The sequence below is a fragment of the Akebia trifoliata genome, chromosome 5, assembly GCF_017979445.1.
Source record: "Akebia trifoliata isolate Shusen 1 chromosome 5, ASM1797944v1, whole genome shotgun sequence".
Classification (NCBI taxonomy): domain Eukaryota; kingdom Viridiplantae; phylum Streptophyta; class Magnoliopsida; order Ranunculales; family Lardizabalaceae; genus Akebia; species Akebia trifoliata.
Window position 1 is genome coordinate 19,596,203 of NC_141379.1, and position 72,089 is coordinate 19,668,291.

Below are 72,089 nucleotides of genomic sequence, written 5' to 3' on the forward strand. Positions count from 1 at the left end.
CTCTTCACCATAGAGATCATCCTCACAAAAAATCAGCTCATTCCAAAGCTTTTAACCCATATTTTAAAAAATGTTTGGCAAACTTTAGGGCCGTTGAACAGCTCCTTATATGTATATATATATGGATTAGGATTCGTATACACATAAAGCTACAACGTGTTTTGTCTTATATGGGCAAAAATGTTTGGAATGAGCTGATTTTTTGTGAGGATGATCTCTATGGTGAGGAGATCATCCTTGCCAAAAATCAGCCTATTATGAAACTTCTAGCCCCTTGTTTACAAGTTGAAAAATTTTAGCCCATCCAATTTTTGTAAATCAGTTTTGATGGGGTTAGAAGTTTTGGAATGGGACGATTTTTTGCAAGGATGATTCCCTCACCGTAGAGATCATCCTCACAAAAAATCAGCCTATTCTGAATCTTTTTAACCATATAAGATAAAAACGTTGTAGCTTTATAGGTCTACGGAACCTGACCATGGGAATGGATCAAGGGACATATGAAAAAACATATGTAAAAACAATGTAACATTAATAAATTTTCAAAATATGGGTTTGAAGTTTCGGATTGAGCTGATTTTTTGCGAGGATGATCTCTACGATGGCAAGATCATCCGGAAAAAAAAAATCAGTCCAATTTGAAACTTCTAAACCCATTAAAAGTGATTTAGAATGTGGACCGTTGATTTTTTGCCAATAATTTGTAAATCAGTTTTGATGGGGTTAGAAGTTTTGGAATGGGACGATTTTTTGCAAGGATGATTCCCTCACCGTAGAGATCATCCTCACAAAAAATCAGCCTATTCTGAATCTTTTTAACCATATAAGATAAAAACGTTGTAGCTTTATAGGTCTACGGAACCTGACCATGGGAATGGATCAAGGGACATATGAAAAAACATATATAAAAACAATGTAACATTAATAAATTTTCAAAATATGGGTTTGAAGTTTCGGATTGAGCTGATTTTTTGCGAGGATGATCTCTACGATGGCAAGATCATCCGGAAAAAAAAAATCAGTCCAATTTGAAACTTCTAAACCCATTAAAAGTGATTTAGAATGTGGACCGTTGATTTTTTGCCAATAATTTGTAAATCACTTTTGATGGATTTAGAGTTTCAGATTGAGTTGATTTTTTGTGAGGATGATTTTCTCATCATAATGACCACTGCTCAATCCAAAACCTCAACCCATATTTTGAAAAACCATTGTTTTTACCTATGTCCCATGAACCGTCCTTACATATATATATATATATATATATAGGGAACATATCAAGGGAGATATGAAAAAACATATGTAAAAACAATGTAACATTAATAAATTTTCAAAATATGGGTAAGAAGTTTCGGATTGAGTTGATTTTTTGTGAGGATGATCTCTATTATGGGAAGATCATCCAAAAAAAAAAAAAAAAAAATCAGTCCAATCTAAAACTTCTAACCCCATTAAAAGTGATTTAGAATGTGGACCATCGACTTTTTGCCAATAATTTGTAAATCACTTTTGATGGATTTAAAAGTTTCAGATTGAGCTGATTTTTTGTGAGGATGATCTTCTCATCATAGTGACCATCCTCACATACAATCAGCTCAATCCAAAACCTCTAACCCATATTTTGAAAAACCATTGTTTTTACATATGTCCCATGAACCGCCCCCATATATATATATGTATGGTGCTGTGTATTCGTGTTATACAACAAAACTTTATTTTTAAAATTTTATCTTCTCTCAACTTGAAAGTCTAAAATGCAAGAAGAAGTGAAGAACCAGTTGAAGTAACGGTAAGGGTGGGTTTCGATCAAACTCCGTAACCACTGTCTACTTTGGCTGGTGAGCATCCAGGTACATATTCTCTATTTCTTTCTCCGATCTAAACCAGTCAGAGTGATTTTTCGGAGGAAATCTGTGGGTTTCGACTATGCGAACTCCGACACGTCTTCTTTTACCGACGAGCATCCAGGTACATATTCTCTCTCCGAACCAGTCGGAGTGATTTTTTAGAGAAAATCTGTGGGTTTCAACTGTGCGAACTACGACAGATTGATGATGATGGTATTTTGTAGGATTTTTTATCAGATCGGATATTATTGGATATCCGGTATATTTTTCAAATTCGAATTTGAATGTTTGTTAGGAATATCCGATTGGATTCGAATTTGAATTTAGATATCATTATTTTTTTTCGAATTCGAATTCGCATATAACACTATTTGATCAGATATCTATCCTTTAACAGTCCTAATTGTTGGTTGATGAAAGATAACTTAAAAAAATATATACAAATTGCAAAGTAATATATCATTTGGATATTGAAAGATATAGGGATGGATTCGTATCCGACCTGGATCCAATTCGGGTCAAGGAACATCAACTTATATCCGAACCATATTTTAATTTGGATATACTTGAAGGAACCAAACCCGTAAGATTCGGATTTGAATATCTCAGATTTTAGATAAAATCCGTCCCATTTTAAGCCCTTTAAATGACTTCGTTTTTAAATAACAAATTATCTTATTTAAAAGTAATATATATTATATTATATTATAGAGAAGATAGCTCATTTTAAAAACTCTAATAGATAATTTGTATGAAAAATTGAAGAACTTTATATTATATGCATTAATTTTAAAATAAAAGAATACCTTAAGTCATCTATATTATAAAAAGAAGTGACAAAATAAATCAGTTCTGGGAACCCGTTTGGTAGAACCAAACGGTTGATTTTCTTATTGGTTCGGTTCCATTTTAGACTCGACTCTAATCGATTCCAATAAAAAGGAAATTGGAATCGGGATTTTTGGTTCCAGTTCGGTTAAATGGGTATTTATTGACACCCCAAGTGGCACTACAAAAATCCCTTTCCAAACATGGTTTTAAAACTCAGTTTCGCATTTTGTCTCGTCCAAGCCAGAAACCAAGTTGTCTCGAACGAATTTTTCAATACGTTTGAGATGTCTCGTTCAAAAAAAAATAAAAAATGAACGTGGGATTTTATATCTCGTCTGAAAATTTGAGTTATCCGTTCGTCTCGTCCATGCCTAATATCAAGACAACTTGAAAAATATGTTTTGATATCGGACGAGTTTTGAAATCAAGCTTCTAGATGGAGACAAATATGCAAAAGTAAGGCCATGTTTGATAATACTTTTGAGGTTACAAGTCTGGAAATTTGAAATCAGACATCAAAAATTTTATCAAACGTCTTTATCACTGGTTTAAAACTTTTAAATTTAATCTTAAAATCTAAAATTTGAAACGAAACAGACGGAAATAAAACTTATGAAGTCTGAATTTTAAAGGTAGATGACCTCCGTTCAGACTTGAGAAGTGGAACGAAACACACATCATGTATGACAGTATGAGGTAAAAAACAGGGGTATTTAGGTCATTTAAAGCATGTTTTAAAAGACGTTCCCTCCAGCGTCGACGTCGATAGAGCCGTGTGTGCCAATTGAGTTGCGTGTCACACTGCGCAGTGCAAAACCTAGGGTTTTATTAGGTAGGAATAAGATCACTGGAACGGCAGAGAAGAGAAGATAATACATTTCTGTTTATCTTTACTTTTCAGATCCTCTGGTCGTAATACTAACTCTGCTTCTAGAATCCAGGTACGCTTTTGAATAGAATCTCTGTTAGAGCTAATCGCTTATCGGTTTTCAGTCCCATTTTGAAATGTGCTTTTTTGACGTCAAAATTGTGATTGTGATTTGTGAATGAAGGAGGAGTACACCTATTAACTGGAACGGGTTTTGATTGATTCCAACCATCTGTGCCAAAACCCAAATTTGATACCAGTCCCTTTTTTTTTTTTTTAATTTTTAATTTTTAATTTTTAATTTTTTTTAATTTTTTAATGTTTTAATTTTTATATGCAAGCTAGCTAGCTAGTTAGTGGTTATAATAATTATTAGTTGAAGGTGGGTTTTGAACCCCTGGTTGTGGTATCAACACTCACAGACTTTAACCTTCTTAGCAAGCTGGACCTTTATACTTTATAGAAGTCCTTACCTTCCTTTGGCAGTGGAATTGTTTGATGATTTGGTAGGACTGTCGTTCATCAAATTAATTGTTATGGAGGTTGTCGTGATTTTGGGTCTTACACTCCTTGAGATATGTGTCATCAGTGTGATTGCTTCATCTTTGACAAGAATCATCGTTCTTCACTAAGTTTTTTCTTGGCTAAATTACCCTTTTGTGAGCTGAACATGACAAAATTCCAATTCTGGCTAATTGTTCATTTAACTCCCAAAACATGAAGACTGACAGTTTTTTCAAAGTGACAATCTTGCTACAAAGTAACAAACCTGCGAATTGTCACTTTTACAACCAGTGAGATTGTCACTTTGAAAAAAAAAAAAAAATCAGCGATCTCGCTACTTTATATTAGCGAGATCTTCACTTTAAAAACCTACAATATCGCTCTTCATGTTTTGGGAATTAAAATGAACAGTGAACTGGAATGGGAATTTTGTCAAAAGTTGATCACGTTTTGGGATATTTTTCCTTTTTCTTCTCTGGTAAGCTCCTCCGTCTAGATATTAGTGTGATGCTTACCAAAGATTCTTTGATGATCAAGCCAGACAATGAACAAAAGGAAGAAGATAATTTAAAAGTTTCATAGTTGCAAGACGTGTTTTCTCTTTTTTTAGTCAAGCCAAAAGGCTGTCTTGCCTAGCCTCACTCTTCCCTTTATAGGGGAGAGAAACAGCAGGGACACATGGAAGGATTTGAGAATGTTTGCCTTACATAGTATAGGAGATACTAATACTCAATCGTCCAACATGACAAGCTGGGTTCTGCTATGGGAAACCATGCTCTAACATTAGAAGCTTGGCTCAAACATTGGAAGTTGTGCTCAATTGCCTGTCATAGTAGAGAACTAGGATTGATGTTCTGACACTAATAATTTCCCATGTGAGATTGTCAGTTATAACTTATAATTAGTGGGGATAATACCTTGGTTTTAGGTTTCAAGGTGCTTTTGGGATTAGTTGGGGTCATAACTCAGTCATAAATTGACCTTCTCCCTCATACCAGCTTGGATCCAACCTGGTTTGGGATTAATTAATATGACGAGCTACTACATCAACATGGATTCCACCTCCAGTACTTGGCAGGCTGTCTATGGCGATAGTTCTTAGTGGGCCATGGTGCTCTTCTAGTTGAGCGATTGAGTCTGATCTGTACATTGTCAGACCAAGCGTGCTTGGTCTTAGTCATTGGTTTAGGTTTCAGGTTGTCGTTCTATTTTCAGGAACCTTGAGATTGAGGCCAAGGTACGAAAGCTGAGGTTCCACTATGGGAGAGCCTTTGAAGGTTTAGGGGCGGACTTCAGCTGGATTGACAGCCTGTTGTGAGGCTTTTCCAATGTATTGATATGAATCCCGAGGTGCCATGTGAACGACCAATGGGAATTCCAGGATTTTGAACCCGATGGACGTGAACGTGTTGAGAATGCATCTGATATACTTGGATAGAAATTGTACAATTATTATATGAACGAAGAGATATCAATTGGTGCTTATGCTACTAGATTCTCATCCTTAGGGAGTTATTTTCACGTGTAATATAATGGTTTTGTTGTTATTATGTTGTTATTATTATTATTTTTTACCTTTTGTTTCAACAACAATGTCCTAAGTGAGCCTCTTTACTTTCTGCCTTGATGCTTAATAAATGGTTTACGCTTTTAAAATGTAGGTTCCTTCCCCTTTTTGGATAAATTAACTATAAGATGTATTTTACTACTCCCATCATTTCATTTTATGGTGTAGAGTTTGTTTCTCTTCATTCACAATTAAACGTCTTGATTAGACTTTTTTGCTTGAATTTATTACCATTTTTTCTTATTTTTCAGATAGTTTAAGCAATGGATTATGAATGTTGAATGTTTCTAATTTTAATTTTGAGGGTCTGTTGTGATTACCAATTTTTTTTTTTCTTTTTAATTTTGCAACAGAAAATGCATTTCCTTTTTTTCTTGATCGACGTGTTTGGGAACATTGTTGTTAGAAACCTATGATTTACAATTTGAATCCTACGATTCGAATTAAATCATAACCCAATTGTTTTCAACCATACGTCTGAATCCCCCTAGAGAATAACCCTATGATTTCTTCACCTTTATACCTATCAAAAAATTAAAATAAAATAAAATTAAAAAAATCCTATGATTTCTTTGTGAATCTTACGATTCAAGTATAATTTATGATTCAAATCTTTTGATCTGAAAAGCACGATACACCATTTCTAGGTAATAGCAATGACTCATACATGTATATATATATATATATATATATATATATATATATATATATATATATATATTTTAAACATTAAAAGAAAAACATTGGGAATTTTTATGAATTACCTAACGTTGCCTAACACAAATGACAAGAAATACATGTTTTCTTGTCATTTTGCTAGACTGCTAAAGTGGTAATGCTTGATTTTGATTTCCTCTCATGATTTTTTTTTGTATAACTATTTGTTTAGGGATAAGACTTTTATGATGATGAACAATGAGTTTAGAAATTGTCTCTGTAGTGCATCAGGATTGTTAGATAGATTGTCCTGTCATTATTTATTGTTTGTAGAAAACCTTTACACTATATGACGAATTATAGAATACTTGGCATATGAATCCCCAATTCGAACTCTGTACATTTTTGTGATCCGTTTTGATTCTGACAAGATTGTTCAGGATCATATTCTCCGACATAAAAATATTAATCCAAATTATTATCCTTTTTCTTTTGTATGTTGTGATATCCATCATAATCTTTTTTACTCCATCTTAATTGATTTTGCTATGCTGTATCTTTTTCCCATTGAGGATTGTACTTGCTTATTTGGTGGCTTAGTTCGCTGGTTTTGGTTTGATTTTTGTCTTCCACTTCTTAAAACCAATGGTTTTACCCTATTTCCAGTTTTAACCATTTTATGATTGTTATTTTTGTCCTTTGGTTCATATTGCCAGCCCCAATATTATGGATAAGGCATAATATGACGATGCTACCATGCTTCCAAATCCTTTGAATATTGTTGAGTCAACTATTCTAATGTTTGTTTTAAATTCCAGGATGGAACACGAAAGATGTGAGGAAAGCATGCAGAATGTCTTGGATTTTAATAGTATTCCTCATGATGTGAAGAAATCAAGTGCTTCATCACTTTCCTCCATCCAAACCACCAAAATTAGTGAAAACCAAGATTACGTTAATAATTTTGCATCTCCAACTCCTGAGAAAACAATTCAAGCTTCAAGGAGGAAGAACAAAGGAATTTCCTTACCTGTGAGGGAACTTTCTAAAGATTTTCAACTAGAAGATGGCGTCACTAAAGACGACGCTGTTGAACTCTCAGATGGCATCAATGACAATGAAGTTGTCAAACTACCTGACAAGTGAGTGGTCCAAAGGGAGCCTATGCTTTTCATCTTATGTTTTATTTAGGATAATTCTGGACTTTACACTAATAAAAAACATTTTCTTCTTGTACCAGATACAGGACAATTGCTGATTTCTTTGATCGTATGGATACTTCTATTAGGTTGCTTAATCTGCACAAAAAATTGCCTACTTTCCAAAATATTTGTGCTGTGGTGGAAGTACAGACCAAAAGGTAACTGAGAGCTTGCCAGTGAATATTTTGATTTGGGACTATAAGCTTTGTTTTTTCAGTGTACTTAAATTGGGACATTCATTACTTCTTATAATTTATTTATGTAGTTGAACATTATTTACTTCATATTTAAGCAATTGCACCTAATGGTTATTTTGTAGTTCAATCAATACTGTTCTCTGTCTCTCTATGAACGCCCTTCTGACTTATTGATATAGTCTTGTGGTTTATTGGCCATATATTTGATGTAGCATATCAAACTAGAATGAAAGTTTTGTTTCTTTTTTTTGATTGGCAATAGATTTATTAAAGAAGAAGAAGAAAGAATTTACAAGGTGTTCGAGGAAAACCACCTAAAAAGAACAGATGTTTTTCTAACTTCACAACTGATGGAAACTTTTAATTTCTATAAGTAAGATATGGATTTCTTGTCTAACAATCGTCCTCATTAATGCCTTATTCCGACTGTTTGGAGTCAGCAATATGAAATTATTTTACCATTCTATTGTATCTAGATACAATAAGGCTCTATTGTTTAATAAGGCACATGTCTTCAAGTTGTTTGACTTGTTTCTTATTACTTCAGTCCTTGATCTTATAGTGCCTTTGACCTGCACCAAAAAGCTCCCTCTTACTTTTTCCATCATTAGTCTTTTGTACGTGTCGAAATCATCTCAATTAACTTATTTTACCCTTCTTTCTGGGATGCCCCTAGATTCTCTCAAATGTGCTCATTTCGCCAAGTGTTTCTGATAAGTTGACTTCATTAATCAAGGAAAATGGAGGTCAAGTTGACCAAACAGATAAAGGAAAGCAGAAACAATAAATCAAGCACCAAGGACCCCACCACAATTCACTCTTTAAGTCTAATTTTTTTACAAATCCAAAAGCTTGCTGGCCTCCAAACTTAAAAATATAACGATCTAGGCCATCATCCCATGATAGAGAAGAGAAATAAGAAATGAGACCATATATCCCTGGCACACATGCAATGAATGAAAAGATGGTCCTCAGTCTCCCCATCCATCTTGCAAAGTGGACAGAAATTCAGAGAGCTGAGCCTGTCTCTTTTTTTTTTTTTGTCTTGATAGTTTAAGCTATAGATTAGAAGGCTAGGATCATTTAGTCAGCTAATATTTGAGCTGTACTCCATTGTTTCATCCGTGGGAGGGATCCCATTTATCTTCAGTTTTTAATCAACCAGGGCCTTCCCTCCCATTTTTTTTCTCCCTAAATAACTTTTCTTTTATTACTGAATATCAATTCTTTGTTCTTTCAGAAAGTTGTCATACAAGCATCTAGCACAAATAAAATACATGCTTCCAGAAGCCATCCAGGTCGAGAAGATCCTTATACATGTTGAGAAAACCCTGTGCGTGATGCCAGACTTGAAAGTTACGCTGCTATTGGATGCCATTGACGCTCATACATGCCAATCTGCATTTATGGCCCTACGTGGAATTTTCCATGCAAGGCTTTTAAATTTCTATAACAGCCATCCTGAGGTAACCATTCTGAATATTATAATTGTTTAAGTGCTGTCTTGAAATTTTAAGGCCCCTTTAGGAGTTCTAATGGATGGATTGGAAGAAAAAAATTCAACACAACAATGAGCAAAAAACAATTTTGTAAGTTTGCAGGCCATTTTGCAGATGGCTTGAATTATGAGGCACTTGGTGGCCCTGCCGAATGCATGGAGAACCAGAATACAGATGGCAGAAATGAAGGAGCAACAACATATGGGCTTGTCCAAAGTTCATACAACTTTAGGAAGATTTCGTGGCATATATTGCTTGAATAATTAATTTGGCCTTAATTGCAAGTACTTCCATCTTTTGCTTTGAATCCCTAAGCACAGAATATTGGAACAATTGTTGCACTTGAAGGTGGATGACAGGGTGTGACCATGTGTTCCATCTAGGAGATCTCCTAATTAATTATTCAAGGCAGTTGGTGGTACCATACAGTCTATTTACACTTTTTGACTTTCTTCCGAAAGTTGATTAAACTCATAATACCTGATAAGTGGGTTTGCTCAGTTCGAATTTGGGTTCACGGTTCGTGGTTCGCCAGTCAAGAATGAACCCAGTTTGTAGCGGTTGACAGAGATGAGGGTATTTGGAGGTTGTAGTCATGAAAAGGGTAAAAAGATGTTGAAGTTGGTAGATTTTGGGAAGAAAAAAATGGGTTTTTAAAATTTTCAGGTTGAAGATGAGGGTATTTGGTCATTTTCCATTAGACTATTAATAAAGACAAAGGTCAAAGGTGCATACTATCAATTTGAAAATTTAGGGATGTATCTCAAATATTATTAATATGTGGTGGGGATGTAAAATATCAACTTAAAATGATGACTTTCGTTAGGTTCACATGTTCTTGACCTAGGATATCTCATCGGTGGGGCTTGTCAAATGGTGGGTCTGTGTCTCATGTTCTTGCGTCAGAAAATATATTTGTTCAATAATTCATAGACTACAGATTTATCTTAATGGAAATTCCCTTACCCTTTTAAGAATATTGATGGGGATCTAACCTATCTTCTGTTTTGGATAACAGGGCTGCGACATCCCAGAGGCCATGCTTCCAGAGCCATTTAGTAGAGGAAATCACATTGATCTTCAAAGGCCGTTTCCTTTGGAATCATCCATAAAATCTTATTCAACATCTATTGAGAATGAGGGGCCACTATTAGTTTCGTCTGAGTTATCTCGATCTTTTAAAAAGCACTTTTCTCAGAAGATAATTGTTCCGGATACAGAAAAGACTCAACTCTTAGCATCCTCAGTCCCTCTCTTACATGAAAACTCTGATATCAAGAGCCCACAACAGAGAGAATGCATTAGGTCCCCTGTTGAACTTATCTTCAGTCCCCAATGCTCCAGCAACTCCAATGCTTGTGAAAGTCCTCCAGTGAAGCTTGTCTCGGTTCCACAATTGATAGTAGAAACACCAGCACAACCAACACCACTGAAGAGACCATTTCTCAGCTCTGATAACAAGATGAACACAGAGACTAGGGCATTGAGCCATTCTGCTGCAAAGAAATCATTGAACTTCTCTATCTTGAGAGGTGGTGAAAATGATTCAAGCTTTATTGCTGATGAGTCAAAAACATTTCTTGGGGACGATGATACCAGTGCTTCTCCTTTTGCACTTGCCCAAATGGTATGCTCTTTCTATTGAATTGTGCTTTCATCATAGTTTTGAAACTGGTACAATGCCCATAATAACTCAAATACTTGTCCTTGTCCTGGCCCGTGTTGGCCTCTATTGGTCAAGTTAACTTTTCCAGCAAAGAATACAAATGTTAATAACGTGAACACAAATATGTATCTGTGTAAGAATGATAAGTTGCTTGACACACTGATCCCCACAAATCCAATATTCACCCATTCAATTTTTTCATATGTTAAGAGATATACTTTTAAATGCTTTATTTATTTCTTTTTTACATTTACAATCTAGAGAGTGTGTTTAGGTAAGGTGATATCTTAGTAACTGATACTAGCTCCTATTGGGGGTGCTACTCCCACTTGGAAACCTCAAAACCTTGCTCCCAGAACGAAGAACCTCACTCCATTAATATTGTTGGTCATTCTTCCTTCCCTTGACATTATCAAACCAAAAATGTTCATATATCTTGAGAAACAATAGTTGTAAGAATATTGTTGACATGTTATAACTATTGGGTAAGATTAGTGTTATGCTGTCAAAAGTTAAAATGTTTCTAAATTATGGGATTCTTTTGTACATAAAATGTAGGCCTCATGATCTGGAATCTTGATTGTCCCAAATCCCGAGGGTGAACTATCCCAAAATCTACTCGAATATGTTGTATATATTTTTTTAATAAGCTTTTTGCCGGAACCTCCCTAAAATTTAATGTATGGGAATTTTTACGTGATAGACAATATCTGCCAAATCATTTCATATATCCATTCAATTCCTATCATATCATCCCATCCTCCATCATATCCTAAATATTATATGCACATCTAGATATAACCATCCCCACGTCTAATTACATCCAATCCATGCTTATAATATTTAATTGTTAAACAGTAGACTAATTACAGAATCCAGAGAACAGTTTCTTATGCACTGCAACTTATACGAAACATGACATCTTCAAATACCTCAAAATATCAAGCCTTTCACTCTGCCCTGCCTATTCAACAGACTGCAACGGTAATCAAAGCTCTACGGCTTGCTTTGTAGAAATTGGGTAAAAAAACGAGGGTGAGCTACACAACCCCGTGATTAAAATGTCATTATAGTAGAATTTTGAGTCAAACACATTTCCTTTCAAATAGAAATCTCATTTTCATAACTCAGATTTGTATAGAATTTCATAACAATGTATCTTTCTAAATTATTACTAAATATTCAAAATCCAACAGAAATGCAATTTAAAAGTACAGTTCATATGGAAACTAACAGAAAGCATTAAGCATCATTTTTGAGACACCAATTTCACAAAAATTAGTGAAATATATTTTAAAGCGTGGTATTTATTATTTTTTTTATAAGTAGAAACATTCTATCAAGTAAACCAAAGGGGTGGTCGAGAAGACCAGCCCTCAAGAAGCATCAACAATAGAACAACAAGACCCAAAGAAGTGAGCTACACAGATTCTAAGTTACAAATCCAATCCCACCGTACTAAGAAATCTTCGAAGAAGACCCCTCTAAATTCTCTAAAAACTTTACCCCGAAAAACCAAGCCCTTGATTGACATGATTACATCCTGCAAAGAAGGTCCCTTATTTTCAAAGATGTGGTTGTTTCACTCTTTCAAAATGTCCCAACAAAAAGCAATAATTATCCAACAAATTGCAAAAGGAATAATGCTCTAGATTACCCCTTTGGATTTTACGAAGGATGAACCCCATTGAGACCAAGCTTGTAACAATGACCTAACAAAAGACGGAAGATACCCTACAATGCCAAACAAAGCTAAAACAAGGGACCCAATCTCTTGGGCAAGATCACAATGGATAAGGATATTGTTGGCCGACTCCCCATCCTTCTTACAAGGTAAGCAAAGAATTTGATGAAGGATATCCCCTCTTGGTGATCTGATCTAATGTAACAATCTTCCTAAACACTGCTGCCCAAATGAAGAAAGACACTTTGGAAGGAATCTTCATACCCCATATAAATGTTGTCAAATGTGTTCGCATATTGGCATATACGATCGGATATGCTATTTTCAAAGTGAAAATTGCATATGCTACAGTCGCATACCCCAAATTATGCCATATGCCAATATTCGATGGCATATTTTTGTGTGTGATGGCATATGCGATGTGTGCGATGGCATGTGTGATTTGTGCTATGACATCTTTTTCTGCATTTTTTTTTTCTTAAAACATATGCCACCGCATATGCGACGTGCGAAATTGCATATCCGAATTTGCTGGTCGCACATGGTCGCATATCCTATTTAACAACATTGCAAACAACAATTGTGGGAAATGTCGAAGGAGCTCGATGATTCAATGTGTGGTAATAATCTCTTAGAGAGAACACTCCATTCCTTGATCCATCTCATAATCTATAGTTCTCCAACCCGTTCCCAATCTGATTCGTCTCAATGATTCTTAACAATCTACTCACATCTTCCAACTCTTAGCCGTTAAAAGATCTTTTGAACCCAAAGTCCCACGCCACCTCATCATTCTTCCTAGTTAGAAACTAGGAGATTGGTTGTCTTTTCTATTGCGATGTGCCCGGAAGACTTGGAAATTGATCTCTTAGAGGTCAATCAACACACCAACATTCCTCCCAAAAAGGAACCCTATTACTTGTGCTGACCTTGAAAAGCACCCTCTTTCTATAGCTAGGAAGGATTTTAAGTATCCCTTTCCACACTCCACACCTATACGATCCATTGTCCTCCCCCCTTTCCCACCTGTGATAATCCGCCCCAAGCTTTTCTGCAATTACCCTCTTTCAGAAACTTTTTTTTATTAGTCCTCCACAAGCCTTTTTCCTTCACTCTTCGAAAGCTACTTTTCTAACAATGCCGAGTTCATCCTCCACAGTTTGCTAAAGCCAAGCTCACCCTGCCTCTTAGGACCACAAGTCCAATGCCAACCAACCATATGGAGCTTCCTTCTTCCTTCCTCGTCATGCTAGAGAAAATCACAGAATATCTTATCAAGCTTCACTTTCATATTGCGAGGAATCGTGAATAGAGAAAAATAGTTGATTGGGATACTAGCCAAGGTGCTTTTTATCAAAGTCAATTTCCCTCCCTCCTTGGATAAGTATGAAGTTTTCCAAGAACTTAGCCTCTTATTCACCCGCTAGGGGTAAATCCAGATATGTGGAAGGGAAGAAACCAACCTGACAACCAATCGAGTCCTTTAGCAAGTTCAAACAAGGGACCACACCCATCGTGAACATCTTTCTTTTTCTAAAGTTCACGGGTAAACTTGAAATTGTTTCAAAACACCCCAAAATTCCACTCAGCAAATGTAGCGACTCAAACATGAGTCCAGAAATACCAGGGTGTCATCTGCAAACTGTAAGTGCGCCACCATCTGCCCCTTCGAACCTATAGAGAACTAACAAATATGTCCATTCTCTGCTGCTTTTGCTACCATCCTTCCCAAAGCTTCAACAATCACAGTGAAGAGAAAATGGCAAAATAGGTCCCCCTACCTCCAACCTTTAGAATTTTTGAAATCAGATGAAAACCCATTACCCAAGATCGAAAAAGGAGAAGACATGCAGTTCAGAACCCATCAAATCCGCTTTGGACCAAATCCCATTCAAAGTAATGTGTATCTTAAAAACTTCCAGTTGACATGGTCCTAGGCTTTCTCAAGATCAATCTTATATACTAGATCTGATTTCCTTGACTTTAGCCTTGAGTCAATGCATTCTGCAATGAGCACACCATCAATAGTGTATCATATTTTGATGAATGCCCCTTGGACTGGGCCAATAATCCCCTTAAGGATATTCCTCATTCTATAGGCTAACATCTTAACAATGATTTTGTACATTGAACTCACCAGATTAATTGGTCTCAAATCAAAGATATCTTCAACACCTGCCTTCTTGGGGATAATGGCCACAAATATGCAATTGGACCCATGACTGAGAAAGCTGTCTTTGAAGAACTCATCTACCACATCCATCAAGTCACCTTTAATCGTATTCCAACAACATTTGAAGAAAGCTATTGAACAACCATCAGGGCCTGGGGTCTTATCAATACCCATTCCTACATGGCTTGCAATACCTCCTTCTAATCAAACAACCTTTCAAGGCAAGTACCTTGGTTCTCGAAAATACAATCAAACTGGAGATGATCTAGAGTTGGCCTAAATTGATGCTCCTTAATGTATAAATCTCTGTAAAAGTCAACTGCTCCTTACAATACTTCCTTCTCGCCTACCTTCCAATCCTCTCTAATTTTTAGTTGCAAAAGGAAATTTGTCCGACCATGGAAGCTTGCCATTCATGGAAAACTTGGTTATCCCCTTCTATTAGTCGTTTGATTATAAATTTTTTGCTTCCAGCTTATTTCCTCAATATTAACCCACTACTGAAATTTGGCCTCTAGGTTGATCCGTTTAGCCCTATCATCTGGAGATAGCAAACCCTCTCCTTCCTCTTATCACAATCTTCAATCTCACATAAAAGCTCCCTCTTTTTCACCTCTACTCTTCCAAACGTCTCTTTGTTCATTCTCTTAAGATTCTATTTAATAGCCTTAAGCTTATTTCTAAATGTCACTCCCGGTCTCCTTTGAAAAGATATGCCACTCCACCACTCTTGAATGAAGTCCTTGAAATGTGGTTGCATCGACCACATATTCTCAACTCAAAGGGGATTGGTCGATTTCTATCTCCAAACTGCCTCCAAAGAAAGTGGGTGATGATTTGAAGCAGGACCAGGAATGGTTTCTTGAACAATAGACCTGAAGTGCTCCTCCCAGGATGTAGAAACAAGGAACTGATCCAACCTAAAAGTATCCCCACAAAAAGGAATATCCTCTAAGTCATTCCTATTAATGAACTCTCCAAATCTTCTCATCTTGGATGTCAACCTCGAACTTCCAAGCTTCTCGAAAGTACATCTAATGATGTTAAAGTCTCCCCCTAAACACCATGGTTTATCCCAACGGACCCTTCCTTGTCCAATTCCCCCGAATACCATAAGCAAGCTAAAATAGGAAGAATTGGGGTCCACAATAATCATAATTTCCCAACTAGGAGAATGGATGACCACAATCATATTAATATGCCCAATTAAGAGAGTATCCGGCCACAATAATAATAATAATAGGTCCATCTAGGAGAGTTGAACAATCACAATGCAATAATACACCCAAGCCACTCATAACAATATGCCCAATTAGTAATGTTGGACGACCACAATAATAATAATAATGATATGCCCAGCTAGGATGCTTGGATAACCACAATAAACCACTTGGATCCAATACTGTCCAATTGTCTTAATTAAAATTTTACTGCTTTGTATGAATTAAAATAACATATGAAACACATCTTTTTGAAACATTTTAAATCATGCAACTCAATCCAGATCACCTTCATACAAAATATATACCATGTAAATCAATCTATAAGTATCATGAAATTAAGTTTTAATATTGTCTTAAAATAAGTTTAGAAAGAAAATTCTGAAATAAATGAGGTGACATATTTTGTGAATTTCAGACACAAGGGACAAAAATTAACTCCACCTTTTCTTTTCTTTCCCTTCCTTCATATTAACACAATAGGGCTTTCCATTTCTGTAGAGCTAGGCAGAAAAGCTGAAATCTCTAGACTCTCCCCATATTCTATATTCTCTGAACGACCTTTCCTGTCACATATATTGGCTTTGCCAAACCCAAATGGAATTCATGGCCCTATCAGAGTGAAACTCGACTCGCCCTATATCACTCATTTTGTGAAACAAAAGAATGACTGAGTCAGAGAACCATCGTTCCGGACTTTTCAACAGATAGCTTGCATTACCACGAACCTCTTCTACACTGCCTACTGACAACATCCCACATAGACAGGCTACATGATGCCAATCCCATATTAAGTATCTCTCAAATCGCCATATGAAATCCCTAAATCAACCTCAAATCTAAATTCTAAAAAACCCAACATTGAACCCCTCAATTTAATCAACAACAAGTCAATGAAAACCTCAAAACTCTAAATTTATTCACAACCAAGTTAATTAGCACGAGAAATCCTTCAAAATTCCCATTAGTAAAAGAAAGAAAGAGATAAATGGGAAAAACGCATAAAAATAATTAAATACAACTCCAAGTAGGTGAATATACACACTTGATTCATTGAACTTTGATGCCAACCCACAAAACCCACCCCACGATCCATTTTTTACCCTTCTCTAGCTCCGCTTCTTCTCTCCGTCCTTTCTTTCCTTTTTTTCTTCCTTCATTTCCTTTCTTTCCCTTCGATTTTTCTTCTTGGCTTCCTGCCCCCCCCCCCCACATAGAATTTAAGGGTTTAAAACCTTTTGTTTCCTTTATTTATTAAAGAAGGTGGTGGGGTCCACCACTAACTCCCCAAAACCATATAAAAATGTTGCCTCACATCCCAATTTACCTGCATCCCCCTCAAACGTTTTTAAAACTCTTTTTAACCCTTCAAACTAAATAGTTCTAAACTAGCACTTAGTTTTAGTTTTTAATTTAATCTTTTTTATCAGTTGAAATAATAATTAATTTATAAACAAAACCATTTTTGTGTTGGGGCTGCTTTTTTTTTTTTTTTTTTTAGGGGGGGGGGGGTTTCATGGAGTTCAATGGGGTTTTCTTCGAGGATTTCTTAGTTAGATGGGATCTGATTTGTAATTTGGATTTTGTTTATTATTTTCTCCTCTTTTGGGGGTCATCTCAACCCCGCCCTCTTTTGATGATTTAATAACATATCTTTATTCATAATTTTTTTATATTATAAATTAATTAATCAATTTTTTTTCCTTTTTTCCCCAATCTTTCCATTACATCAGATAGTTCTACATAGGTCGAAATTTCAAGATTCTTATTCCATTTTCAAATATTTTGACCAAAGCACCCATAAGCCCTTAACTCCCAAAGTTTCGTTCATTAAATTTTAAAAACATCCAGTATATTATACTTAAAGAAAGTGGGGCTCATTCCACTGCTCATACAATTTTTTGTTTTTGGTAAGTACACTGAAATTTTATTAAGAATGGCAACATGCCGGTTGAGATAACCAGTCCCAATACAAGGCAAACTACAAACTACACAAAGTTAAATTACAATGTTAATTTGAGCATAAAGACTCTCATTTAAACACAAAATCATTAAAGAACACCCTTTTGAAGTCTGAGTCTAGTTTACTCCAAAAAAAATATGAACCCCAACACCTCAAAAATTATATCTTGAAGCTCCAAAACATGCCCATTGAACACTCTTTGATTCTTTCCCTCCACATTACCCAACATATGGCAAAAGGGAATGATATGATCCGCTTTAGATCATCTCCACGGATATGGATTCCTCTAGATGGTCTCTTCTAAAAATTCTTGAATTTGATGGCTTCGAAACGGTCTAAATTGCTTAGGAACAAATTGATGTTGATCGGATTAGAACCTTAAGGAAACTATGTCCTTAAAACTTCAATCTTGAGACGCCATAAAGGTTGATCACTCCTTTGATAAGTTGAAGATTCATGCACCCGAACAAGAACTCATAAAGAAGTCTTAAAGAACTCATAAAGAAGAACACATGAAGACAAGCATAAGCTTCTTGAATAAACTTCAAATTCTTAGAATTAAAATTGTGTGAAATATAACATGGGGTGATCTTTTTATAGGCAAATTAGATGAAGATTGGGTCTAATTAGTCCTTTAGAAATAAAAGACCAACACTAAGGACAATTAGAACATAAAATTCCCAATTTACCCTCGCATCCAATTTGATCTTCCAAATCGATCCCTTGCATAAAAAGATAGTTGACCATCATTGGGGAAGCTTTGATATATCTAATTTTAGTCTTAGAATCTTCTAAAACGGCCTCCTTGTATTGTACTTTCACAATCAAGCCTTGTAATGCTTGTAATGCCTTTTCCATCCTCTTTGTCCTTGTCCTAGCCAATTCCTTGCAATGGTTCTTGAGAAGACTTGGGAACATCAACCCGATCTCCATTATTATAGCGTTGTAAACATGAGTAAGGAAGGAGGAGATCCACAAGAACCCGATATAAAGTTTTTCATCAAGGCCGTTCATGATCAATTCAAATTGCTGAATTCAAGGTTGGACAATATGGAATCCTTTTATGAATCTAAATCATATAGAAGACATGAGTTCGATGGAGAAGAAGAGGCTAATTCCGAAGTGGAGAGGGTAAATTATCAACGGGATAAGAAAGTTGATTTCAAAGGAGATAACAATATGGGTAGCATAAAGATGATGATTTTGACTTTTCAAGGAAAGAATGATCCTGAAATATATTTAGAGTGGGAAAGAAAGGTTAAGCACGTGTTTGATTGCCATAATTATTCCGAGGATAAGAAAGTAAAGCTCGCTACCCTAAAATTTGCGAACTATGCAAGTATATAGTGGGATCAATTGGTGATCAATAGGCGCAGAATTGGTGAGAGGTCTATACGGTCATGGGAAGAGATGAAGTTGGTGATGCGCAAGAGATTTATACCTAGTCATTACTATCGAGATTTGTACATAAAATTGCAAGGGCTGGTTCAAGGTTCCATGAGTGTAGAGGATTATTATAAAGAAATGGAAATTGCCATGATTAGAGCAAACATAGAGGAAGATAGAGAAGCAACCATGGCTAGATTCATTGCCGAATTGAACAAAGAGATTGCTGATGTGGTTGACTTGCACCATTATGTGGAGATGGAAAAGTTACTGCAGAAAGCCATTAAAGTGGAAATGCAAATTAAGTCTAGAAGGTTCAGATCTGGATCATCTTCTAATTGTCTGTGGAGACCAAATTGGAAGGACAACAACACTATTTTCAAATCAAAAGAAGAAGCAAAGTCGAAGAATTCGATTTCTGTTCCTAAAGATAAACCTGAAACAAATCCTCTTACAAAGTCACGTCAGATTAAGTATTTTAGGTGCCAAGGATTGAGACACATTGCTTCTGAATGCCCAAACAAAAGGGTTATGATTGTATTGGTAAATGGAGACATTGAAAGTGCTAGCTCAAGTGACAACGAGATGCCTCCATTAGAGAATTGTTCTGATGATGAAGTAGAAGAACCTGTGCATGGTGATTTACTTGTTACCAGGAGAGCCCTGAGTATACAGCCTAAGGATGAAGGAGATGAGGAGCAACGTGAGCATATATTTCACACTAGGTGCCACGTGAAGGATAAAGTATGTACGTTGGTCATTGATAGTGGGAGTTGTACTAATGTTGCTAGCTCAAGTGACAACAAGATGCCTCCATTAGAGAATTGTTCTGATGATGAAGTAGAAGAACCTGTGCATGGCGATTTACTTGTTACCAGGAGAGTCCTGAGTATACAGCCTAAAGATGAAGGAGATGAGGAGCAACTTGAGCATATATTTCACACTAGGTGCCACGTGAAGGATAAAGTATGTACGTTGGTCATTGATAGTGGGATTTGTACTAATGTTGCTAGTACCCTTTTGGTAGAGAAGTTTGTTATGTCTTCATGTGATCTTGTTTGAGTTCTTTATGAATTCTTGTATGAGTTCTTGCTTGAGTTTTTGAAGGAGTGCATGAATTTTCGACTTATCAAAGGAGTGATCATCCTTTGTGGCGTCTCAAGATTGGGGTCTCAAGGACTTAGTTTTCTTAGGGTTCTAATCCGATCAATATCAAGATTGGGGTTTTGAGGACATAGTTTCCTTAAGGCTCTAATTCAATCATCATCAACTTTTGTTTCTACACAAATATAGAAAATTCGAAGTCTTCGAATTAAAAGGTTCCTAGAAGAGATCATCAAGAGGAGGTTTTAATCCAAGAGGGTTCATATCATATGGATTCCTTTTTTCTACCCAAAAACACATATTCTTTATTATTTTTATTATAATATTATATATGTTTTGTATATCGTGGGTAGTCTCGCCTGAATCCCACGGTTACATGCACCGCCCCCTTGGAAAGTCCTAAGTGCAATTGATTGAGTCGAGGGTCAACTGAACCCTGAAGGGAGGCTCCAAGGAATTCATTGTTTTGTGGGGTTTTGAACTCTTCTTGTGGAGCTGATAAAGGCTCGGCTTGCCACTAGGCCAACCCCTTGGGGTTATAATAGTATATATATTATAAAATATTAATATATCATAGTAAAATCTAATAAATTCTCAAGTCACCCTTCTCACTATTGTTCATGTACTGCGTAATTCTAATTTAAAATAATACAAATAAGATCCAAATTTCTCTAGGATCATTCGTCCCACTATTTTTCATGACCTAGCTCATTTAATTGTGGATAAATCTGATAATAACTGTCCAATTTAATTCTTTCTAAACTTCCCATATTGAGATGTTTCCCCTAGAAAATGGTTCACACCTTCTTTAAACATACTAATTTTCTTTATCTGCTAAAGTTGGCGTTGTGTCATTAAACAAAACATTCTTAGTATGAATAAATTCTTCTTGTCAAAAACACATTCAATATTTGTTGCTAGTGAGAAATAATATCGATTGAGGATTGTGTTTGATTGTGGCTATTTGGACACTGTGAGATGTATGACACTTTTGATATGTATTACAATTTGACTTGGTTTCTCGGACATGTTAGTCATTGTTTTATGTGTCATTTGACTCATTTATATTTTAAGCGTCTTACTAGAGTGACCTCAAGATTAACCTCATTTCGCACTTTTCTGATGTGGAGGTGCGCACAAAACCATAGATGCTTTTCACTCGTATCTCAATGAAAAACATCTATGGTTCGTACACACCTCCACATCATCAAAGTGCGAAATGAGGTCAATCTTTGAGGCCACTTCAGCATTATTTATATTATAAATGTTTGTACTTGTAGTATAACGAGTTTTGATTATTTTTTATATTTCTTTTTGACTTTCTTTAAATATTTTAGCTCAGCTTTTTTATTAGTATTTACTGTATTTTCCTAATGTTACATAAAATTGCCAATATTTCCTAAGATTTTTAATTTTTGTGGTACTGGAACATGCTTTTACACCAACATTTTAAGCCTTGTGATAGTCTAGTAAATGGTTTGAAGTACAATGTGTGCATTCTGAGGTTCGGATCCACTGTTAAACTGGTCCATCTTAAGAGACCTGCTAGGCCCAAAAATGAACCAATGGGATGACTCGATTCTTTTGGTCCAAGAGGTCTCTTTGGTGGTGATGAGAATTATAATAAGCCGTGGGAAATAAAGGAGCAAGTACAAATTTTGAAGTATCTTTGAACCTAAGTCAGCAGGTGGGACATTTGTGAGGCATGTATCTATTCTTGCATGGCATCCTGTGTGCTGGTATGCCATTTACATTCTACTGAATGAGTATCACAGATTCCTCTAGCCTCATTAAGTAATTATTTCCTCTGCTGCTAGTGGCAATGTCATTATACTTTACAAATGCAGGAGAACAAGGTTCACACTATGAGGCAGACAGGTCTAGTAGAGCGCAAACAGATTCTTGCTTCTTTGACCGAGCTCTTTAATCTGATCCATCACATATTTCAGTCTGCCAACAGCCCTTTAATCACTAAACAGGAGCTTTTGCAGAAGATAGTTGCTAATAATTTGGACATTGTTGAGACAAGTACGTGTGATTCTGTTGATTTATGATTAATGAGTTTATATTTTATAATTTAGGTGGTATTTCTGTAACCTACTGTGTAGGAGAAGCTGAAGAACAACTTGACCTGTTGGAAGAGTTGGCTCCTGATTGGATTTGCAGGAAGTTAGCATCTAGTGGTGATCTTCTCTACAGGTAGGTATAGAATTATTATCTCATGGAATATGGATTGCCTGCTTTGACAATGTGAACTGCATACATAGTGGCATGCAGGGGATTATACTTCATGTGTATCGGTCTAGGTGTTGGAATTGCTTCTCAGTGTGCCAAGGCAATAATATATGATTAATGTTTTATTACTTTTGTTTGACCAATCAAATTTTTTCCACCGGGTAAGCCTGTTTTTAATGAGATCAAGTAACGGGTGTTGAACTCAGGTCTATGCAACCTTCCATATACTTTACCAACTAAGCTAACTCACATTTTAAAAATGTTTTGCAGTTTTTAGGCTGAGTGCAGATCTTACAAGGGATCTTGCCAGTTAAAGGGAGGGTAGGGTTGAGCAATTCAAATCTGTGGGTTACTATTGATTGTGCTACAATTGCTAACTAGGGCTTGAAATATGTTTTAACGTATTGTTAGAATCAGAAGAATTGTAGAAAGTAAATTGTCAAGTCTCTAATTAGAGCTTGGCATATATTTATAATAATAAAAGAGTGAATGGACATAAATGCCTTTATATAGAAATAGTAGAATTAGACTACCAAATAGACTACTATTTTTCAATACTCCTCAAATTGAAGCAAATAGATCAATTAAGCCCAGTTTGACAAGATGAGAGTTAGAGATAAAAGGATCAACAGACTTTGTAAGTGTTAAATAATTCTGTGATTAAGGCTATGTCCTTTTTAGTCTTTTCCCTTTACTTATATTATGTAATCATTATATAGTCTAATTAGGGCTAATTAAGAAACTCAACTTTTTCCTTAATCTTCTTTTCTCTAAATTCAAACTTGGTATCAGAGCAAGGCTCTCTCGATCTCCATCATCTCCCTTCTTCGTTTGCTACAAACTTCAACCCCTTCCTCTTCCTTAAATCACCACCACACCACCCCTACGGGGGTTCTTCTTTACTATATACTCTAATCGCATCATGCGATAGAGGTTTGAGACTGGTTTGAAGCCTGTGATCAGGTTGTTCTTTCAACAACACTGCTGTTTGGAGTTGTCGATAAGAGCAAGGTGATGTTTCGAACACTGGTTTGCTGAAGATCAACCAAACAACACCTCCACAGTGCCTTACGACACAACAGCTGCTGTTGTTAAGCTGTTTTGAAGCCCACGACTACGGCAGATTGGCTGTTCTGATATCGGTGATACTCTACGACCATAGCAGAAGGCTTACGACTAAAACAGATGGCTGTTCTGGTATCTGCGACACCTACAATCACTGCAGAGGTGCAGTCAGAGATCTACGATTGCTCCAGACCTTGCTTTGGTGGTTGCGATCACTGTAGAGGTGCAGTTGAACGGCTGTGATCATAGAAAACCCTTTGGTTTAAAGCTACGATCACTTCAGACCCTGTTTTGGAGATTACAGCATTCGCAAAATTTTTTATTTGACCTTCCCTCAAACCAAAGTACATATTTTTGTTGTTGTTATGGCCTCTGAGATGTCTTCTTCCTCGATCACCGGTGATAGTGCTGGATCAGGAGGTCTTCCTTCTCATTCGACTGATTTTCCATGCATCCAAATTACAACTGTAAAATTAGATGGTCCTAATTACCTTCTTTGGGCTCGATCGGTTGAAATGTTTATTGGTGAAAAAGGGAAGATTGGTTACCTCACAGGAGCGGAAAAACAGTCGACACCGACGGACACTACTTATCTTCAATAGTTTGCTAATGACTCTATGGTCTGTTCTTGGTTAGTTACATCTATGCAACCACACATTGCAGCTGGTTTCATGTTCTCCAAGACCGCAAATCAGATATGGAATTCTGCAAAGAGCATTTATTCGCAACGTCAAAATAACGTTCGGATCTTTAACTTAGAACGTGAGATTTCTCGTCTTTCGCAAGGTGATTCTTCAGTTACCACATATATATCACAGCTACGTGCTTGGTGGGAGGAGTTGACCTTCTATTCATCGTCCTTTGCCTGGAAGGACCCTCTTGATGAGACATTGTATGCGTCCATCTTAGATAAGAATCGGGTTTTTCAGTTTCTGGCTGGTCTCCGGGATGAGTTTGAATATGCGAGAGTTCATTTATTGGGTATGGATCCTTTTCCGTCCCTATAGACAGCGTATTCCTATGTCTTGGCTGATAAGAGTCGTCGTGCAGCTGTCCTACCCCTTTCTTCAGGAGATCACTTTGCTATGCTTGCTCGCCTACCTTCTCTACAGCCCCCCAACGGGTCTTTGCCTACCCGTCAGCGACATAAGTGTGATCATTGTGGAAAGTTGGGTCATGTGAAGGTTCGCTGTTATGCACTTCATGGTCGTCTTAATCAGCATTGTCCATAGTCTCAACGATCTTCAGCTCATTTAGTTTCTCAGTAGACGACTGATTTAGCATCTCCTTCAGCTACTACATCCCTATCGGATTTGATATCTCTATCCCAAGCCGAGCTTGACAAGTTCAAAAAATTCTTCAATCAGATAGAGACTTTATCTCAGCCGGTTTTACCTTCACTCACTCAGGTACCTTTGCATCTGCACACAGTGTTTCCACCACTTTCTCATCATGGATCATTGATTCTGGTGCCTCCGATAACATGACCGGTACGTCCTCCTTATTTACAACCTATAGTGTTTGCTCTAGTCATCTCAAGGTTCGCCTGGCTGATGGTTCTTTGTCTTCCATAGCTGGTCAAGGTCTTTTACCTGTTACATCCTCTTTATTCTTAACTAACACACTATATATTCCTCAACTTACTACTAACCTGGTATCCGTTAGTAGTCTTACCAAAAATTTGACCTGCAGTGTAACTTTTTATTCCTCTCATTGTGTCTTTCAGGATCTGGAGTCGAAGAGGACGATTGGCATTGGACGTGAAGTGAATGGATTGTATCTCCTGGATGTTCCCGGTTATCGTAGCGCCCATTCTGCTCTTCAGCTTAGTAGTATTAGTAGTCAGTCTAATAAGACTCTTGTAATGCGTTGGCATTTACGCTTAGGCCATATTTCTTTTGTATATTTGAAACACATGTTCCCTAATTTATTTAATAATAACAATTTGTTTGATTTTTCTTGTGAAACTTGTCAATTAGCTAAACATGCACGTTCTTCTTATCCTATTAGTATGAATCCTACTACACCTGTTATGTTTGACTTAATTCATTCTGATGTGTTGGGTCCTTCCCTCGTCACATCCACTTTTGATTTTCGCTATTTTGTTTTGTTCATTGATGATCGCAGTCGGACCACTTGGGTTTATCCTATGAAACACAAGAGTGAGGTTTATGGGATCTTCAAGCAATTTCTTGCTATGGTTCAAACTCAATTTGGTTGTACCATCAAGACCTTCCGTTCTAATCATGGTACTGAGTACACCTATAGTGAGGTCTTGAAACTTTGTTTAGAGTCTGGCATTAAGCATCAAATGTCCAATGTTAAGACCCCTCAACAGAACGGCCGATCAGAAAGAAAAAATCGCCATATTCTAGAGTTAGCCCGTACCATTTCGATTGGCATGAATGTGCCTCAATCCTATTGGGCTGATGCAGTTCTTACTGCTGTTTACCTTATTAATCGGACCCCTTCCAGTGTTCTTCAGTTTGTCACACCCCTCTCTAAGCTCTCTCCAGATCGTCCCGTGTTTCCACCTCCTCCGCGTGTTTTTGGGTGTGTCTGTTTTGTTCAAATTCTTGACCAAACTCGTTCTAAACTTGACTCTAAGGTCGTCAAATGTATCTTTCTAGGTTATTCCTCTACCCAGAAAGGATACCGTTGTTACCATCCTCCTTCTCGACGACGTTTCATTTCTTGAGATGTTTCTTTTTTTGAGCATACTCCTTACTATAATGGGTCTGTTAGCATTCAATCTGAGTGGTTTCCTCTAGATTCACTTGATGATCCCTTTCCTTCTTTATTTCCCCTTCCCATGCCTGTTCCTCCCTCTTCACCCCCTGTCAGTTCGTCCTCTCCTCCATTACAAGTTTACTCTCGACGTCCATGCGATACTACCATCACTTCTATGTCCGACTAGTTCGCCTTCTCGCCTCCAGCTCTGCCTCCGTCTGTTCCCTGTGATGATCGTCCTATTGTCACTCTTAAGGGTAAGCGTACTTGTACTTATCCCATTTCAAATTATATATCTGATTCTGCACTATCACCCTCCTATTGGAGTTTTTTTGCTTCTATTTCCGCTGTTTCTCTTCCTATTATTGTTGCAGATGCTATTGCTCATCCTGAGTGGTGCGCAGCTATGATTGATGAGTTGACTGCTCTTAAAAAGACTCAAACTTGGGAAATTGTTTCTCTTCCGCCTGGAAGGAAAACTGTGGGCTGTCGCTGGGTATTCACGCTTAAGCATAATCCGGATGGTTCCATTGCTCGTTATAAGGCCCGTCTGGTGGCCAAGGGTTATGCTCAGACTTATGGGCTTGATTATCAGAAAACTTTTGCTCCGGTTGCCAAGATGACTACTATTCGCGTTCTCCTTTCTGTTGCCATTATTAGAGGGTGGCCTCTCTTTCAGTTAGATGTCAAGAATGCTTTTCTCAATGGTGATCTTCAGGAAGAAGTCTATATGGTCCAACCTCCTGGGTTTCTTACTTCTGTTTCTCCTGCCCATGTTTGTCGTCTTCGTCGGTCTTTTTATGGCCTGAAGCAGTCTCCTCGTGCCTGGTCTGAGCGTTTCACTAAGGCTATGCATCAGTTTGGATTTCATCAGAGTTCTGCTGATCACACCTTGTTCTTTCGTCATTCCCAAGGCAAAACTGTTGTTCTGTTTGTGTATGTCGATGATATTGTCATTACTGGCGACGATAACAATGGATTTAATGCAGTCAAAACTTAGGCTGTCAATTTGAGATTAGTGACCTTGGACATCTTCGCTATTTTCTGGGTATTGAGGTTGCGCGGTCCCAGTCCGGTATATTTATTTCTCAACGTAAGTATGTCTTTGATTTACTTAGTGCCTCTGATCAGTTTTGATCTCATCTAGCTGATACACCTATTGAGCAGAATCACAGGTTGGCTGATTTTGAGGGGGAGTGTTTGTCAGATATTGGTCAATATCAGCGTCTTGTGGGAAAATTGATCTACTTGTCTGTGACTCGCCCTGACATTGCCTATGTTGTTAGCGTTGTAAGTCAGTTTATGCACTCACCTCGAACATCTCATCTTACTACTGTTTATCGTATTCTTAGATACCTTAAGGGATGTCCTGGTCGATGTATTTTATTCAAAAATCATGGTCATCTTCGCGTTGAGGCATGGACAGATGCAGATTATGCTGGTTCAGTGACTGATAGAAGGTCTACTTCTGGGTATTGTACTAAAGTTGGTGGTAACTTGGTAACTTGGCTTAGTAAGAAGCAGGATGTGGTTTCTCGGTCGAGTGCTGAGTCAGAATACATAGCTATTTATGAGAATTGAGTTAGAAGCAAGCATGATAGTAGACTTGTTGTCACAGAACAATGAGAAAAAACCAGAAGTAAGAAATCCCAACTCTGTCAGCAAAGATCGAAGTCAAAGAAGCTCACATGTACTAAGAGTCATAACACGATACTCAGCTTCAACAGAAGCACTAGAAATCACTCTATTTCTTATTTTTTCACGAGATAAGGTTACCACCATGGAATGTACAGAAACCAAAGGTACGTCTCCTGTCTGTAAGAGAGCTCGCATAGTCAGCATCAGTGAAACACGATAGATGTGGTTGAGTAGAAAAACTCGAGGACAGGACGTGACTTCAAGTAGTGAAGAATATAGTCAACGGTATCAAGATGAGACGTACGCGAAGCATGCATAAACTGATTGACTACACTAACCGCAAATGTCAAATCTGGTCTAGTGTTAGTCAAATAAATAAGACGACTTACAAGCATCTGATAAGAAAGATCAGATAATGGATCATCAGATTCAGCATGAAGTTGATGATTCTGATCCATAGGAAAAGAGGCAGGACAACAACCAAGCATACTAGTGTCTTGAAGAAGATCCAATGTATATTTGCGTTGAGATAGTGAAATACCACATCGAGAGTGAGCTACTTTTATCCCCAAGAACTACTTGAAAGAACTTAAGTCCTTAAGCTCAAAGGCACGATCTAATATGATCTTCACCTTGTCAATCCACTGTGCATCATCTCCTGTCAAGATTATATCATCTACATATACTAGAACAATGGCACAACGACCATCCAATCCTCAATAAACAAAATTAGTATGATTTGAGTGGCGTCTGGTGAACTCCATAGACAAAATAACTTCTGAAAATCGTTGAAACCAGGCTCGCAAGGACTGTTTTAGTCTATATAGAGATTTGAGAAGGCGGCAAACTTTCCCAGAATACTCCCCTGAAGACGAAACCCAGGAGGGGGGTCTATATATATGACCTCAGTCAAATCATCGTTCAGAAAATCATTCTTCACATGGAGTTGGTAAAGGGGCCATGAGTGACAAGTAGTTAAAGAGATAAGAATGCGAACAATGGAAAGTTTGGCGACGGGCAAATGTAGCATCAAAATATTTTCTTAGAGTCTGCGTAAATCCCTTAGCAACTAGACGTGCTTTATACTGATCAACAGTGTCATTTGCGAGATATTTCACATTAAAGACCCAGTTACACCCAACGGTCCGCTCTCCAGATGGAAGTGTAAAAAGCTCCTAGGTGTTATTTTTCTGTAAAGCATCCATCTCAGTAGTCATAGCTCTAATCCACTAAGATTCTCGCAAAGCTTCTAATACAAACCAATGAACTCGAATAAAATCAATGAGAGCAATGTAGACCTGATAAGAGGAAGAAAGGCCCTGATAGGAAACAAACTGGGTAATGGGATGATCAGTAACACACTTCCGCTTACCTTTACGAATAACAATAGGCTAGTGAGAGTCAGAAACAGAAGACATAAGCACAGGTATAGGTGCAAGGGTAAGAGACGATATACCTGAGTCCAAAAAAGAGGTTGGTAAGAGTGGAGAGGGGCGAGGGTGACGAGTGTAGACTTGATGTGACGACGAAGGAAAAATTAGAGAAGGCAACACTATAGGAGATGAGTCCTACGAAGAAAAAAGGTCCTGCAAAGTAGAAGTGGTACGAAAGTAGAGTATATTTTTAAAGAATGTAACATCAAGAGAATGTATGACACGATAAGAAACCGGATCATAACACTGATACCCCTTGAATATAGAGGAGTAACTCAAAAAGATGCACTAAATGGCTTTATCATTTAATTTAGTGCGATTGGGAGTCTTGTCCTGAACAAAGCACATGCACCCAAAGACTCTAGGAGTAATGGGGAAGAAAGTGCTGTCAGGTTAATGAACATGAAGAGGTACCTGTCCCCTTAAGGTGCGATTAGGAACATGGTTAAGAAGAAAAGTCGCAGTGAGGACTGCCATATTCCAATATAGTTTAGGAATATGCATTCCCCGAAGAAGGCACCGGACTATGTTCATGAGGTGGTGATTCTTACATTTCGCCACCCCATTCTGTTTAAGAGTGTAAGGACACGTCAACTAATGAAACATACCGTTTTCATGAAGATGGGAACGAATCCCATCAGAAATATATTCCTCCCCCCCCATTATCTAACTTAAGAGATTTAACAATGATGTTGTATTGAGTTTGAATCATTTTAAGAAAATTAACAAAAATAGGGAGCACCTCAACACGAGAACGCATCAAATAAATTCAAGTGCAACGAGAATATTCATCTATAAATATAACATAGTATCTATGACCATTAAACACAGTAACATGGGAATGCCTCCACACATTAGAATGAACTAAATCAAATATTGCATTAAACCGATGCATATGAGGAATGTAAGAGGTACGAGTGTGTTTAGAGAGTTCACACACAAAACATTGAAATTTGTGTCTACTATAAGAAGTTTTTAAAACAGGAAATAAAGAGCATAAGTGCTGAAAATTGGCATGTCCTAAGTAAACATGCCATAAATTTAAAGACTGCGATGAAAAAGTGTGGTTCCTAGAAGATGGAAGCACAGAAGTCGGAACCGCAGTAGGTTGAGATCCAAACAAGTACAACCCATCCCTCTCATACCTCTTGTCAAAAATCCTCTTTGAAGTCGGATCTTAAAAAATACAGTGAGTAGAAAAAAAAGTTATGGAACAATTTAAAGATTTGGTAATGCTACTCATAGATAAAAGGTTAAGAGATAGGTAAGGAACATGAAACACAGAGTCAAGAGAAAAATCAAGGGATAAAGAGATGGTACCCTTGATGTGGATAAGTGTAAGACTTGTCAGCAAGGCGAACCTCCCTATGAATAGTAGGGAAGATAGAGGATGTAAAGTGGCTAAACTCACCAGTCATGTGATTAGAGGTGCTAGAATCAATTACCCATGCCAGAGGAGTAGAGCTAGACTGAGTAGCATGAAATGTAGAGGCTGTACCTGGGCGCTAATAACTGACGCGACAGTCAAGAATGAGGGAGTGTGAGTTTGGATCTGATCCCCGTACAATGGTTGCAATCTGAGTCTGGAGGTGTTCCAAATCAATAGTGCCAAGGGAAGCTTAAGGAATTGATGCGACTCCACAGCAGCAGCATGGGGAGAAGCTTGTCCCACAGAAGATCTCAACAGGTAAGGATATAGCTGAAAACAACGGGTTTTCTCATGTCCAATCTTCCCACAGTGGTTGCAAGTAAGGACACACCCTTTACCACGGCCTCGACTCCCATGTCCTTGAGTACGAGAGTCAGAGAAACTCGAATTGGCTACAAGAGCCATCTGATTTGTAATTGGGGCAGAGAGAATGTTAGGGGCCTGAGTCTGAGAAGGAACTACACGGCGATGACGCTCATCACTATCAATGGTCGCAAATGTCTCAAATAAAGAGGGTAAATGAGTGGTGTCAAGAATCTATGTCTGAAGTGCCTCAAACTCAGGACGTAGACCCATGAGGAATTGGAATGTTTGATGCCGAGCAATCCGCTTAACCACATACCTAGCTGCTTCTGTAGGCAACTCAGCCATAGACTCATAGTGCGAGAGCTCCTCCCAACGGAACTGAAGGAATTAAAAGTAATTTGTCCCACTCTGATTGCCTTGGGTAGCTTGGGCAATATTCTGATAAAGCTCATAAATCCTAAGATGCGCGTACGTCTAAGTGAGGGCTGACCTTAAAGAAGAGACAGTCTCATGGTATATGAACATGGTATAGATGCGCTGTTTCATGAAATTAAATAACCATCCAAGAATGGTACAATTATCAATTTCCCATTCAAATTTGGGATTAATGAGAGGTGGCTTAGGGATGGTGCCCAATAACCAACTGGATTTATCTCTATTAACCAAATAAAGTCACACAGATCGAGATTAGGACTGAAAATTACGACCATCTAATAGCGCACTGGTAATCCATTTAGTAGAAGAATTTGCCCCAAGAACAATGGGGGAGTCCTTTATCTCTTGAGTAGATGTCATGGCTTACTACGAACAAGAAGTAAATGTACTTGTGGATTGAAGGGAGGTCTTGTACAATCTTAATCAAAGAAGATCACCTAAGTAACGATCTTTGTTACCGCAAATAAAAAACAAACAACCACACAAAACAAAGTCCAATTGTTCTCTCAAGATGACACTATCTCCTTAGGTGCTGTTGAGGGCTCCACATAGCCAAACACTGCTGCCGCAAGCCTGTCCAGTAACCCTAAGTGCTGTCAAGGTTTAGTAACAGGACAGTGAAGACAGCAAGTTGCTGGTTTTGTGGCTGTCGCAAGGCAGCAAACACCTAAAGTTGGTGTTGCAGGGGTCAATAATGACCTTAAGGCTGTTGCAATGCTGTCTTAAGGCAGCAGTCTGCCTGTAGTTGCTTTCCCAAGGCAGCAGACTCCCAATAGGCACTGCCGCAAGGCAGAAAACTCCCTTCAGTTGCTGCTGCAGGCTTGGACAGACCTCTAGGTGAGTTTCCCTTGTTGTCGCAGGCTCCCAAACACCTCGAAATACCCGGCAATTTAAGCCTTCCCTCAATTGTCTTCTATGGCACTAGTTTGGTTCCTGCCAAAGGGATCCTGATGCCAAAGTTAACGTATTGCTCTAATTTGATCACAATAATTCACATAAAAAATTAAGGTTAGGTGAGGTCTAGTATTTACGGATTTAGGCCTTTTTTGGTTGGTTGATACCTGGGGCATGTCTTTGATTTGCTCCTTGATTTTTTCAAACATGGAATTGTTCTTATATGATTTTTGGCGTCGATTACAAAATTCTAATGATGAAATCTTCCGTTTCTTTTGAGATGCAAGATGATCTATTGTGAAAAGCTATTCCTGACCTATAACTTGACGGTATTCCCTATCTCTTATTTATAAAAAATCAATGTCTTCTTCCTGATCTGGGACGTTCATAGATTTGCTGACATTCCTTTATGCCGATGACATGCTATCTGCTTTCCTTTGGTAGGCTTGCTTCACTTTTTCACTTACAGGATGAGAGATGTGTTCTAATCCTCTTCTAGATGTCTGGATAGCCCCTGATTTGAATCCCTAGGCATTCAATTAGATGTCTTAGATGCGTTCCCAATAGTGTTCACACAGTTACCCCCCCTCTCTCAGGGTTGTAGTGCGTGCCTGCTCGCCTGATACATTTTTAACATTGGTATCACACAAACTTCCTTTTCCCCACTCCAATTCAACCACTCCCATCATTACTGATTTGTCGTTATTGTCTCTTTTTCCCAAGCGCCACCAAAGTGAAATGTCGCATTAAATGCTTGCATGGACGGTTGAGATGGTGCCATATGGTGTCATTTTGACTCTCCCATTCGAAAAATTTAAATATATAAGGGGAACTCCCTGCTATTTTCTCACTTCCAGACTTTACTGCTATTCTTGCATACTCTTTTCTCTCTGATGGTTTTTCTGGTGCAACCTCTTCAAGGACTTCCTAGTGCTTATGCTCGTAATTCTTCTTTGACAATTTTTTCAGTCACTCGAGCTCCCTTTCAAGGTACCATTCTCCTGTTTCGTTTGTTCTCCTGTCTTTATTGGTAGGACTAGGGTTAGGATTGCTAATGAGAACCTAGAAGTAGTTAAGGCTAGACATAAAATTCCTACTAGAGTATCCACAAATTACTGCCCTTGGGGATTGCTTGCTGAATGAGTTGTTCATCTATGAAGGTCAGTTAAACGGTGACATATATTTCTCCATTCATTTGTTTATTCGATAACTATTGACACTAATGGATCTAGCTCTCGCTCAGATGACAAGTAATATTACTTAGTTTACCAAATTATAAACTTAAAAGATGGGAATCAAATCTAATTGCAACTGGGTTGCTTTCGCCTCATTTCTTAATTCAGGCAAGACCTAGTTTGATCATCCCTTAATCGTTGGGAAGCTAGGAGTTTGGCCCCTGAGTTGAACGGGAGGGGCCTCATGTAGAACTATCTTCTACTGGATGGTAATACCGTGCCCCTTGACTATTTCATCCGAGATTCACAACTCACTATTTTTGATTTGTTATTGATCCAGTCTTCTTAGGTTCTCATGGATGCAAGGTTCATGCTCGCTTTACCAGGGGATCTGTTCCTATTTCCTTTGTTGTAAAATGAACCATTGCAACAGAAGAACCTCCTGAGAGTTCTTCAGTTTCTAGTACTACTTTATCCTCTTTTTCCTAATAATCAGACTATACTCCATGATGATGAACTTCTCGCTCACCTACCATGGAGCTCAATCTAGGTGAATTTAGCCTTCATACTCCTTTCACCTCCCGTGCTGCAAAAAACGTTTATAGTTGATTTGACTCATGGTGGCATTTTAACTATCGAACAACCACCATCACCGGCTCAAGCTGTTGATATCACTCTTTCCATATCAGCTTCTCTCGCTCCTTTTCCAATTGAGATAGATTTCCCAAGGTTCACCAGATTCTCTAATTGCAACTTCTACATCTTCTGGACCATTTTGAGTCCCAACTTTCCAAGGCAAGTCAGACTCAGATAACTCCTACTCATGGAGTTGGCTCCTCGTGGACTCATGTTTGGTCTACTGACGTCCTTATGGGACACTTGCTCTTAACTGTTAGTAGGTTGTCCCTTGTTGGCTCGAAGGTTACCACCTGTTTTTTGACGAATGCATCCATTGTCTGGGAAGCTTCTGATTCCTGGATGCGCTGGCACATTTGCATGGGCATGTTTGAGGTAAAGTATTTGGTCACTCTCACTCATTCTTTGCTTTCGACTTGCACAAAAGTCCTTTTTCTTATTAGTCTTTTCTTTCTTTTGCTAAAATCTGGGTATGGCCTACACGATTCTTTGCTAGTCAGATGATTGGAGGATCAAATTCGAGGATGGAAGGAGGCCTGCAAATGCGTGGATGCGGAGAAGTTGCTAACAGACATTGCAAAGATGGAGGAAGTACGTGGACCGGAAATTATTGGTTACAAGGTGATGCTTGAGTTTGGTTTGGCGGAGCTTTCTTCTACTTAGGAGCGGCTCAAGACCATTGAGCAAAAGATTATCTTTGGGTTAAGGCGGAGTGCAAAGAGGATGTCGTTTGGAACATAGAAAGCTTTAGGAAAAATTCAGATGCAAATGGATGCCGCAGTCACCGTAGCTTAGGAGGTATGGGAGGAGGCTGAACAACTTGATCATGAAGGACTACTTTGAGTGGTGCTTCCAACTGAATCTGGAAGTTCGACACCTAGTTTTGGCTGTTTAATCAACCTTAATCCTCTTATAAAAGGGCTTTTGCCCAGAGTCACTCATTGATGTTGGATGTCTTAGGCGAAAACTACAACGAAATCGAATCCTGACCTCCTAAGATAATTACGGTAGATGATTCAAAGGATATTACAGCTGCTGCTGTTTTGGCAACTTCTTATGCTGCCCGAGAGGAGTCTGCTCATGCCTCCCAACCTTAGCTTTTCTTGCCTTTTTTTTTTGGGTCTTCTGCTATAGAATTTTCTTCTTGTAACCTCTTCCTTGCTGAGGATGAGCTTTATACATTGAAGTCCTTGCTGAAAAAGGGCACCTTTTACAAGCTTCCCCTCAATCATCTTCTATGGTATTGGCGTGGTACCTGCTAAAGTTAGTATAGTACGGTGAGTGTCTAGTATTTATAGATTTACGCCTTCACGTTTTGGTTGATTGATACGTGAGGCATGTCCTTGATTTTCTGGACATTGAATTGTGTCCATGACTTCCGGCATCAGTTATGGAATTTGAATGATATCAAATTTTTTATTATTCTTTTTGAGAAGCATGATGATTCATTGTGACGGTATTCACATCCTTCATCTTGATGATGTTTCTGTTCTCCGTCACATAAATAATCAGATGCCCCTTCTTCCTGCTCTAGGATATTCTAAGATTCACTGACATTCTTGGTTCCCTTTACACCGATGACAAGCTATTCTCTTATCTCAGGTAGGTTTGCTCCCCCTTTTAGCTACGGGAAGAAAGCCGTGCTCTTATCCCATTTTGGATGACGGTATAGCCTCTAGATTTGAATACATAGGAATCTGATTAGATGTCTCGGATGCATACCCAAATGTTTTTTACACAATTATATTTATGTATCATGTGATATCTACATGTAATTGAATGTGAAATCATTTATTGAAAAAGGTGGTTGTTTTGACATTGAATGTTCCTTTGATGCTTTTGATAAGCCTATGTACATATCGCTTGTTAAAATGTTGAAAATTTTATTATGTGTGAATTTGTTTGCAGGCCTGTGGGTTTGCACAAAGAGGGGTTAGACCTTTTTCTTTTTAAACTTTGTCTTATTTGAATAGTGTATATTAAATCTGAGTTGATTGTATTAAGCAAAATGATGTTAATTTTTATTATTAAGATTGCTATCGTGGTAGAATCTAATGAGTAAAGAACCTTGGATTATTGTTTCTACGGAGGTAGTTGAAAGGATAGAAGGTATTTCTCATTTTAACAATATATAGGTTATATATAATTCTAAGATTAGTGTCCTTGGGTTCTTTTTTATATTTGTCATCTTTACAAATTAGGTATGTAACAAGTTGGACATAAGTGATGACTTCGAATATAAGATTTGTTCGTGGTAAGTTAATTTAAGATCTTCGGTAAATGGTTGTGTAAGATTTTTTAATTGCTTCAAATAAGAAAACTGAAATTGTATAGTATCTAAAACCTGCTTTTCTTTTCTTGCTTAAGACATGATTTAATTCATATCCCAAGGTAAATTGTTTATTGATAATCCTGAGTAGACGTGTCATGATATTAGTGAGTGAAAACTTGTACCCATGTGGCCCATTCTTTATTTTAGTTTGAGAATGGGAGAGACAGAATATTCCTTAGTTCCCAGCATTTTCCTTTTCCTTGGTTAGTTTGTAGTTTGTTTCATTCTTCTTAATGGATTCCAAAATTTTTTGAAAAAGAATAGTAGACGCTTGAGGAAAGAAGTTTGTTGTTAATGACTTTGTTTCTGAAAATAATAATGTTAGTGGCTTCCGAATTTCTGAAATAATTTTGGTGCTTGGTGTGCTTTTGTTGGTAAGGTATTGATTTTTCCTGGTCATGTGCAGCATAAAAAATGTGTCCAATCTAGAGTCAATTCGTGCAAGGCTTTCTGAAGCTGTCTGAGGAAACTGTGAGGGAGGAGGTATTTTATCTCATCGATGTATTTGGAAATGCTTCAATACATAAATAGAACACTTGGAAACAAAGCAAGAAAAGAAAATGTCTGCAATGTCACTTCTCTATGGCTTCCTTTTTTATGACATAAGGCCTCAGTTGATGATTTATGGGCTGCGTAATGGCATAGTTTTGTAATTCCCTAAGTTTGTTATGGGACAAGGCTTTACATGGAAGGCCCTAGGCCCATATTTATCGCAGTTTATTATTTAATTATAATCATATGTGGTATTGGAAAAATCTAAGCTATTCTTCGCCTTTGACAGGATTACACTTACCATTATGACCAAAAACCAATATTATTGAATGAAGGTGTGTGATCTATCTCATTCTTTTAGATGTCATTTAGGGTCCAGCCGACTACTACTTTTAACCTTAGTATTTGTGTGTCAATATTATTCATTTTTCCTCTTTTGGTTTGTGACAAGCAAGCAGGTTAGTGGGTGAAGACAGGTTTTGAACCCCTGGTCATGGTATTGACCGCACGGATTTCGCCTACTTAGAAAGCTGGTACCTTCATTTATTTATTTTTCCTCATTTCCCCATACTGTGTTGAAGTTAAAAAAAAAAAAAACTGTAGGATTTGCCTAAATTAGGAGAATTTGTGTAAATCTATTTGCTGCATAGTATCAATCAGGTCTTGTTTGATAAGGTAAGTGCATCATTTCCCCCGAAAGGTCTGGAAATATTATTCTTTATTTATTTTTTTCTTTTGGTGTTGGTGTGGGTTTGTCTTTTTTGTGCTTGGTGTGGTGGGTGAATGTGCACGTGTCAATTGGCTGGCCCCATGTTTAGGTTTGGGATCATTAGATCCAACCAAGTATTGTCACCCTTATAGTAAGGATCAGATACCTTGTAAGCACTAACAAATTTTTAGCTCACAAGAGGGGCTGTTGCGGTGTTTGGGTGCAGGATTCGTTTAGGATCATTAGATCCAATTAAGTAATGTCACCCATGTAGTAAGGATCAGCCGATCAGATACCTTATAAGCACTTACAAAATTTTATGATGTATTGTATAAATATTAGGGTTTGTCGTGCCCTAGGCATGGCCATCCTCTTGTTTAAGGGGGTAAAAGAGGAAAGATAATAAAATTATAGGGGTATTATTGAAAAAGGGGTAGAAGGGTAAAGACAATAAAAGTTGGAGGGTATTATTGAAAAATGGGTGAACAGGAGAGAGAATAAAGTTAGAGGGGTATTTTTGAAAGGAGAGTAGAAGAGAAAATACAATAAAATTGAAGGGGCATTCATGAAAATGGAGGAGGAAAATAATAAGGTTGAAATTATTCATCGAAATGCATCGAGATTGAATCGGAAGTGTGTTTTTCTCGAGCATAAATACTGAGGCTAAGAGTACCGTTGTTTTATTATATAACTAGAGTTTGCTCGTGCTGTATGGGTAAAAGAGAAAAATAATAAAGTTGGAAAGTTATTATTAAGAAAGGGGTTGAAGAGGAAAGATAGTAAAGTTGGAGGGATAATATTAAAAAAAGATAGAAGAAGAAAAAGAATAAAGTTAGTAGTATTTTCAGAAAGAATGAAGTTGGATGGATGAAGAGAAAATGTAGAAAGGTAATACTTGTCCTCGAGATATGTTGTTCAGAGGGTGTATATATATATATATATATATAGTGATGCGGTTGCCTGGACGGCGCCAATGGAAAGCTGCCATGTGGTCCGCAACTAACTAGAGATTCCACCAGGGTTGGTAAAGCCGTAATATTTTTGCTTTCCAATAAAAGAGTCTGTGATCAAAGGTATCCATTCCTATAAATAGAAATATTGTCTACATGGCACGTTTGATTGCACAATAAATACCTTGGGTTGGGTGCACAGCGTGGTTAGGAGCCAAAGGTGTTTTAAAGACCAATTAGACTGCCACTTAGACACCATCCTTATTGGATCTTGAGTCCTAAGAAATTCGTGATTTTTGGGTCAAACTTTATCTTCTTCTACCCTCTCTCTCTCTCTTTGTAATTTGTGAAAATCTCCAACTCAAAAAAGATATATAGGAGTTAAAATTCGAGTAGTGCAAGGACAAGAAGGCAGCTTGGATCCATGGTTTCCACTCTAGTCCATGGACGGGACAGAGTTGTCTTGGACGAGATAAACCTTTTTACTTGATTACAATTATTTACTCATGTATATTTATAAGAATATAATTATAATTTTTTTCCTCAAATAAGATTGATTATAAGACGTTTAATCACAAATTATGTTTTATTTAGATAATATGTATTGAATTATATATTTTAAAGTAATTTAATGAAAATATAGAAAATCTTGATTGACTTGGTTGTGTTTACTGATTGAGATGATATTTTCAAGATCTTGGCTGAGTCATCTCGTTTATCTCGCGAGTTTTTATGCTGTTTAGACACTTTGTCTATCCGTCTCGTACATGGCAAATTGAACTGGACAACTCTAATAATTTCAATATATTGTCGAGTTCATAGTAATTCTTTGAATAATTTGTGAATTACTGATACACAAAACGATGGGACCCACCCGCAATCCTAATAAATCCGTCTTTTTTATTTTATTTTATTTTATTTATATATAAATGAAATTTAGGTTGTCCTCTCCCTACAGACTGAGATTGTTAGTGGAACTCTACGGCGTCAAATTGGGCTTCAGAAGTCCTTGGGAGTACATATTTGCAACTTTAAAACATTAATAAATTCCGTTCTTCTTCAACCATTTTATAAATGCTAGTGAATTTTTTTTCACGTGGTATGTACTTGGATAATGTGGCAAGGGCACAAAATCATAGATCTTTTTTCTTGTGTATTTTGAAGAAAACGACTTATGATTTTATGCCTTTGTCACGAAAAAACTGAGTCACATAATCACGACTCTTCTATGCATACAAATGAATAAACTAGTTTCTTCCATATTCCTCAAAACCCTGAACATTCAAAACCTAAATAAAATGTTTCGAAGGTAAGGAGGTTGATTGTTCCATGACTTCAATTCCTACCCAACCCGACCCCACATAGATCTGATTAGGGTTTATGGAATTAGGGTAATAGGATCATATACAGAACACATAAATAATGAAATCAAAATAATCAAAGATAGCAATCACAACAAATAACACAAGATCCAAAAATGAGAATGATGGCTTCGACGATAAAAAAGATTATTTTAAAGAGGAAGTCTACTAGGAAGTGTGGAGGCGTTTCCATCGCAAGGCAAAAATATGAAAAACAAAATAGTTGGATTTTAAAGATGATTTCATGTCTGAAACTCTAGTATAAAAATCAAATACATTTATTTTATGAGGGGGTTGATTGTTAGTTTGGTTCACTTTTATGCAATTTCCTGAGCAAAGAATTGATCCAAATTTATCAGATTTACATTTTCCAAACCCAGAAACAAATCAAAATTTGTTTCAAACCAATTCAACCCAAACCAATCGGATTTGAACGAAACTAGGGGGCATTAAGAAAGCAAAAAATAATAATTACTTTATGGGTGGTTCATGTCACTCCACGAAATTCCTACACGAATTCTGATGATTCATCAATCAAAATCTTGAGGTATGAGATAACCATACACATAACCTAATAAAACAATCATAGACAATAATACTAACGAAATGAAAATATTCACAACGGAAACAAATATTTGCTAAACTTAAAAGAAATTAGAGTAAAACAGAATCTAATCATTATCAACCAGCTACATCAAATTCATAATTCATAAACAAACCAAGTGATAACAATTCCCCAAATTTAAACTTCTCAAAATACATTAAGTTCCACAATGTGAATTAAAAAAATACAATCACTGAACTACTATGAAAATCTTCAAACTGATGGAGGTTATAAATCCTCAGCATACTCTTCAAAGGGGACATCCTCAAATAACTCTTTACAGGAAGGCTCCTCAAATACTGAGAAATCTTTAAGGGGAAGAATATGGTGAGTAACAAGGGGAATGTTACTCAGTAGGATAAATATCGTTCTAACAATGAGTCATACATATACGAGTAATCATCTGAACAGTTAAATAATACATGTTTTCAAAATGTAACATACGATAAATGTCTAAGCATACTCAATAAACAGTTGTAATAAACTTCAACTAATCATTTCTATCATTTAAAGTAACATATACAATTTTTAAATGAAAATCATCTACCAACATTACAAAATAAAGAAAGGATACATAATAAGAACACAGCAGTATAGTCGATAACAGAGCATATGAACATATCGATATAACCGCCTAGGTTATGATAATTTAATATTCCAACCTTCAGATCAATGTGGAATCCTATCATTAAATTTGATTTTGTGGTTGGTCGGCATACCACAATTTCGGAATCGTTTATCCACCTTAGACTAGCCGTTGCCCAAGAACCCAATATTGAGTTCACTTAACGGTGAAGCCTATCGTTTGACGACTGTAGACTGACAGTGATAACTAATTAGTCTAGAAGACCCTTCGTGTCGAAGCTTATCAATAGGCAATGCATATGGACTACGACTACCTCTACATTATACAAAGACCTCTTTTACATACAAAATTCTCCAAGAAATAAGTAGGAAAAAATTCCCAAATCTCACAAGTTGTAATATGCTCTAATGTATTCTATACTTCTGAAGAGTATATGACATCTAGTGTTATCTTAGATTGATTCGTTGTTTTTGGATATACTATAGCGTGTCACTCTTTATGGGTTTTCTACGAATCTTTTTTGGTAAACAATATTGTAAAGGGAAATAATTACGTATTAATCTTGGTCGTACACTTGTCCAAGACGGCCAGGGGTGCCTATCACAGACCAGTTGATGAAGCGCTGCTCAGCAAGCAGGGCAGGCCAGAGCAGAGGCCTCCCTAGCCTAACTTACAGGACATCACAACACTAAGCGAAGTCAGTCCAGCCAGGCAGGACAAGGTAAACCTCGAGAAAATTGCAATACTGTTGTATGCACGTTAGTTCTGAAAATCTCGGATGTAATCATAACAGATAAACTTGATCAGTTTAGGATACCCTGATTAGGTAAACAACCCCCGAGTGTCAACAAAAATCCCATGATTACAGCCCATACTACAGCCTATAAGTAGGGAAACCCTAGGGAAAGTAAGGGGGGTTAAATAACACAGTAAACACTATTGTGAGGAGGGATCGAGAGCTAGCCAGTATCGATTACTGTTCCTATATTTCTCTAACTTGAGCGTCCGAGTGTTTGTGGTAAGTAATAGGCCGCCGTGAGGGGACGGGGAGCGCACAGAGTAACTTTGGATCAGGACGTGTTAGGACCATTAAAGCCGTCCACCGGATTTCGACCGCACACAACTGGCGCCGTCCGTGGGAACACCAGTAGTAAATTAATTCCAGTTGAAATAATGGTGAGATCCACAAGAACAAATGTAGTCAATGCGCCCTCGCCAACGGGATCGATCGTAGACGCGCAGCTTCTAACAATGTTGGAGGCCATGAGAAAACATTAAAAAAAGATGCAACAGAGGATGAATGATTTGATAAAACAAAATCAAAACTTGAGCCAGTATCTTGATGATCGCTAGCAGGCGGAGCGAAACGACAGGTCGAAGGATCCTTAAACGACAAGTAAAGATGGCCATGCCTCTAGTACGAAAGGAAGCACCCCATCATTGATCCCCATAGGAGGAGACGAGATGGAGTTTGCGATAGCAGCCACTCAGACTAGACCGATAATAGGTTTGACCCGAGAAGAGGTTAAAGAAATGATTCTGAATGAGAAGGAAATGATGAAAGGTGTCGACGTGGGCACCGCAGCAGTGCAGGCCGTACGGGGAATATAGAGAACTCCCTTCTCAGCGGGAATTCTAACCAAAGAGATCCCCAAGAAGTTCTTGCCACTGAGATTTACTCTCTATTCTGGGACGAAGGACCCGGTGAAGCATTTGTTTCATTTCCGACAGATGCTCGCGTTGTGGGAAGAGAAAGAAGGGCTAATGTGTAGACTATTCCCTTCGAGTTTGCAGGGGAATGCTCTGACTTGGTTCTACAAATTTTCATGTGGATCAATTAGCTTGTTTGAGGAACTTTGTACTGCCTTCGTCGCACGGTACATTGATAATCGGAAGAGTGGAGAAGACGTTGACGTATTGCTAAGTATGAGGCTAGGAGCTGGGGAGAGCCTCAGAGAATTCACTAGGAAGTTCAGAGAAGAGGCAATGTCATTAGAAAGCTGTGACGAACGAACGACAGTAGTGGCATTCAGAAATGCCTTACCCTTCAACTCGGGGTTGTATAGATCCCTCGTGAAGAAGAGGCCAGAAACTTTGAACGAGTTATTCGAGAGAGCGGATAAGTATATCCACTTAGAGGATAATCTTCGGAGTTCAGTGGAAAAAAGTAAGGTCATCCACATTGTGGAACAGCCTAGCAAGCAACCCCAGCTGCAGTAGCAGGACAAAAAGCAACCGTAAGAGTAGGAGGGGAAAAGGAGAAAGTCTGGGACGTATTTCTCTATGCCTCCAAGTGAAATATTGTCCCTTAGTGCTCACGAGCCATTTTTCGAGTGGCCCGTTCCACTTCCTCGAGACTAGGTTAATCAAGGCAAAAGATAATGTGAGTACCACAAGGTGCTGGCCCACTCAGACTACCAACAGATGTCAAGCCCTGAGGAGATTCCTATAGAAGTTGGCAGAGTAGGGCAGGCTGAGAGATTTGCCCAGAAGACAGAGGGAAGGCCTGCTTCAGAACGAAGATTGCATTGTAGAGCAACCGCCAGTAGGAGGACAAGATGGAAGGACAGCTGTGATACACGTTGTCCTAAGTTAGGAGAGCAGTAGGACTGGGCGGATCAGAATCATTAAAAGAGTGAAGAGGAGAAGAGTTGAGCACTTGACACACATCTTTAAGATAAGGAGTGGACTTACCGAACTAGAACCCTTTGGGGAGCAGATGGTGGCGTTCACTGAAAGATATTTATAGGGGGTGGCCAGGCCCCATTATGATGCACTAGTAATGACTCTGCAGGTAGGCACCTTCATGCTTAAAAGGGTGCTAGTAGATATCAGTAGCTCGATATATATTCTGTATGCATCGACCTTTTTAAAGATGGGCTTCAACAGAAGCGTGCTTGCGCCAGCAAGAACACCTTTGGTCGGTTTTGACTGGAGATTTAGTCAGCCTTGGGGAGAGATAGTGCTACTAGTCAAAGTAGGGCCGGTGACTTTGATGGCCAAGTTTGTGGTCGTTAAAGCAAGTTCTCCGTACAACGCCATCCTGGGCAGATGGTGGACTCATGAGATGAGGGCGGTCTCGTCCATTTATTATCAAGTTCTTAGGTTCCCCACACCACAGGAGATGTGGGTTATCAAAGGTGACTAAATAGCAGTGCAAGTGTGCGCGTTAAGTAGGGAATAGTCGATTGAAGATAGAGCTCAGGAATAGCAATTACAGTAGGGGGATACCAAATTTGGTGGACCCCAATGCCTAGAAGGTATATAGATGGTGGACGAAGGAGAGGGAAAACATATAGGAGTAGGAGCCGAGTTGGAATCAGATGAGTTAAATGAGATAATATAGTACTTAAGAAGGAACATGGACATCTTTGCTTGGTTTATTGAAGAAATGTCAAGAATCAGTCCCAAGGTGGTTTGCCACCATCTGAATGTCGAGCCAGACTTCAGACCTGTTAAAGCAAAAACTAAGGAGACTAGCGCCGCGGTTCAGAGAGGCGGTGAATGATGAAGTGAACAGGTTGATTAGGATTGGATTTATTAGGGAGGTACAATTTTCGAAGTAGATAGCAAACATTGTGGCAGTGCCTAAGAAGAATGGGAAAGTCAGGGTTTGTATAGACTTTATGAATTTGAACAAGGCCTGTCCTAAGGATAGCTTTCCAATGCCAAGGATAGACTAGCTTGTTAACGCAACCTCTAGCCACGAGAGATTATCCTTTATAGATGGTTACTATGGCTATAACCAGATACAGCTCAGCCTAGATGATCAAGAGAAAACGACGTTCATTATAAAGCAGGGACTTTATTGTTATAAGGTGATGCCCTTCGGATTGAAGAATGCGGGGGCCACCTACTAGAGGTTCCTGACAAAACTGTTCAGGGATCTACTAGGCAGAATTGCATAAGTGTACATAGATGACCTGCTAGTCAAGAACAGAAAGAGGGAAGATCATATTCGTGACCTAGAGGAGGTCTTTTCCAAGAAAAGAAAGGTGGGAATGAAGCTTAACCCAGAGAAATGTACCTTTGCGTTAACTTCAGGGAAATTCATAGGTTATTTAGTCACAAAGAGAGGAATTGAAGCCAACCCAGATCAGATCAGAGCACTGTTAGAGATGCCATCCCTGAAGACCCAGAAACAAGTCCAGAAACTTGCAAGGAGAGTAGTCGCTTTAAATCGCTTCATTGCTAGATCTTCTGATAAGTACAGGCCTTTATACCAATTGTTGCGGAAGAACTACCTGTTCAAGTGGACAGAAGAGTGTGAACGAGCGTTCTCAGAGTTGAAAAGTTACCTCGGCAAGCCATCCATACTTTCCAAGCCAGAAATAGGGGAGGAGTTAGTGTATCTGGCCACTTTCGAACACACACTCAGCTCGGTCTTGGTTAGAACTGGGGTAGTAGAGGAGTAGTCCATTTATTTGTTGAGTAAAACCTTTTCAGATGTAGAGATGCATTACACAAGACTTGAAAAGGTGGGGTTAGTGCTAGTCTATACGGTAATGTGCCTACGATCGTACTTCTAGGCACATCGAATGCGAGTCATCATAGAATTCCATCTGAAGTCATTGTTGGGAAAAGTAGAGGGATCGGGTAGGATGGCCAAGTGGGCAGTTCAGTTAGCAGAGTTCGGCCACGAGTAGCAGTCGAGAGTTTCGACAAAAGGCCAAGCAGTAGCTGACTTCTTGGCAGACTTCCTAGTGGAAGATAGAGCAAAGTTGTTAGTAGAAGAATTACAGAAGGCAGAGGACGAGCAGGAGCCGCCAAACGGATCAGGTTGGAAAGTCTATGTGGATGGATCGTCCAACTTTGAGGGGTCAGGCATCGAAGCAGTACTAATCACCCTAAATAAAACAAGAATAGAGAAGGTAGTGATCCTTGGATTCAAGGTTTCAAATAACAAGGTGGAGTATGAGGCAATGCTATTCGACCTAGAATCCTTAACAAGACTAGGGGCAACGGAGGCTACGGTATACAGTGACTCGTAGTTGGTAGTTAACCACATCAACGGGATGTTTGAGGCCCAGGATCCTCAGATGCAGCTTTACCTGGAGAAGATCAGGGCAGTTGTGCATCGAGTTGGAGATATCAAGATCGAACATGTACCCTGGTCTAACTCTAGAAGCCCTGGTCTACATCACGTCGATGTTGGCCGGGCAGAACAAGAGGGAATTACTGTTGAGTTACCAGGAGAACCCGTCTATAAACGAGTTCGAGCTGCCCAGCTTAGTAGCAGTTGAAGCAGACCAAGGATGGATAACACCAATCCTAGCGTACCTACAACATGGGAGCTGCCTAGTGATCCAAAAGAGGCCAGACAAATCAAGAATATAGTAGAGAGATACACAGTTCTAGATAGGACTTTGAACATAAAATCCGTAAGGGGGCCATTCATGCGCTGCCTAACTCTAGAAGAAGCAAAAAAACACTAAGGGAGATCCATGGGGGCGACTGTGGGAACAATTCAGAGGGGAGAACTTTAGCAAGGTGCTCTCTCAAGGGTATTTTTGGCCCTACGTACAGAGAGATGCAGCTTCGTACGTCAAGCATTGTGATAGCTAACAAAGGCACGAGAGGATAATTAGGCAACCAGTGGTGCAGCTCCACTCCCTCATCAGCCTTTGGCCATTTACACTGTGGGGGATTGACTTAGTAGGCTCGATGCCAAGGGCCCTAGGAAATCTTACTTTCCTACTGGTGGCAACCGATTACTTTACTAAGTGGGCGAAAGCACTCCCACTTGCCAAGATCCAATAGCAAGAAGTCTAGAAGTTCCTTTGAGAGAATATTATTTGCATATTTGGTTTGTCCCACACCATAGTTTCTGATAACGGAAGACAGTTTACAAGAGAATAGGTAAGAAAATTTTGCAGAAAATACAGGATAAAACAAGTGTTTTCTACGCCCCAGTACCCTCAGGACAACGGGCAAGCTGAAGCTACAAATAAGGTGTTGCTAGACATTTTGAAGAAGAGGTTAGGGAAAGTCAAAGGCAGGTGGACGACATTATTGCATAGGGTCTTGTGTGCTTACAGAACAACTGTTAAAATGTCCACGAGAATGTCCCCAATCGCTATGGCTTATGGAGTAGAGGCAGTAATCCCCACAGAGAATAGCTTTCTTACGGTGACTTAGTTGTAGAACTACTTCAATAAGAAAGTCCGTCCTAGCCAGTTTCAGGAAGGTGACTTAGTACTGAGGTGAGTATTTCAGAACACGGAAGTGTCAAACATTGATAAATTAGGAGTGAATTGGGAAGGGTCCTACAGAGTGGCAAAAGTGGGCCAAAGGGGAGTATATTATTTACTCACTATGACTGGTCAGGAGTTACCCAGACCTTGGAATGCGTGTAATTTAAAGAGATATTATCAATAAATATTATGTTATTATTATATCTCATCTGTGTCTGCAGGGCTAAGCTGAAAAAGAGAATCCAATCGGGATTCGGGCCTACGTGGGTCTCCCCTGCCTTCATTGGGGGGGGGGGTGAGATGTCTGGTCAGGGCCCAACTCTGACACAATTAACAATAGCTGTGTGGATCAAGCTGAGGTCCTGACCTATGTGGGTCTTTTTTGTCCTTGTTGGCAGAGTAAGATGGCTGGTCGAGGTCCTACTCTATCATGAGTTAGAAGCATGTTTCAGTGGAATCCAGCTGGGATTCGAGCTTATGTGGGTCTCCTCTTCCTTCATTGATCGAGAGAGATTGCTGGTCGAGGCTCAGCTTTGGTATGAGTAATAATAGCCGTGTGGATCCAGCCGGGGTCCGGACCTACGTGGGTCTGTTCTGCCCTCACGGGCAGAGCAAAAACTGGTCGAATCCTACTCTACCACGAGTTCACTAACCGAAAAGTTAGCCGAATGATTATAGCCGAGATTGGGCAGAGTCAGAGCCTTCTTCAATGATAGTGACTTAGACAACCGATCATAAGAACAGTTCATTGTGGATCGTATTATAGTTCAGACTAGGGGTAGAGTCAGAGTCTTCTTCAAGGACAGTGATTCAGGTCGCCAGTAACACAGTTGGTACAGTTCGGATTGTGCTCAGAGTATAGCCAGAATCAGAACCTTCTTCAAGGACAGTGGCTCTAGAACCCGGAAAGGTTCTACCAAAAGTTACACTTACTTTAGGTAGAACCTTGGGGGATGTAAAGTAGAAAGAAAGTATGTGTGAACAGTTAGCAGTGCAAGTGTTTGAGCAAAATGTATGTTTGAAAAATCAGCAGCATAAGTATTTGAGTAGAAAATATGTTTGAACAGTTAGCAACACAAATGTTTGAGCAGAAGGTATGTTTGAACAGTTAGCAGCGTGAGCGTTTGAGTAAAAAGTATGTTTGAAAAATCAGCAACATAAATGTTTGAGTAGAAAGTATGTTTGAACAGTTAGCAGCGCGAGTGTTGGAGCAGAAAGTATGTTTGAAAAATCAACAGCGTAAGTGTTTGAGCAGAAAATGTGTTTGAACAATTTAGTAGCAGCTAGTAGCTTGTAAGTAATCGAACAACTAGTACTTTCAGTATGTGTGGGGGTTGTTTCAGCCAGCACATATACAAGCAGTATAATCAATAGAAAGAAATTGTAGAGGCAGTAGTACGTGTAACCAAAACTTTTCATTAAGTTAAGGAGAAAGTACAAAAAATCCCAAAAGAAGGGATAAGTACAAAAAACACAAGTACAACAACAGAGAACAAATTATCCTTCAGAGGAAGGCTGAGTAGTGGAAGCAGGAGCAGCAGAAGGGTCTGCTTCATTAGTAGTGCTAAGGGGATCAACGACTCTGTCTTGGTCCTCGAAGATAATAGGGATGGATGGTTGGACAGGGGGTGAATCGACAAGCTAAGCTGAAGAACCCGCTACCTGAGCGAGGTTCAATTCTAAGGTAGCACCAGCTTCCATGAGGTCCCCAAGTGCTCGAGAAAGGATAGCAATGGGATTCCCTTCCTTATCCAACTAGAAGGGGGAGCACGCCCAAAACACTCAGTCCAAAAAGCATCCTGGGTAGGGGATATTACGGGAGCATCTTCTAGGTCCACTTCACCATCCATGTCCTATTTTTCGTCCTCATATTGGAGTCGAGCAGCTTCGAAGCCTTCATGATAAGCCTTCACAAAGGACTCCTCCATCAGCTGAGAATACCGGGCCTACAGCTGCCCCAGTAGCTTCCTTGTTTCAGCTTCATCCTCTTTGGCCTGAGTAACTCTGATTGAATCAGCACTTGTTCTCAAGGAGGTCAGCTTTAGTTCTTGCTGCCAAATTTTTTCCTGGAGTTCTGCTAACTCTACATCTTTCCATTGCACTCTCTCCTTGTAGTTGGCCAACTCTAGTTGTAGAAGACCCTGGAGATCTGTCAGCCTCTTATTGGATGCCTTCAAGTCTAAGTTCGCGTTGGATAATTGGGCCAGGTTAGCCTCCATCTCCTTCCTAGGCTCTTGAGAAAATTGGCTAGAGGAGGCCGGCTCAGCCTGGAGCACAGCTATTTTCTTATCCCGCTCTCTAGCCAGGATAGTTGCCCGATTCTCAGCCTCTCGCCACTTCAAGAAAGTCACGGTTCCATACATGTGAGCTTACGAAGAGAGAACTGAGTGTTAGAATGCAGATGTCAGAAGCAATTGAGTAGGGAAAAAGGAATAGAAATTACTTGGTGAAGACCATAGACGAAATGACCGAAGCCCAAGTCAGCATTAGCCCGATCAGCAACATCCCAATCCATAGGAGAAATGGATTGGGAGAGCAGGGAAGCAATGGTTATGGGGTCTTTAATCCTGCAGCCTTTATTGTGGACGTAGCAAGGGGGAGGAAGAGGTTGCCTTCATTTTCGTCCCGAAGATAGGCTCTGCAGTCCATCCAAGCAAAGGAAGCCTCCTTTAGAGGGGTCTTGCGTAGTAGGGGCTCCTCACCCTCAGACCCCTAAGAAGGGGAAGGGCTCCTCATATTTCTCCTAACCAGTTGACGTCTTTTCCGTTATTGGAGAGCAATAGCAGGGTTGTCCTCCCGGGGGATAGCAGAACCCTGCCCAACCTCCGTTCGAATTTCCTCAAATATGCCTGTAGAAACAGCAACGACACCAGCAGTAACCTCGACAATAACAGCAGTAGAGGCAGAAGTAGAGGATGGAACGAAGGTAAAAGACCCCCTCAGGCACTGCAGTTAGTGGACCAGCCTCTCCAGAATGGTCGGTGCCACAGGAAGCGTAGCTTCTTTGTTTCTTCCGCCTCTTTGTTGGGACGGGTGGTGGAGCAACTCAGGTGGCAGTGGAAAGAGGGAACTCTGAGAAGTCGATGTCCATGACGCCGGAGGACACAGGTAGAAATACGAGCTGGGCCCGGTACGCTGGAGGGAAGAGTCAGATTACTCGGATTCCATCATCGTGGAGTAGGCGAAAGCAGCTTACAACCCTCTATGGTATGACCAGCCCGACCAGGTGAAGCTTGTCATGAAGGTAGCTGAGGAACGACGCCCAATAGATTGTCCACCACCGCTTTCTCAGCAGCCCTGGTTTGGAGTTCCACTAGCTCTAACCTTCGGCCTTCAGATGCCCTGCACTGTAACTTTCTAGCCTCTATAGCCGCCAGAGCAGAAAAATCTACAGAAGTAGTAGGAGAGCCGTTAAGAGAAACAAGAAGTGGATGAGTAAGGCCCAAAACAAAATACAAGACTAACAGTCCCAAGACGACATTACCTTGGAAGACATGAGAGACTCTGAATCCTTCGTGGGGCTAGGGGCAAATTCCCAATCTCCAGAAATATAAAAGGGGTCTTTATGCCACCCTTTATCAAAACTTGGGAGAGAAGGGGTCAGAGCCACGGCCATACTCTTGGAGGATAGTGAGAAGAATCCCGACTGATGGGGGATCACCTTCAGGTTGTACCGGGATAATAAGTCATTGGAGGTAACCCCCATCTCTTCCACAGCCTCTACCAGACTGTAACAGTTCCAAGATATTTGTCCAGGAGATCGATTTATTTTACTCAATACCTCTCTCAAGAAGGCAGAGAGAGGAAAACTAAGGCCAACCTTGATTTGGCCAGCATAAACAAAGATTTCCCCCGGGCGATAGTCACCGGGGGTATCAAAGTCACTGCCAATCCGAAAATGCACCGAAACAGGAATGTACAGGCTTCGTTGGATATGGAATGGAGTGATAGCCATGGGAATTCAGGTATAGAAGAAGAAGCAAATAGATAGGAAAAGAAAAAGATTACCTTGATGTGAAGAGGTAAGTGTTGTAGCAAATGAGACTGAGAGAGAGAAAAAACCTTTACAAGAAAAACACAGAAACAGATTTGTAAAGTCTCAGCACGATAGTAGACAAAAAATGCACGAAGTTCCCTATTTATATAAAATTGGGCGCAGGAGTACATATGCCCAAGAGGACAGTACGAGTCCAGTTGAAGCATCGTAGATGGGGAAATGCGAGGAAGCAAAGGGACACGTGGGCGGACACAGATGAAAAAGAATCTATCTGAGCCGTCAACAGAGATACGGAGTGACGTTGCATTTAATACGTCGATTCGAAAATAGTAGGTACAATTATGAAGAGCCTAAATAGCCAGTAGGCACCAACATTACGTCTTGAGGAGACGAAAAGACGTTACGCCTCTTCGAGAGTGGGTTGTTGTAAAGGGAAATAATTGCGCATTAATCTTGATCGTACACGTGTCCAAGACGGCTAGGGGGTACCTATCACAAACTAGTTGATAAAGCGTTGCCCGAGCAAGTAGGGCAGGCCAGAGGAGATGCCTCCCTAACCTGGTTTACAGGATAGCACATCACTGAGTGAAGTCAACCCAGCAAGGCAAGGCAGGTAGACCTTGAGAAAATTGCAATACTGTTGCGTGCACGTCAATTCCGAAAATCCCGGATGTAAGTATAACAGATAAACCCCGATTAGGTAGACAACCCCCAAGAGTTAGTATAAATCCCATGATTACAGCTTATACTGTAGCCTATAAGGGGGGAAACCCTAAGGAAAGTGAGGGGGTTAAATAGCACAGTAAGCACTATTGTGAGGGGGGATCGAGAGCTAGTCAGTATCGATTATTGCTCTTCTGTCTTTCTAACTTGAGTATCGGAGTGTCTGTGGCAGGTAATAAGCCATCGCGAGGAAACAGGGAGTGCATGGAGCGACTTCGGATCAGTGCATGTTAGGACCATCAGAGCTGTCCACCGGATTTTGACCGCACAAGTTGTAATATGCTCTAATGTATCCTATACTTCTGAAAAGTATATGACATCTAGTGTTACCTTAAATTAACTTGTCGCTTCCGGATATACAGTAACGTGTCACTCGTTATGGGTTTTCTATGAACCTTTTTTGGTAAACAATATAATTTTGATTTGTAATATATACTAATTTTTTTTTATCGAAAATATAAACAAGATTTGGTAGTGCTCTCCAATGACATCCATCTGTCATTTTTATTAATCTATTCATTTATCTATCTATCAAATCTTACATGGCATGGCCATTGCATATGGTTGGAGGCATTGTCCCATCAATCATTTAAGAACATACATTCTTTCTATCCATCCATCAATAAATCGATCAATCCATCATTTAACTTCGTACATATCTATTAAATTAGTTTCACTTTTAAAGTTATTCGAAATCTATAGAATGTCAACTAATTTCATTCGATGATTTTAGTTGAGTAGGAAGACTAAGAAAATACGATAAAGTCATAAGACGTAAAAGCTGTGAAAATTTGGCTAAGTAATGGAAAAAGTGATTTTTCAAAGTTGTTGAAATTGAAAATGAAAATGGGTTTTTGTAAATGAAAGTCCTCAACAACATAAAAAACATCGTGTAATTTTTATACCTTAATTCAAAGGAACGATAAAGATATTGAATTTTAAAAATTGGACAAAAACATCAAAATTTACGTTTTGTTCTTGAAACCAAAAATCACATTTTGATACGATGAGATTTAGATCTTAAAATCATTTTCAAAATTTTCAAATAGGGGGGGGGGGCAAAACCTTAATTTCATTAAAGAACTTAAAGTAAATGGAAAGTAAAAATTAAAGAGAACATTTACTTAAATATTTTTAATAAAATAAAAGTGGGAAAAATACATATTTGTTGTGGGGAGAACAAACCAATAACCAGATTTCAAATTTGACCAACAAAAATTTCTAACGACGACGCTGTCAATAAGTGGAAAGCTTCAAAAAGTTTTTGCTTTTCAAATTTTTTTCATCAAAACTCATCCAAAATCGATAAAAAAAGATATCTATTAATTTCTAAAATATCAAACAACTTATAAAAGATTTAGATAACATCTAATGAATCAAAATCAATCGAAAAGAATTACGTAAACATAATTCAATCCATTCAAACATGTGCGAATTTAACGAATTAATAAAAAATTGGAAGAACAATCATAATCTAAAAGATTAAATGTATTTTTCTATGAAATTATTGTATAATTAGAAGGTAAAAGGGAAGACATCCTACTTCGGACTATTTTCGACGGTTGAGCGGAGTTAAGGAGAAATTTTCCTCCGATGAAAATTGAAATTTCTTATGTCCACGCATAGCTCTCTATGAGATTAACGACTTTCCTTCTTATGACAAAACTTAGATCGTTCTCGTGTGACGTAGATTTGAGTTATAACGATTGAGGGGAAAAAGTGGTTAAGTTTTGTTTGGAGAGAAGAATAAGAAAAATCAGATTTTTCTTTAGCGTTATGATATTTATAACTTAAGTGTCATTTTGAGAATTATTTTTTCCGAATGATGATTAGGACATTCTTATATTTTATTTTAAGTAATTTTTCGACACGAACCCAATGGTGTGATCAGATTGCTCTAATTATACTTCTAAATTAACATTTTATCTATTGGATAAAAGTTGACATTAAACTTGAGGATTTGACTATTTTTTCGTTCGACTTCTGATTAAAATGTGCTTACAAGCTAAAATATGTTTTTCGATCCTTTTGAATCTATCGATGAAGTTAGCTTGCCTCAAATATTTAAAATGTGCTTATAGGTTAAAGTATGTTTTTCTGATTAGAATGTATTTACAGGCTAAAGTATGTTTTTTGATCCTTTTGAATCTATCGATGAAGTTTGTTTGTCTCAAATATTTAAAATTAAGAATTCATACTTTTAAATCAATGTCAAAAACTACAAATATTTCCTCGAGACACTCATTGAAAACTTGGGGTATCACAGTTAAGCTACCTTTCCAGAACTCAAGTTGGAATAATAATACTAAATTAACTAAAAAATCTCAAACATACTCGACTGATGTGGAATGTGCACAAAACACAAAGGCAAAAAATCTCTAGTTCTATGCATACTCTAGGTCGGTTGTGTATTTATTTTTTCTTTTAGTTAGTTCAGCATAGAAAGATGTAGGGGTTTTAGAATTGGGTTGGGTTCCATAGACAACACGTTTTGTCCTATATAAGCTAAAAGTTTTGTAATGATTTGATTTTTTGCAAGGATGATCTCTAAGGTGAGGTGATCATCCTCACAAATAGTCAATCCATTCTAAAATTGCTAGTTTCAGTTTACAAGTTGAAGAATCATTGATTGTTATTTTGTAACCACTTTTCATAGGGTTAGAAGTTTTAGAATCGGTTGATTTTTTGTGAGGATGATCTCCTCTCAAAGAGTCAGCCCATTCCGAAATGTTGTCTATGGAAAAATGTCCTTTATAATTTAGATCATTTTTCATTTAACTTCAAAAATGTTAGACAAAGAAAATGACGGGCAGTTAATATATGAGTACTGATAATTTGATGGATTCTTGGTGGATGGATTTGACAAACGCTAATGTGAAAGCACATAACTTATTAAAAAAGTAAAAAAAAAGAAAAATAAAGTTTTTCTCTCTTGCCCATAGTGAAAAAAAAAAGAAACTTTTAGATCTGATCACCTTGTGATATTGAAAATCATGATCCAATGAAATGGGATTGTAGAGGATAAAATTATATCAATTTTTTTAAAAAAAAAACATAAAAGAAAATAATTATTTTTTATTATTGAATTTTATTTTTAAATGTGGATACTTGGTAGTCGTCCATTTTAAATACCATTGAATATGAATATTTTCATGAAATTTAGATGTTTGCGTTGTTGAATTGTCAATGTGATAATTAATGTGGGTCTTACAGTATTTTTAAAGATTTGAAATCTGAAAAAAATAAATATGTGGGCGCAAGAGAGATAAATTTTTTTTTTTTTAACAGGTTATTTGTTTCCACATCAGCTTTCGTTAGCTCCCTCCATCAATCAGCGCTCTTAAGATATTGCCCAAAACGTACTGGGGTTACTTCCACAAATTTATTTAAAACTAATAAAAGAAACAGGCAAACTCCAAATATTTCCTTCGGTGATAACCTCAAGAGTCCCACTAGCCTTGCTATCTTACGAAGATTTAGGGCTGTGGTATTATTGAATTGCAAATGTGTAGTAAGTATTAAAATCTTACTATGTTAGTAAGAAATGTATTTTTACAGATAAGATTTTACGTTCGAGAAGTTTCTCGGTGACTCAACCTTATCCAAGTTTTATCATCAAATCCAATTCTCCTACGTTTCAGTGGGTACTTGATAGATGACCTTAATAAATACGTCCTCTGCAATCTTCTACATTCTATCAAACAATCAAACAAAAACCATGCCTTCTCCTTCTCCTTCTCCTTCTCCTTCGCCTTCGTTGCCGATTACTTTTCGATCCGAAAAAGTCTTAGAAAGAGCTCGGCCTTTCCTCCGTGGAGAGCTCGAAACAATCGATCCAAAACTTCCTTCTCTCGTTTCAGTCCTCCGCTCTGTAGGTGCAGGAGAGTGTTGGCACAAGCATGGAAGTTTCCTCGATCACCTACTCGACATCTACCGAATTCTAAACCTCTGGAACTCTCCTGACTCAATCTCCCTTTGTGGTCTTTTCCACTCTGCTTACTCCAATTCTTATGTCAATCTTGCTATCTTCGACCCTTTAACCGGCCGCGATACCGTTCGCAATCTCGTGGGTGAGGCCGCTGAGCATCTCATTCATCTCTTCTGTATTGTCCCTCGTCAATCTCTCATCCACGAAGACCTTCTCTTTCACTACACGGATCAACAACTCATGAATCATCTCAAATTATCTGAAATTTCATTAAGAAATGCTAAGGAGATGCATATTTTTAATCCACAAGAAGAGTGGAGGAACAAGTTACAGTCTCTTCTTCCATCTCAAGGGATATTGGTGAAGCACATAAAGACTGGAGACGATGTAACTGTGTCGAGAAGGATTGTTGCTGTGTTTCTTATGATGACAATGGCTGATTTTAGTGATCAATTATTTGGTTTTCAGGATGTGCTATTTGATAATTCTAATGGTCGTCTCGAATTCTCTGGAAATGATTTCTCTGCTCTTTGGCCTGGAGATGGAAAGCCTGGGCTTTGGTTGAACTCCATATCCAGAATGGCTGCTTTATATAATCTGATTGTGAGAGAAGAAGAGATTTTCATTCAAGAGAGGAAATGGGTTGGTGGTGGTGGTGTATGTTCATCATCTTCAGAAATAGAATCAAATAGAAATGAAGAGATTGAATTAGTGATTCCTCCTGTTTTTGAGAATTGCACTAAGGTTTTGGATGCAGAGGAGCAAATAATTGCTAGGGATTTGTATTGGGAAGCTGTATGTGAAGAAGGGAGCAAGAAAGGGTTGGAGAGAGCTGAAGAGTTATTAGTGAGATGTATTGAAAAGAACCCATTTGTTGGGGAACCACATGTGTTGTTGGGTCAAGTTTATTTGACAAAAGGAAGATATGAGGAAGGTGAGAGGGAGGCAGAAAAGGGGTTGATTCTGTTGTTGGAATGGGGGAGTCCTTGGGATAAGAGGATGTCTTGGGAAGGATGGGTTGCTTGGGCTAGGGTTTTGGTTATGAAGGCAAGGGAGAAGGCATGGCCTAACACATCATGGGGTATACTTAATTTAGGCCTTGTGAGGTAGGAAAAAAAAACACCCCAAAATTGTCTATGGCTTTTAAATTTATTATTATTTTAGTAGATGTTTATTGTTGGAGAAAATAAAACACAATCAATCTAGTGGTTGGGTGGCATGAGTGCCTGTCTATCTAAGCTTGGTTTGTTATTTGTAGCTTTGGGTTAAATTTGAAAAAAGTCTTGAATAAATTAAAGAGAAATCAATTCATCATTGAAGCCTTATACCATAGACATGGCGGGGGCAATAATTTTGTTCTTCTATTTAATTATGCTTAGAGTCGCATTTTCTTCTCTTCTGTTGTTAAAAATAATCGCACTTTCACTATCTCAATCAATGCTCTTTGGTTTGGGCTGCGTTTGATTTTGTTTTCTGGGTTTGGGTTTTCAAATTTTGCTTTGCAGATCTCACAGTCCAATAATTGAGGCAAATTGTATTTTTCTTTTTCTTTTGTTGCTATTCCCCCACCAGAAAGGTGCACTATGACTATTGTACACTTGTTTTGTTTTGCATGATCTGTATAATAGTGGAGAGGGTCTGTAGGCCCGTCTTTACAGAAGAACTAGAAGGTACTCAGCTAGATTGGTATCTTTATGTATTCTTATCCCAATTACTCGAGATGAACCTTCACCACAAATTCCTGCCAACCATCTTTATCATTAAGAGTCGTGATGAATGCGGTTTTCCTTCCAACCAGAGTCGTGATGAATGTGGTCTTGATAATGCTGCTGACGTGGTAATAGCACAAAACCAAACATGTGCGACTTTTTGCCCTTGCCACATCAGTCGCATATTAAAATCGGCGTGCATTCATCATTGTTCTTATCCTTAATAAATTTTGCAATCACGCTTAATAAAAAAAATAAAAAAACCCCTGAACTCAATCTCAACAGCCCGTTATCATGAATTTCTTAACTTTAGATCTGATAACTTCAAATGGACTGTTTATTTCGTTCAACACAACCGAAAAAAAAAAAAAAATTTATACTAATTATTTATCATTATGATTGTTTTTTTTTTTTTTTTCTCATTTATCTTCCATTTTCATACAAAATAACTGAAGTATGGTTGTAAGTTAAAGTTGAGGTGCTCAATTCAGGGAAATAAAAAAACCAATAAGATGAGGGTGGATTACTTGAGAGGGATACATTTTATTTGAATTATGTTTCTTTATGTAAAAAGATGAAGAATTTCAAGAGTACTCCCAAAACTTTAGAAGAACAGAAAAAAATAAAAAATATGTAAGATAGAATTCATGAATTTATTCTTCAAAATAATAGAGCAAAATCCAACAAAAGAAATGGGTTTCTAAAAAATCTAATTTCCCTTTATTTTAAATTGGGTACAAAGTTGTATTATTGGATTTTCACCAAATCAAGATTTTCACATATCCTATTGGGAAAAATCAAAGTATATTAAAGTTATGTTTTAAGATTTTAAATGTGTAAAATCTAACATGTGGTATCAGAGTCATAGGTTCTTGAATTTTCATATCTTGACTACGAATTATTCATGCATGAAGGTTGTCATGATTTAAGATAAAATTTTCGTTTCAATTTCTTGATCTTGGTTATATGACAATGGCTATTATGATTGAAATTCGATTTTAATATTTTATTTAAATTAATAATTTTATTCAATTTCGGTAGTCAACACACATACGTACTTTCCCATCTTTCTTTAGTATCGGAACGATGTTAGCAAGCCACTCAGGGTAGGTGGATATCGCGAGAAATTCTATTTGAAACTGTTTCATTACCTCGTCTTTGACCTTAAGTGTCCATTCTGGAGCCTATGATAAATTAAAGCCTACGGTCCGTGAATTTACCTTGTTGGTCCCTTTGGTCCTAATGGCCTCACTAGAGCCCTAATTGCTCTATAACTTGGTGGTAGAAGAACTATGTACTACAAATATGCTGACCCAAAGGCACTCGACCTCTAATACATCAATCTCTTGGCTAGATCTGATCTGGGAGGAAAGTAAGTCTGGGGTCGACTGATCTGGCCCCTGGAAGTCTATAACTCTATCTCCTCTCACTCAATTATCTGATCTCGACTCACCGTATCTCTATAACTGGTAGTCTCAATCATCGACATTCTAGCCCTGAGATAGGGTAGCAATCCTTTGAAAAATCTACGTGCCTTCTGTACATCTGTCGAAATGAGCTCAGGTGCATATCGTGACAACTGAGTGAATTCAACTCATAGTCTTTAATCGACAGGTTATCCTGCACCAATTCTAAAAACTGATAGTACTTGATTTCTCGAGTAGTCTTGGATATAAATCTATCGAGAAACATCCTCTCGAAGTTTGCCCATTCAAACAGTCCATCACCCAATACATTCCTCTCGGAATGCTACCAATGACAAGTATCCCCGTCTAAATGAAAGTAACCACTGTCACCCACTGATCTCTTGGACAATGCATGGCATTTGAAAATTTCTCAAGTTTTCAAAACCCACTCCTCGACCTCAACTGGATCGAAAGAACCCCTGAATCTTGGTAGACGTAGCTGCTAGAAATTTTATAACCACATCCCCGGATCTGCCTATGCTTGAGGCTGGGGAATTTTCTCATTACTCAAAGGCACAACATGTGGCCGTAGTCCATGTGGTGGAACTTGGGGTGGAATAGGATCTATCCCTTGAGAAGAATCTTGGCATTCCATAAATTTAGCCACCTTCTTGGCTATCCTAGCTTGTGACTCGAGCATCAGCTTTCTGATCTTGGTCTAAGACTCCACTATCTGTCCCATGGAGGACATCAGCTATGTTATTGGGTCAGCGGTCTGATCTGAAGCTTATCCCGTTTCTGATGCGTTTTAGCCTCTCCATCGATTTTTGCCTCATCCACTCGTTTTGCTTTTGTTTATCAACAATAAGGCATTTATTAGTATAAGGCCAAAGATTGTTTTTATGTAAGTATTAATTACGACCCTAATCTGAAATCTAGCAATGGACACTATTTCCATTACTAACAAAATGAACGTAGAATCTTATCTTAGGCTTACTAGGTTCTACGGTATTTTAGACACAAAAAAGGTCATGATCCGAATACGAAACCACTAATGAACTTGGATATTGGATTTCTAATATCACCATATGATAACCAGGTATAACTATGTAACACAGTTATTTATGTCCCATAAGGACCTAATACTAAGCTCAGATACTACTCTGTGGTATTCAAAACATAGTAGATCTATATCCCATATAGATCTAATGCTATGATCTAATACTACTGTATGGTGCCTTCAAAATACTAACACAAAGCCTATGTCAAATCTTGAGGTACTAGGTGGTGCCTCGACACTTTGGTATGGCTATCTCTATTTATGTTAGTATTCCAAGACACTCAAATACCTGCTAAACCATATACATAACACCATATATATTATAAAGTAGGATAATAGTGAAAGTCTACATACATCTAAAAACGTAAAGTAGATCAGAGTGCGAAGGAGTAAATAAATAACATACAAGATTTACAAAAATGTCTTTTCACTAACATAATCCAACACTCAACCCAAAATCTATAATACGCCTGAACAAACTGACGTGGCTAGTAGGTGTAGCCCTAGTGCTCACCAGGTAATGAACTTTGGTTGTCCATTTGACTTACCAGATGGTCTTTATTCGTCAGTTATATACCCGCTTCGCCAATTATAGGCTCTAAAACTAAAAAAATAAGAAAGAAAGGGTAAATAACAATGGTTACCTAGTAGGTAATCAAACAATTCCTACTAATAACCTCTCCTAGCCTGAACGAGTAAGCATTCTGAATCATTTTAATACATGCAAAGTTTTATAGAATAAACAACGATTAATTGGTACATATAGCTAGGGATGAGCGATTAAACAATTGAAATTCACACTACATCAATCAACAGTACTCATAATATAACATTTTCTTTTCATATAATTCTGATTGATAAAATTGAAATAGTAAACATGCTTTTCATTTTATAATTCAAAATAATACAACAGATATATAATACACAATGATAGAGTAATGGAATTAGAGAATGGGGATTCTACGATTGGATCGCTCCCAATAGGGACATGATGTTCTAATATTTTACTAATTTTAGTTCCTGATTTTGTGGCTATTGCTGGAACTTACTACGCTTGATTGACCATTTATCCTACTCAAGCTGGTTGTTTGGCGTGATCATAATCAATGGGTCTCTTTTCGACGTGTCAAGACATTCGACTATTATAGATTGTTAGTGATTACTGACTAACCATCTTCATCGATGCCTATTAGGCGTGCATGTGATTATCATTATACATCCACACTCATTACTTTTACATTACAAGTTTACTGAAAAAATAGAAAAAAATAAATCCAAATTCCAATTGTGACTCTATTCTCATACGCGTTCCATACCACGTATGAGCTTGGTGGTCTCTACCGTGTATATTACTTCAAATGATATAACGGACTATCCCTTCAAGTATTTATAAGCTCAGTTTTCAAATCAAATTTTGAGGAATGTCTCCATCATTTGACTTTGGTCCTTTTATGTTACAAAGATGTCAATCTAGTCCTTAATTGAAAAAAATGCCATTTTATGGTAACATCGGAGATTGTGCTAGGGCACATTATTTTTGCTAAAGGGATTGAGGTAGATAAGGCGAAGGTAAGTCTAATCGAAAAATTACTACCTCCTAGAACAATCAAAGAAATTAGGTCATTCATAAGTCATGCAGGTTTCTATCGTAGATTCATTAAAAATTTTGAGAAAATCTCGAAGTCTTTATGTGAGCTATTGGGAAAGGATGTTCCTTTCGACTTTTCAGAGTCATGTCTATCTGCGTTCAACAAGCTCAAGTCCGAGTTAACCTCAGCACTTATTATTCAACCTCCAAACTAGAACATTCAATTCGAAGTTATGTGCGACGCTTCGGATTATGCAGTAGGCACTGTTTTGGATCAACGAATCGAAAAACAACCTGTAAACACCCCATTTTTGTATCCGCCTGATTAATCAACTCGTCAACCCGATTGCAATGATTCTCAATGATGGATGTGTATTCCATTGCTTTATTTTGTTACCAGATGTGTTTCAGAAATCCGGATGAGGTATCTCGAATTGACAAAATCTTAGAAACCACGCTACGCTAGGAAAATACGACCCCAGAAACATATAAATCATCATCTTGCAGATCAAAAAGAAACTTCACGATAAAAATCACTAAAAAATTACCAAATTACCAAAATACCCCTAACCTCAAAACAACCCTAGAGCCTACGTTACGCTTAGGAAAACTCTCTCGAACACATAAAATAACAAATCGGAACCAAATAAATCATTTCACCAATTTTAACAGAATTTGACAAAATTACGAAAATGCCCCTCATAAAGTTCACAATCATTTCACATAAAAATTTTCATAAATGACACAAACCAACATTCTCATTGAATTCCTTACGAAAAACTGATTCTAAAACATCCTAGAACATTAAAAACCGACTTGAAACGTGAAAAGTCCTCTCCGGGGGCAAAACGGTAATTTCACAATTTTCATAATTAAAAAATTCGAAATTAATAAATAAAACATTAAATAATTAAAGTGAAACATTAATGAAATTAATTTAAAAATTTAAACCTAAAAAATCGATTAATCGGACTCTCAGGCAAAATTGTTGAGGGTTCGTGGGATATTTCTTTAAGGACCCCTCCATTTGGGGGTCCAAAGAATTAAAGAAATAATGGAAGGGGGTTCTCCAAAAATTAAAAGTAAATCAAGCTAGACTAAAGTCAAGGTATTAAAGTCAATCAAGTGAGACTAAAGTCAAAATTAAAGTCAATTAAGCAAGACTAAAGTCAAAATATTAAAAGTCAATCAATTAAGACTAAAGTCAAAACATTAAAAGTCAATCAAATAAGACCAAAAGTCATAATAGAATTATAATTGATTAATAACTCTATCTAATAGAGTTCTAACTTAAAAATAATTCTACCTAAAATAATTCTAATTAAAACACAATTCTACCTAAAATAAGTCTAACTAAAACACAACTCTAATTAAACACTAATTCTATCCAAATCAACCTTAAAAAAATTCTATAAATAGAGGTGCTCACACCCTATTTTCGTATCAAATCATAAACCCTAAGAGAAGTAGGTCTAGAAGCTCCCCTAGCCCCCCATAAACCCTAGTTTTGGAGCCCCAACTCCTTACCTAACATCCCTCCTTCAATTTTAGTCTAGAAAACACCTAAAATCCCTCCAAAAACACCCCCAAATCCACAACAAACTTAAAGAGTTCAGATCCAAAAATAAGGAGATACCTTGATCTAGGAGATCCGAAGTCAAATCCGGAGACAGAACGAAGCAAGGGAGTACAGTACAAGGAGCTCTTTTTATTAGATCTGAGGGAACAAAATCCTTGCTATCGGAAAGGTATGTAATTTTTTTATTTTTATCTAGGTTTTTAGCAATGTGATATATTTGGGAAGTTAGTAGAGACCGACTTTGGCCGGGCGGGGTTGGTGCCTAACACCTTCCAACCCCGTAACATGATCCCCGAATTCAGATTTTTTGTGGTAGATTAGTTCTTTTTATCAATGTTAGAGTCAGTTTGGTTCCTAGACCACAATAACTAGGTGGCGACTCCCAAACCTCAAGAGTCAAAAGCGGATCCGCGCACCCCGCGAATCGAGGGCGTTTTCACAACCTCATGTTATCCAATATGCTAGTAAAACCCTTTATTATGCTCAGCTTAACTACTCTACAATAGAGAAGGAAATGCTAGCAGTGGTCTATACTGTTGAAAATTTTTGCCCTTACCTCATAGGATCTAAAGTTGTGATCTACACAGACCACGCAGCATTGAAGTACCTTCTATCAAAGAAAGATGCTAAAGCAAGGTTAATCCGTTGGATTCTACTTCTACAAAAGTTTAATCTCGAGATCCGAGACAAAAAGGGGACATAAAATATTGTAATTGATTACTTGTCTAAGATAGTTAATAAGCCATCCGAGGAGTCTTTACCCATCTCTGAATCCTTTCCCGATGAGTAACTTATACAAATCTCTCAAGCCAACGTTCCATGGTTGCGGATATTATCAACTACCTAGTTACATGTCAATTCCCAGTCAAAATGAATATTCAAGAGAAGCTCATTCTTCTGTCGAAAACAAAATGGTATTTTTGGGATGAACCATACTTATTTAAGTATTGTCCCGATCAATACTCGAGCATAAGGATCTCTCCCTACCGGTTAATTTTTGGCAAGGCCTGTCATTTCCATGTAGAACTCAAGCATTGTGCGTATTGGGCGATCAAGCGCCTCAACTTTGATTTTGATAAAGTCGGTGAGAAGCAAAAGTTATAACTAGATGAGTTAGAAGAGATTAGAAATGACTCGTATGATTGTGCCAAAAGGTATAAAGAGCGTAACAAATTCTTTCACGATATGCACATTCTTAGGAGGAATTTCATTCCCAATCAAAGAGTTTTGTTGTATGATAACAGACTACATCTTTTTCTAGGAAAACTCAAGTCTCGATTGACTGGCCCATATATTATCCAAATAGTTTATCCCCATGGTGCTGTTGAAGTCCTTAATCCTAAGGACGGATCCATTTTCAAAGTGAATGGCCAACGTTTCAAACCTTTTCTCAAGTATGTTCCGCATGAGGAAGTTCTTCTCCTCGATGACCCCGTTTATCAAAATTAACTAAGTTTTCTTCTGGCTAAAGACGTTAAACTTAATACTTTTGGGAGGCAACCTATGCGATTCAGGTGACATTGAGTTAAATATCAACAGAACAGTAGGGTCTTTCTCAGGTGCTATCTAACCCACTTCATTTTTTGTCAATTTCAATTTTACATTTGCATGTATATGTTAAAATATTGAGGACAATATAATGTTTAAGTTTGGGGGTGTATGGGTCGGATTTCCACTAATCATTTTTTTCTTTTATTAAAAAAAACATAAAAATTTGAAAATTCTAAAAAGAATAAAATAAATTTTTTGATGACTTTATTGTATTTTGCTCAAAATCTTAGCTTGTATCTTTAAGCACTTAGTTAAAAATATTTAATCAGTCTTTCATTGGAAGCTATGCTATGGAGTCTCTATTTTTGTTTCTTTTAGGCAAAAGTTAGAGCAAAGTTACATTTTGGTTTATAGTCACTTCTAATGAGGTTACCAAGAGTCTAGATTGTATTAAGAGAGCTCATTACCTTCTTTCTACCTAGAGTTTAAGGAAAAACTGGGTTTGATGAACTTTGACTTATTTGTTTAATTGGTTGGCTGATTAGAAGAAAAATAGAATTGGATTGTATACACCTTGTACAACAACTATTGAATTAGATTGGGACCTTGAAAGGGCTACCTACTTTTCTTAGAAAAATAGTGAAAAAGTAATAGAAAAAAAAATCCTTAGAAAAAAAAAGAAAAGAATCAAAGATCCAAAAGTTTACATAAAGTTTCAGTAGGGTGAAAGCTATCAAGTGTAAAAATGTGAGTATACTGGAATATCACAGATAAAACCCTTCAGAGGTATTAAAGTAAATGTCCATACTTCTTACTACCCCAGACAGGATGCTAAGTTTAGAATTAAACCCTAAGTTACTCCAGCTATTCTTGAGTAGTTAGAAGGTTGAAACTCATTCCAAGAAATCGAATTTCTTAAATTTCTGAGTTAGAACCACTATCGCTCAAAGGTCAATTTAAGTCTAAATTTTGTCGTAGAGAAATAAGGGTTGGGACTCTATACCTAGCATTACTTCCAATTGACTGATAAAACAAAAAAGAAGACTTGTACTTTTCAATATAAGTTTTGATTTTGACTATTTTTACTTCAAAGTTATTTTCAATTTTGTAGGTATATTTTCTACAAACCCTCACGAGTCAAACTCATCCACTGGGGGTAACTTAGCGGTTTAAGGACTTGCTGCATTCATTAAATGCAGTCGAGGTGCCTGCAAAAGTGGCAATTTTATTTTTTAGGGATTAAAAAAGGTAAGTTTGGGTGTGTGATGAGTGCCTCGAAACACTGAATTAAACGCACGTTGCCCGGATATTTATCTTAATTTTTGTCCCTATTTCTCCGTATTAAGGTAATAATCATGATAAGCCTTGAAACATCATATTGCATGTTAGTTAGGCTTAATTATACATAAATAAATTTATTTACTAGAGAAATCTAGTTACGTGTGTTTTTTGTGCAGAAAATCAATATTTTGGAATCAAAATCTCAAGGTAAAAGCATTTGGACCCATTTTAGAATGCCCTAATCCTTTGGAATGCTTTAATCAAGACTCATGTTCTCATCTTTTGTCTTTTTGTGCAAATAAAAGTAGAAGTTACTTTTGGACTCTTCTACACATATTTTTCTTTATAAATAGAGCTTCAATCTCTAGAGAAACCCTCCCACTTGGTTCTCTTATCCAAGACTCCTTTAATCTAAGGCTCTTAGTCTCTTTTCTTATATTTTTGTATTTTTATCTTCTAGTTATTTTCTTTTTGGTTAAATAGTCTTGTAAGAAGTAGAAGAAGAAGAATTTGTAAGTTTCTCCATGAAATGAAGAAAAGTTCTTTCATCTCTTATCTTCTCTCTCTTATAATGACATTAGGCTATGCTCCCCTCCATTGAAGAGTGACAAAGTCTAGAGCAAGTTCTTGTGTTGTTTCTAGTTTCATACCTTTCTTCTATCTAAAATGCTCATGAGTTCTTTTTAAGATTTCTTGCACCTTTTATTCTTAATATAGATACTTTATGCTTAGATTAGATCAAGATAAAGTATGCTTAAACTAGATAATTGGTAATAGAAAGTTCAAGGAATTCTACTTTGTTTATGTTCCCTCATTTGATTTCATTTGTTAAACTTTTCGATCTATGGAGCTAACACCAAGCCCTTACGATTTAGTTATAAAAATGCTAGAGACTAGGAATTGCTCATCAACATGTTCTAGGTAGATCAACCTCCAATGGTGCTTTAATTTCATAAGTTTACTTGCTTTTAACTTTATTTACTTTGATTAATTTTCTAACAACTTTAAATCTTCTTGATAAGTTCAAAAATACAAAGAAAAATAGTTTTAATTCCTTTTGGTTAATTAGAATTTTATCCTCTTAGCTTAACTTTACTCCCCTTTTCTCTTGGGTTAGATCCCCTACTTACCCTACAAGTAAGCTAAAAGTAAAATTAATATTAACTTCGGTGGGAAGAACAACGTTAATCTCACTACGTGGTACAAAGAAGAATGTATGGTATAGATGACATACAACCGCCATGCCTTATTAAAATTACCTCAACTCTTTTTTTACTAAATAGCGAAGAGAGTCCGATTGGTAAATTGGAAATTTCTAAGAATGAGAATAACTACCTAGTTTAGGTTTAAGAACCATAGATAACTCCAAAATAGATCGAATTGATCAACGAGTAAGAGAAATGGGTAAGGGGGTCAGATTATGAGTTTCAGAAGGTGTTAGGCACCGAACCCGTTCGATCAAGATGATCAATCTCTACTACAATCCAAAACTATCCTATGGTCAACATGCAAAGACTAAAGTCAAATTAGTTGGTTAAATCATTATAGGATCAAATATCCAATCATCATCAATTTATTCCAAGTTGATAAAAGATCATCATTATCAATTTATATTGAGTCGGCTAACCAATCTTATGGTTTAAAAAATATCTTAAATCACATTAGGAATTTAGAAAAATCATGATTTTTGATTAACTTAGTTAAGTCTACTTGGCACACATCAACAAATTGATTTGTGAGTTAATTTGAAATCCAATGTGCAAAAATCGACAAACTGATTCATTGTCCAAGTTTTATGAATAGAAAAATCGTTTTAACCCTCCCATGCATACAAAAATTAGTGAGTCAACCCACGTGTGATTTTATAAAAAGAAAATTACCTTTAACATATTGTAGACACCCCATTTTTGCATCCGCCTGATTAATCAACTCGTCAACCCGATTGCAAGGATTCCCAATGATGGATGTGTATTCCATTGCTTTACTTTGTTACCAGATTTGTTTCAGAAATCCAGATGAGGTATCTCGAATTGACAAAACCTTAGAAACCACGCTACGCTAGGAAAGTACGACCCCAGAAACATAGAAATCATCATCTTGCAGACCAAAAAGAAGTTTCACGATAAAAATCATTAAAAATTACCAAATTACCGAAATACCCCTAACCTCAAAACAACCCTAGAGCCTACGTTACGCTTAGGAAAACCCATTCGAACACATAAAATGACAAATCGGAATCAAATAAATCATTTCACCAATTTTAACAGAATTTGACAAAATTACGAAAATGCCCCTCATAAAGTTCACAACCATTTCACACAAAAAATTTCATAAATAACAAAAACTAATATTTTCATTGAATTCCTTACGAAAAACCGATTCTAAAACATCCTAGAACATTAAAAACCGACTTAAAACGTGAAAAGTCATCTCCGGGGGCAAAACGGTAATTTCACAATTTTCATGATAAAAAATTCCGAAATTAATAAATAAAATATTAAATAATTAAATTTAAACATTAATGAAATTAATTTAAAATTTTGAACCTAAAAAGTCGATCAATCGGACTCTCAGGCAAAATTATTGAGGGTTCGTAGGATATTTCTTTAAGGACCCCTCCATTTGGGGGTCCAAAGAATTAAAGAAATAATGGAAGAGGGTTCTCCAAAAATCAAAGTAAATCAAGCAAGACTAAAGTCAATGTATTAAAGTCAATCAAGTGAGACTGAAGTCAAAATTAAAGTCAATTAAGCAAGACTAAAGTCAAGTTATTAAAAGTCAATCAATTAAGACTAAAGTCAAAACATTAAAAGTCAATCAAATAAGACCAAAAGTCATAATAGAATTCTAATTAAATAATAACTCAATCTAATAGAGTTCTAACTAAAAAACAATTCCACCTAAAACAATTTGAATTAAAACACAATTCTACCTAAAATAATTCTAATTAAAACACAATTCTACCTAAAACAATTTTAACTAAAACACAACTCTAATTAAAAGATCTCTAATTAAACACTAACTCTATCCAAATCAACCCCTAAAAACATCTATAAATAGAGGTGCTCACACCCTATTTTCGTATCAAATAATAAACCCTAAGATAAGTAGGTCTAGAAGCCCCCATAGCCCCCCGTAAACCCTAGTTTTGGAGCCCCAACTCCTTAGCTAACATCCCTCCTTCAATTTTAGTCTAGAAAACACCCAAAAGCCTTCTAAAAACATCCCCAAATCCGCAACGAACTTGAAGAGTTCAGATTCAAAAACAAGGAGATACCTTGCCTCGGAGATCCGAAGTCAAATCCAGAAGTAGAACGAAGCAAGGGAGCACGGTACAAGGAGTTCTTTTTGTCAGATCTGAGGGAACCAAGTCCTTGCCATCGGAAAGGTAAACCTTTTATTTTTATTTATTTTCTTATCTAGGTTTTAGCAATGTAATTTACTTGGGAATTTAGTAGAGACCGGCTTTGGCCAGGCGGGGTTGGTGCCTAACACCTTCCAACCCCGTAACTTGATCCCCGAATTCAGATTTTATGGTAGATTAGTTCTTTTTATCCATGTTAGAGTCAGTATGGTTCCTAGACCACAATAACTAGGTGGCGACTCCCAAACCTCAAGGGTCAAAAGCGGATCCGCGCACCCCGCGGATCGAGGGCGCTTTCACATATCCATATATATAAAAATCAAGAAACAACTAAGACATATTTTACCAAAAGAAAATCAATTTAAGGACTATGTGCATAAAAATCAGTGAGTCGATTAGAGTTTATTTTAATAAGAAATAAAATTAATTTTAATCCCTTCATGTGCACAAAAATAAATGTGTCAACTCACGTGCAAATTTTATAAAGAGAAAATTGATTTTAAACTTCTTATGTACACAAGAATCAGTGAGTTAACTCACGTATAAATTTTATAAAGAAAAAATTGGTTTTAGACCTCCTATGTACACAAAAATCATTGAGTTGACTCGTGTCAAGTTTAATGAAAGATATTCATTCAAAAGTTACAAAATAAGCGATGATCTAAAAAAGGTATTTTGTATGTCGCTACATGCACGCATAAAAACTACAAGGTGATACGCTATTAACAATCAAATCGACCACCAATCTATCAATAAATTAACGACTTAAGCGAAGAAAACGCTAGTCATAATATGATCAGAGATGAAATTAGTTATGTAAATCATTAGATCGTGTATCCAATTTGATTCATGTAATACCAAAACAAACACATAAAATAAACTCATTAAAAATAATGATAAAAAAATCACCTTAAGAAGGGTGTGGTTGTTATAGGCATTCCTTCAAAATTCAAGAATTGAAGCTCCTATGACTCTTCTTCTTATATAGGTGAAAATGAGTGATCTTCTTGAAAAGTTGAGTGAAAAACACTTCTCTTCAATGGATTTGTTGTCAATCAAAGGAATTGTTGGAAGAAGATAGTGACTTGCATGGAACCTCCTCAATTAGAATGATTCTCGAATTAGATTTCGACTACAAGATCTTTTTTACTTTTTTATGTTCTGATTTTTTGTCAAACATGCATTCTAACCTGCACCAATGATGGAACAAAGAACTCACACTTTCAATGAAATTCAGAGTCTGCACATCAAGAACCCAGCGAAATCTGTTCTTGATAATCTTACTGGACTCGAACTTGAGTAAAAAAAAAGCAAAATAGAAAATTACCATTACTAGGAGATTATAGAAGCATCCCAAAATTTTAATTCTACTATTTAAAAATGCATCTTGATCGGATGGTTCAAGTTTCGCAAACAGCACCTTTGAAATTCAAAACTGCTCAATCGATGAAATCCAAATCCTAAAAATCCCATGACCATCAACGATCACTCCGAAACGAAGAAGAAATTCCAACAAATTCGGATTGGGGAAGACAAATTCGTAGAAAATTTCAAATCGATGCATTGATCACTGACTTTAGATCAAACAATCCTACGATTTCCATGACTCGATCGATCAAACCGTACAAAGCGGTAAATAAAACGAAAACAGAGATTATCAATGTTCAAATGTCTCTAAGGTACGAATAAAAACTAATTTGAAACATCTTTTCATTCGATCTATCAATCCCTCTTCCTCTCTAACTCCCAAACAAAAGGAAATCGACATTTAAGCTTTTTTTTTTTTTTTTTAATAAAAGAAATGGGTTTCAAATCAACACATAAATCTATGGTTGAAACATCAACCGATTTTTTTAAAAAAACAACAAAGATTTGTTTTTTTTTTCGATTTGAAATAGCATACCATTTTCTTCGACAAACAAACAAAAAGGTGATTAAACTTGAATAGATCTCTGGAGGGGCTATCAATTTGAGGCTCCGTACCTACTCATCGAAAGAAATCAATAGTTTTCCTAGGTCATAAACCCATCAAATTGAAAGATCAACACCGATCGAATTGAGAGACCAAAACTGATCGTTTTCAGTTGAGGACAATGGTGTTGGGAAGAAGACGAGGTGAACATTGAAACAGATAAGGGTTTTAAAGAGGAAATAACATTTTATTAAGGCCACACCACCTATTACATTAAACACATTAAGGGTTTGATGGTTGAAAACGAGTTTTTACTAGGGGCATACCACCCCTAAAACTGATTTTAACACAACGAGGGGATGTTCTTTGCTAACAACATTGCTAAGAAAACTTTGTTTTTTCTTTTTTTTCTTTATATATATAAAAATATACTGTTGAAAGACAGATCGCACACACTTAACGAAATTTAAAAAAAAAAA

General features: G+C 37.5%; 2 protein-coding genes across 4 annotated transcripts; both read left to right on the plus strand.

Moving 5' to 3' along the window:
• The first annotated feature begins 3,424 nt into the window (after nucleotides 1-3,424).
• On the plus strand, nucleotides 3,425-37,878 carry LOC147401607 (CDT1-like protein a, chloroplastic). 3 transcript variants are annotated; one of them, XR_015178566.1, is made up of 10 exons: nucleotides 3,426-3,619; nucleotides 7,093-7,416; nucleotides 7,515-7,634; nucleotides 8,914-9,139; nucleotides 10,191-10,799; nucleotides 22,216-22,396; nucleotides 22,477-22,567; nucleotides 37,083-37,159; nucleotides 37,458-37,503; nucleotides 37,627-37,878. XR_015178566.1 is itself a non-coding variant. In XM_086442938.1 (8 exons), exons 2-8 carry the CDS (start codon nucleotides 7,094-7,096, stop codon nucleotides 37,138-37,140), a joined length of 1,608 nt encoding a protein of 535 aa, XP_086299064.1. In that variant the 5' UTR covers nucleotides 3,426-3,619; nucleotide 7,093; the 3' UTR covers nucleotides 37,141-37,449. The 3 variants fall into 3 exon arrangements, 1 of the variants encoding a protein (XP_086299064.1); XR_015178567.1 differs by lacking the exons at nucleotides 37,458-37,503; nucleotides 37,627-37,878 and adding an exon at nucleotides 35,947-36,010 and having other exon boundaries at nucleotides 3,425-3,619; nucleotides 37,083-37,451; XM_086442938.1 differs by lacking the exons at nucleotides 37,458-37,503; nucleotides 37,627-37,878 and having other exon boundaries at nucleotides 37,083-37,449.
• Nucleotides 37,879-55,948: 18,070 nt separating this feature from the next.
• On the plus strand, nucleotides 55,949-57,571 carry LOC147401608 (E3 ubiquitin-protein ligase). Its single transcript, XM_086442939.1, has one exon. It carries the CDS (start codon nucleotides 56,011-56,013, stop codon nucleotides 57,328-57,330), a length of 1,320 nt encoding a protein of 439 aa, XP_086299065.1. The 5' UTR covers nucleotides 55,949-56,010; the 3' UTR covers nucleotides 57,331-57,571.
• Nucleotides 57,572-72,089: the final 14,518 nt, after the last annotated feature.

Bases quoted from the DNA above. Each gene is read 5' to 3' on its own strand.
- LOC147401607 (XM_086442938.1), top strand. From the start codon at position 7,094: ATGGAACACGAAAGATGTGAGGAAAGCATGCAGAATGTCTTGGATTTT. The intron at 7,417-7,514 runs GTGAGTGGTCCA...TTCTTGTACCAG, and splicing joins GTTGTCAAACTACCTGACAA to ATACAGGACAATTGCTGATT. The intron at 10,800-22,215 runs GTATGCTCTTTC...TTACAAATGCAG, and splicing joins CTTTTGCACTTGCCCAAATG to GAGAACAAGGTTCACACTAT.
- LOC147401608 (XM_086442939.1), top strand. From the start codon at position 56,011: ATGCCTTCTCCTTCTCCTTCTCCTTCTCCTTCGCCTTCGTTGCCGATT.